Below are 72,089 nucleotides of genomic sequence, written 5' to 3'. Positions count from 1 at the left end.
GTGTGGCGATAAGCCAGGTCATTCTGCACTGCAAATTCCCAGTCATTTACCATGCTAACTAAGACTGAGCTGTGAACTCTGCTACACTCGCTGAGTTTGCAGAGTTTTCGGCACTCCACGCAACATCAAGATGGCGAGCATGAGCTAGGAAAATCCACCCTCCTGTGAGATTTTTCCTCATTCAACGTCAAGTTGACGAGCGCGAGCGTGGAAAATCAACCTCCCAGTCAGATTCTTCAACGTAGGCAAGTGGTCGCATATGCTCGTGACTGCTCGCGTTGAGAAACCATCCGCTCACATTGAGAAAGCTGCCGCTTGAGTAAAAAATCTACTCGAGCAGCAGAAATGCCGTTTGCGATGATTGCATAGTGCGGACAAACACCTGGCACTGAAAATCACCATTGAACGGCATTTATCTAATGCACTCCACTGCTTGCGAAGCTCAGCGTATCGCGGCGGAGCTTTTTTTGCACTTCGTGAAGTTCTGCGTAGCCCAGGCTTAATGCTAACCAGTGCCACTTTGTAGTATTTGCGGACATCCGGTAGGGCTATCCTGTGTCAAATGTAGATCTTTGTAGGGTGCTGAGGGCTACCCGTGGTGGACCGTTCAGCTACAGCAGTTTGATCACACAGCCAATAATTTTATGGAAGAAGGCCTCTGATATCCGATAGGGGATGCTTTGTAAGATATTCGTTAATTTCAGTAGGGTGATCATTTTGTACAAGGCCATTATGCACAGTAGGGAGAGCAGATGTGTCATCCAGTGCATGGTGTCGGTCTCAAGCCTTCACAGAAGCAGATCCCGTTTGTTCTCATAGTGGGTGGGTCTGTTCCTGGATAGCCAGAGTCCCAAGTATTGGAACTGCTCCCGCTCCACTCTAAGGGGCATAGAGAGAGTATATTGGGCCTCCCTGGAGCCAAAAGGGAAAAGGAGTGATTTCTCCTAGTTGATACACAACCCCGAGTACCTCCCATAGATCATGAATATTTCCCCCACATGTGACAGTGACAGCACCGGTTCCAATATGGATAAAAGGACATAGTCCGTGCACAGCGAGATTCTTTCCTCCCATGGATCTCTCCAGTGCCAGCCCCAAACCTGTGCGTCCACCCAAATCCACTTGCCCAATGCCTCTATTGCCAGGGTGAACACCATGGGTGACAAGGGGCTGGCTTGCCTGGTCCCTCAGCCAATCGGCAACTCCTGAGATAGAAAACGTTTATTTTAACTCTAGCCCTCGGTGTCTTTTAACCGAGACCAACCCACCTTCTGAATTTGAGCCCCATACCCATCTTCTCCAGAATAGCGAATAAGAAAAGCCATTTCACTGAGTCAAACGCATTATTCACATCCAGCGATACCAATGCCAGTGGAAGCCTCACACGGTCACTGTTACCATGTTATTATAGAGGTGTCGGAGATTAAGAATGCTTGATCTGTGTGGCATGGAACCATTCTAGTCTAAGTGGAACAAGTCTAGGATCACCGTTCTCAAACAATTTGCTAGGACCTTAGACCTTAGTACCTTTGCACCTGCATTAAGTACTGATATCGGACAGTAGGAGTCCCATCAGTCCAATGATTTTTCTGGTTTCATGTTCAACACCACAGTTGCCATGTTGGCATTCCATTCCATGGGAGTTCACTGAATTGATGTGCTTCCTCAAACCTCCCATGCAGGTGTGGCATTACAATATTGGCAACTTTCTTAAGGAATTCAACCGGTAGCCCATTAGACTCTGGTGCCTTCCCAGACTGCAACTGTGTCAGCGCTGTGTGTGCCTCCCCCGCAGCCAGATCATCCTCGAGGGTACTCATTTGTTGTTCATCTAGCTTTCCAACAAGGATAGTCTCAAATACCCTGCCATTGTCTCCGCAATATTGTCAGAGCCAGTCACTAGGGTGCCATCTGAGTCTAGAACACTCAGTATGAGGTGCCTATCCTGGTCTCTTTTACCATGCCATGTCAACAATTTCCCTGCCTTGTCACCCACTTCATTTATTGGTTTTGCCCACCTTATGTAGTGTAATTTAACCACATCAGTTGTCACAGATTGCTATTCCGCTACGTCATCAAGGAGGCATGTTTTCGGGAGTTGACAGGCATGTTCGACCTCTAGCTGACATATGTCCTTCCAGGGCCCTACAATGTTCCTTATCTCTACATGTATCCCCCACTTCCCCAGGAAGAATCACCCCCTGATGGGGGCTTTACATGCTTCGCAGAGCGAAGCTGCCTTCCTAACTGAGTTAGTACCGTCCTCAAAGTGTTGGATGGAGTCTGTAGCCGTGTCACTTTCTTTACATTTGTAAGCCTCCAAGTCTCCATTCACACTCACTCCTACCTCACTTATGGGGAGAGTCCAATATTGACTCCAGCTGGGAGTGACAGGAATCAGGATGCCTCTGGCTTTGGATTCAGCATTTGTAAACCTATGGAGAGACGCTCTCGGGTGAAGAAGAAGTCTATATGGGAATGGGTGTTGTGTGCCTCCGGAGTAAAAGGAATAGCCCTGATGCTGTCAGTGTATTTTCCTCCATGTGTCCCCCATTCCAGTGGCCAAGAGGAAGTGATCTAATTTACCCAAATCCCTCCAGTGTGACCGTTTATTTTGGGCTCTGTCTGACTGGTCGTCCAGCACCATAATGAAGTTACCCCCACCACTGTAGTAGCCTTGGTTAGTTCAGTAAGTAGTTTTCCTGAGTATTTTAGTTTAACACCCTGGAGTCGTGGTGAGGCATAAACATTGACGAAGGCCAAAAGTTTTCCTTCCCATTCACCCAACACTGCCTTACACCACACCAGCTCATCTACCCAGGTCTGCAGCTCATGAAAGACCACATATCTATTGATTAGAATTGCTACTTCCCTTGCACTGGAGGAATAACAAGCCTGGGCAAGGATCACATATTTCCCCTTGTCAAGAGTGTACCTTTAGTACATTTTATATGTAGGAAGACCACATCTGCCATGTATCTCTCTATTGCTTTCATTACCAGACCCCTTTTTCTCTTATCTCCCAAGCCGTTCACATTCCAACTCAACAGTTTAAGCGTATGGTAAGTAATCCCATAAAAGGTCTTGTTCCGTCCCCACTTCCCGTTGGCCTGTCATGGGTAAATAGCTCCCCAGGAAAAAGTGTGGTATCACATTGCTGCAAACCTTTAAACAATAAACAATACCCCAACTAACCCCCTCTCTACTTTACCATGTAGCAGTCCCACAAACAGCCTCTGCCCCAACTCACGGTATGTCCATCGCCCCTGTAACTTGTCTAGAAAAAATATAGCCATCTGGAGTCTGGAAATACAGGTTACCTATAGGGGGGGGGGGGGGTTGGCAAGTGGCAATACAATTGGCTCCTACCAGTCACTAGGCAGGCCGTTGTAGATCCCAAAATGCCCTATCCTAAACCGCACCCGTTTAAATAATCTCCTCAGATGGCATCGCTGTGACCTGGGCCGATGTCTCACCCCGAGGCCCTCGTCGATAGTGATGACCTGTCATTATTTTATAGGGAGTCTGCCCTCCCTCAGCCAGTGCCTCCCAACTATTTTCAGACTCTGGCCATGGCACCCACTGGAGGTCGGCCACCTCCCCGCCCTCTCCGATTCAGCCTGCATCTAGGTCGGTGTAGCATGTGACATGTTCCTTCTTCTCCGCATTGTCTCTGCTCCCACCAAGGCTGGGGCTGTGTGTTCTCACCTCTGACCCACAGGAGTTGGTATCCCTTGTGTTCATACCAGGCCCAAACCACTGTTGTCAAGGCACAAACGACTGATCCTTCTCTCTAATCCTCCGCTTTGTAACAGCAAGGCATTATTAATATCCAGGCTCCTCAGATGTTGTTTGACCCTCAGATAGGATTCCCTCTGGCTCTGAACCAAAGCCATGTGGTCTGTATAAATGTTAACTGGCTGTCACTGTATCAACCATGGGCTGTGTGAACGTGCCTTCTGGAGGATAGCTCCATATACCGGAAATCAAACAACCTGGCTACTATCGCTCTTGTAGGCCCATCTGGTTCTGGTTGTCTGCCTGGCATTCTATTGGTGTGTTCCACACTAAACCAGTTCAGTGTTTTTCCCTCTTCACCACCAATGCCAGTCACTTCTCTGGAAAAGGATCCACAGTCTGGCCCTCCACCCATTCCGGCATTTCCATGAGGCGAATATTATTTCAGCGGGAGCAACTCTCTGTGAACTCTCATGTTCTGCCACTTGGGCCGGTGACGGGCAATTTAGATTCTTCCTCGGCTATGTGATTTGCCAATTTCCTATGGTCCATCTGGAGGAGGGTGAGCTCTTGAGTGGGCGCATTATTTTGAACTCTATGGCAGTCTTTGTATCCTTTATGGATGCAAGAACAGTTGCAGTGTGAACCTCCAAATCCCACTCTGCTGTGTTCGCCATGGGAACTGGTCAGCACCTAGCTGATGAGGTGGATCTTGAAGTGGAGCCTTGAGCACCTTGGAGCGCACTATTATCTCTCACCCTATATCACTCTGTCTATGAACTGTTGCCCCTATGTGATACCTCACCACCCTGTTGAGTGGGGCCACCACTGATGGATCGTGCCACCTACTAGTGCAGTAGTGTGCAAGACTGGGCTAGCACTGTCTCACTCCATGGTCTCAACACCGGCAGGGCTAACTCGGGCGGGACCCTGGGCACTAGCACCCCTTTCAGTTACTAATGGCAGTGCCTTCCCTAACAGATGTAGAGGTTTTCACCAAGTCAGCCTTGGTGGTATTTTTCTATGTATATGGGTCTTGGAACAGTCTAATTTGGTGACCTCTCTCTTTGCCCTAGGACATATGGCAATGGAATATAGCTGTAAGGGGAGGGATCGGCTCTTCTCCAGAGCCCCCTGGAGGCGCACCACCCTTGCCAGAGGGAGGAAGTAGGGGTGGTCTCCACTGACAGGAGCCAGCGATCAGTCAGAGACAGGGTGGGTCGTCTTTTCTGCAGGTGGGACGGGGACAAGCAATGCCTTAGGGAAGACTCTTACATGTCCCTCGGTGTCCCACGTGTGCACCTTTTCTCATATCATTGCTCCCTGGGCATGTGCACCCCCATCCCTCTCCTAACCTCCTCCGTGTACGGCCTCAATCTCTGCTGCCCGGTATACTCAGTTTCTCGTCTGCCAATTGCCCGGGGCCCTGAACCTCAGTATACGCCTTGACATTCAACTGTAAAGCCTGGGTACCACCGCCCCACGATGCATGGTTCTACCCTTTCCCAGGGCCAGCCTGTTTCCACTTACCACACCAGGGCCTGTTGACGTTCTTGCCACCCTCCTCTGTGTGGCCTCAATCTTTGTAACTGTGCGCCCTGATATTCACTCTGGTCACTGCCCTGGCCCTAGGCGAAGGGGGGAGGAAGGGGTCCTCCCTTTGACCTCAGTAGTGGTTGTGTCCTTTGTCCCAGGTCCATGAAAGCAATAGCGTTTCCCACCTGCGCGGCCTCAGGTGCCGGGAGTCCATTCAGGGCCTGTGTGCTTCAGTATTACCCCTTATTGCCCCCGTGAACGAACATAGCATTCAATGAAGTTCGCCCGGGACACGGCCTGCCTCACCCATTCTCCCTGCTCCGGGACATGACCCTCGCTGTATTCGGGCTCTACAGGCCCAGTTTCTTTTGTTAATGAGGACTGAGTTACCCCAGTCCCTGCTCAGCCATATCTCGTTTCCGGCTGTGCGAGAGTGCCGCACCCTTGGGCTTAGCCACCAACACCACTAAAGGTGTTGAGCCCCTCCACTTGTCCCGGGGACCTCCAATTATTCTGAGCGAGTTTATCCGGCCACACAACGGGCAAGCATCGCAGGTGGGTACTCTCAGGGTTTTCTCTGCCTCAGGAACCTCATCCGACCCGGCAAGGGCCGAGTAGGGTAGGGGGGTCACAGGATCACTGCTTCAAAGGCTATGGGCACCAGAGCTGAGCTAAAGTTCAGCTGACTCCATGCATGCCCTGGCCATGCCCCCATGTCAGAATTTCTAGCACAAAGATGGTGTGCTACAGAATATATTTGAGCTTGAATATATTGACTACCAAAGTATTGGGAAGGTAAGAATATACTGATAACTAGATTTACCATTCTTAACACCACATCTAGGTACCATGATTTTATATGCAATATATTGTAAAAGTACATATATGTGGAGTTAAGACTAGTAAACCTATATGTCTGTGTGCTTCAATATTGCCCCTTATTGTCTGCCCCCCCCCCCCCGGAACCCATATAGCATTCAATTAAGTTTCCCCGGGACCCGGGCTGCCCGACCCAGTATTCCTAACCCAGGCACGTAATTTGTTTTTTCAGCAGGGGCACTCACTCACCCCCAGTGGAGACGCGGCCTGTATCAGAAAACCCGGGACCGTCTTTACTAGTATCCGTCTCCTTAGGCTGTCTGCTGCCGCACTGCCATCGTGGGCACGGCTGCGACTCTCCGTGGACAGTTAAACAGTTAGAACTGGTAGTATAGCCTTTTGTTCGCTGTACATTGCTCAGCTCCCCTTTCGAACAGAGTTTCGAATTCCATATTAAATCCTGGGGTAGACCATGATGCTTTAATAACATTATCACAATAATAAGGTGCAGTAGTTCTCCTTGATTTATGGTTATATGCCCATGCATGTAAAATAGGGGAAACAACCTTTACATCGCGGTCATTAGATCACGATGCCTTTACAACGCGGTTATTACAACGACCGCATTGTTACAACGAAATGCCATTACTATGCAAGTCATTGCATCGACTTGCAGTAGATGGCGCTCTAACAAAAGGAATAGTATAATTTACTATTTCAAAACCTTCCCTACTGTTGTGTAGACTGGAGCTGGAATACTAAATTATGCATTCCTAATGTTACAGCGCCATCTACTGAAAGTCGATGTAATGACTTGCATAGTAATGGCATCGCGTTGTAAAAACGCGGTCGTTTGAACGACCGTGTTCTTAAGGAACACGATGTAGTTGCATGCGTTGTAGCATGCTATATTCCCTGCGCCTGGCCTTTCAGGTTACGTGTCACTGTAGGACAGTCTTTTTTGTAGTGACCAGTCAGCTCATTACAAGTACCGTGATTCCCAGACAATTGCAGTACTGGGGCAGCAATTGACAAAGATGCAAAAATGGTGGGGCGATCAGAAACGTGTGTCACGTCAAACCGGTCTCCCTAAAATTCCAGAACTGTCCCCACAGCCAGGGTCAGACTGGGACATAAAATAGGCCCGGGAAGTAAAATAAAAGTGGCCCCCATTACCGAACCAGATGGCTAAAACTGGGACCATGTTTGTGGTAATATCACGGAAATCAACAGTAAAAACCGGCCCGCACACTGCTAAAAAAACAGGCACACAAACTGCTAAAAAAAAGGCCCACACACTGATCTGTGAGACCAGCCCATCTTGCACTGCCTGATTGCTCTATAGGCCAGCTCGACATGCCTGCAGCCCTTCTTATTAATACCCCAGCGAGCTTGTGCTCTCGTGTTGCATCATGGGTCCATTATTTCTGGCTATAGGCGGGTGGGATTGACGGTAAATAGGATGAATGAATCCAAGAACAAGCGCCTTTAAAATGTGTATAATTTGCCAATACATCATTAAACATTAAACGCCAGTCGTGCTGGCTCTGAACTAGTCTCTAAGCTGTCAAGACAGCCCCATGGGGCTGCGGTTGGGCTGTTCATGATTAAAACTACACAGCGGGCACTTCTTCAATAAACCATTTCATAGCACATGATGGAAAACATAATTTACTGTAAGCTATGCAACTCCAAGTCCCTACTAACTCATGGCGCACGACAGGTCCAGATTCTATGTCAAAATAAATCGTCTCGAAAATATTATTTAATCAAACCAGCTGGAAATATGGACCCGGTGCAAGCAGATGTAATAACAATGACATTTGTTGCATGGTTTTCGAGAAACCTTGGGGCAGATTTACAAGCCCCTTGCGCCACTTTTGCGTCACTTTTCCCATGTTAAAAGTGACGCAAAAGTGGCGCAAGGGGCTTGCAAATCTGCCCCCTTGTTTTCTTCCTCTCTGCCCTTGATAGTTATGCATGCTGCGCTTTTGGTAATGTGATAGATATCCATTTATTAAATTAGCTACGCGTGGAAGCGTATATTAATTCAACGTTGTACGTCAACAGGCCATCTGTGCTCATAACAATGTTGCATGGAATGCTGGGACATATTATCAAGACAGGCGATTGAATTATCGCCGCTTGCCGCTAAAACGTTGATAATGGGCTTGATAATATGCTCTATGGAATTCCAATTGAAGCCCATGTAACATGGGCTTCAATTGGAATTCCATAGAACATATTATCAAGCCCATTATCGCTGTTTTAGCGGCAGTTTTCTGCCGCTAAAGCGGCGATAATTTTATCGCCTGTCTTGATAATATGCCCCGCTGTACCTGTGATATGGGTTTAGATTTCTGTGCCAGGGTGACATACTGCCCCCATTACAAGCATGCTAAAAAGTCACTATTTTGTGTTTTTCGACAGCTTGGAGATTTTTAACCCCTTGTGTGCCCATGACGAGCTGGACTCGTCATGGGCCGTGGTTGCGCTGTGCCCAGGACGAGTCCAGCTCGTCATGAACCCCGCCCGCTAATGTAACGACCGGCACAGGGCGGGGAAAGGGCGTGGCACACAAGGGGTTAATGTAAAAACGTCCATAAGCAGGGGTGGCTCCTCCGTATTGACGGAGGAGGGTCGCCCCAGTAGTCAGCGGGCTAGCAGAAAATAAAATGGCCGCTGACTGATTGAACCGATGCCAGTAGTGTAGGGAGGGGTGGGGCCGGGCAGGGCCGGTGCTAGGCATGGGCGGTGTGGGCAGCTGCCCAGGGCATCGCGCGCAGCTAAAAAACAGGAGGCCCACTTCACTGTGAAAGGCCACACTTTCACATTAGCCCACCTGCTCTTCCAGGCCCCCTGCCCCACACAATCACAAAACATATGAGAGATGTCTTGACCTTCCTGGTCAGGGCACGGTGGCATTCCTTGGGTTGGAGGGGTGGGGCGAAGGAACAAACAGAGTGGGGAAGGCACAGCAGCCGGGCCACCAATTATGCTGGCTCACAGTGTCAGGGGCGGGGCAGCACCTCTGTTAAGTACCGGCCATTCCCTTTCTGCATTTTATTTTTAGGCGACAGAAGGCCCCTTTGTTTCCAGGACCAGCCAGACACAGGTAAGGAGAGGTGGGTGAGGGGAGGAGGGAGCAGCCAGATCGACTGGCCTTTGTTAACTTTTGCATCACCCATTTTTTTATGGGAATGTGCATTTAAAATGTATGTAGAACTGACGTGGCAGGGCAGTGTTTTATGAACTGCTTCGAGGCCCTTTCCCTGAGTCACTAAGCACTAGAGAAAGATGCAAGGTCCAGGTGTGGGGGGCCCCTTCCCTGGGTCTTGTAGCCATTACTCCCTCTTTCCTTTCCTTTCCTTTATTTGTTCCCTTGTGAAATGGATCCAAAGAAGAAAAAACACTTTTATAGTAAATGTTGTCTTTTTCAGACATTTTTCACTTCCAAAGTGCAGCCTCTGGACAGAGAGAAATAAAAGGTTAAAATATGAAAAATAACTAAAGCAAGACAGAAAAGGGACCAGACCGATTGTATTCACACCTAAACACATTAGCGCCACTTTACAGAGTTTGCCAGTGAAGCGCTACTTTTGTTTTCTTCTTTTTCTCTGAACAGCATTGTTTTCCCCGGGCGCACCAATCCTGGAAGTATTGCAATATCTGTTTGATGTGTGGATTAGAAAACAAAATGCATACCGCGGCTCTGTGTTCACGAATGCGGTCTTTTCAAACCATACAACTTACATTTTGTAAGGATATTAGCAATGGACATTAAAGCGGGTCCCTTCCGGCCGTGTAGTCATGTCCTTAACTTTTCATGAAAAGAACTCGTTGATTTCTGAATAAGTGCAAAAGCGTTAAGGTAACCAATTTGTTCCTTCGTACATTTCACATGCTTTATGTAATCTTGCATTCCCTATGAGTGTTTGCATCTTCCAGGATGTTGTCACTTTTTTTAGGCAGCCTATTGCTCTTGTCTAGTGCGTAATTTGAATTGAGTCGCATCCAGGTGTTTATAACGGGGCGCAATTGGGTTGTAGTTGAAGGCAGTGTGAGTTTCTCACAGTGGGGCAGTATGGGGTTCAGTGGGGGGAGAGGATGTGGCACTATGGTCAGAGCTGCCGAATTTGGAACTGGGGAACCAGGTTCAGCCTGCATGACCAGTCCACCAGACCACTCTCCTGAGGGAGCACATTCCCATGCAAGACCTTAGAAGGCCCCGCAAGAACTTAGTAGTCCTGATGTCTTAGCACCAGCAGGTGGACTCTAGCGGTGGCAAGTGTAGTTTAACCTTGAAGGCCTGTCCACCACAACCCCTTTTGAAGCTCACCTCAAGTTTTTTGGGCAGGCCTACGAAGCTACACTCACTAGAGCAACAGTGACTCTTTCACTGACGTCACAGGACCCTTGAGCAGGGAGGCTCTAGGGCGGTGCGACCGGTGAGATCGCACTGAGCGCTCACTTCGGGTGGGGGCGTCATGTTTGCAAGTATATTATGTTTTTAAAAGCACTTGCTGCCTCCTTCCTGGCCTCCAGCAATTTTCAGCAACAATAAAAAATTCATGATAACTCTGGTGATTAATGTTCTTCATTGAGAGAGATGGAGTTTTGTCAAGTGGATGTTTTAACTCGTGGAAAGGTAGTGCAGAGGGTTAATGTGCCTGCTGCAAAGAACATGCACCATGCAGATCACAAAGTGCACATAATGCAAATAGGTCAGTGAGTTACTGCTTTTGTCAATGAGATCCTTTTGTTACTTGCAGTTTATAAGTCAAAATCCTAACACAGAACAAAACTGTCATCGAAGAGCTGTTATGTTATGTTATGTTATGTTATTTATTCTTTTGTATAGCGCAACGGTTACTCAAAAAGAGTGTCCCGGCGCTTTTAAGTAAGGGGAACAGATTTCAGAATAACACAACACAGCTAAAAGAGGTTAAAAGATAAACAAAAAGAAAGCAAAACTACTAAGAGCTGCATGCCAACTGCAAGGTATATTAGAGCGTTATGGTTTTTTCACAAGTCTTTGATTATCCTAATGTTGCAAAAAGAGTTCATTTGCATAGAAATCAATTCTGGTTATTAAAGAGAACCCCCAACCTTGTTATTATGTTCTAAATTCAGAGTTTGTGTTTCTCCAGACCAATCACTATTAAACTATACTGCCTACTAGTATGATTGTCATGTTACTCCTACACATTATAGTCCTTTGTCTTATGTAACACTTCCTATACAGTGATTTACACATGTATGATTGATTGTCTCTGTGTAATGTGTGTGATATAATGTTCTCTGACACCCTACACTGGTATCAGTGGCACTGTAAATCAAATTAAATGCATCTGGGCGAGAATGTGGTTATGGAGACTTGAGGGGCACTGTTAAAAGGGGGATAGTGAGGGAATCCGTGGCAGAGGGAGTCATGAGGGGGCACCAACAAACATTGTCGGACAGGGCTCCACCAGTGCTAAAGCCGGCCACTTCCACTTCCTACAGTTCTAACACCAAATCAAAAACGTTGATTTGAAAACCCCTTGAATCTGCAGCATACCTTCAGGTCAATGTATGATTTAGCAGTGGTCTCAGTTATTATAAGTCTTTTTTTTATGTAGGTACAATCTTTATTTGTTTGCAATTGTGTCTTGTAATTTTGTATTATATGTGTTGTGTTTTTGCTCTTAACATAATTCTGGCGAGTAAGGAGCCCACACACAAAAAAGATTGTCCTACAGCTCTTAGCATGTGCGTGTGGGATACTGGTGAGAGGATTTACGTTAAAACAAATTACTAAGTATTAACGTCATCCTAAGGTGGCACAATAATGGCACAGAAAAATAAGGGAGCCTTGAGAAATGTGTGATTATATCCATGGTGTGAGAGGTTTTCTCTTGTGTAATTTTATATTTTGAATGATCCCGCCCCTTATCATTAGAACTGGAATTTTTATCATGCATTCACCTGGAAACAATCAGTTAACTTGGAGTAAAATATATCCATCTTTGTGAGACCTGCACCTAGCTTTTCCATCCAATGTGACAAATGTAATCCATTTAATACAGTTTGAAAATATTTGGATTTATTTCATTTGTAGATTTATCTTTTTGTCTATATTACTGATTTTCATGTTAGATCTCTGCAATGTGTTGTTTTTCCTGGTCCTTCGAAATCAATCAAATCAATAAAGTTGATTATAAAAAAAACTGAGATCTCTACAGTGTAGCCAAATAAGATCAATTTTCCTGGGACGTCACTTTCTGTGATGTCACTTCTTGTGACGTTACATGCAAATTAGAGGAGCCTCACATCTTCCCTTTCGCCTGGGGCCCCAAGAAGTTCTAGGACCAGCCCTGGGGCCGGGGATAGCAGGGAGGAGTGGTATGCGCACTGTAAGTGCACGTCTGTTTAGCCGGCCGTCTTAGGCTGGCCAAACAGACATGTGCACTTAGGTTGCTCCAACCCAGCTGTGTTGCACTGCCAGGTTGGAGAAACGTCACAGGTCTTGGCACTGTCTGACCGGCAAACCACTCGGCAACCAATCCTGGCACTGTTCTCATAGCATGAGAACAGCGCTGAATGGGTGGGAAGCCTGTGCCCCAGTGCATGCTGGGACTCGAGGAGAGCCGGAGAAGAGGACTCAGGCCGCTACATACTCAGGTACGTTTTAAAATAAAATCATTATCCCCCACCCGTCCCCCCTTCCCCCCTCCACTTCAGTATTGTGGCAACTGCCACTGTTCATATGTAAAGTACACGATCGTTATACCAACAACAGGACATTACATTTTTAAGATTTGTAGTACTATAGTGCACGTATTTATACAATTCCACAAAAACAAAATCATTTCTCAGAAAATACATTATTCTGCCTGGTGCAGCATGTTGTGACACTCGCCTCCCTAAGTAAAACACTTGTATCTGTTCTCATATTTTTGACCATGTGACCCTGCCGCATGAACTGCCAGAGTGAGTCAGTAAATTAAGTGTTTGTTCACTTCTGCCAGATTACTACTCCAATTGCCTTCTACATCTCTTAATCGGTATTTGTTTCGAACAGTTTTTATGTTATTTCAAATAAAATGATATGCAATAAAAAAAATGTATATCTACAATTAGTTGCATAGCCCTAAAAAATGTGCAATGTAATTTAAGTTTGAAAATGTCCAATTGCTCTGATTTTGATACAGTACAATGGGCATGCTCAGATTGTAGGTGTAGGGAGGCAGTGAATCACGAGTGTGGCATTTATGGGATAAAGGTTGTGCTGTCTGCCACTTTCGCTTATTTTAACCGTGATGGAGGGTTCTATTTAGGGATTTCTGAAGGACATGTTTGCAGTTCACATGCATTACTTACACAGACCATGCAGTTTTTAGACAGGTGCCTTCGTTACACTTCATAGGCCACACCCTTTTCGAAGTCCCCACATCTCTCACACTTAAAGGATTGGACCCTATGGTAGCTTGTGCCTCATATGGTACTTACTACTTGAGAATTGCTGTTTAAATGTGAGGTACAAATGTGTGCTGCTCTTGCCCTATTTGTTGGTACTCAATGTAACCTCAGAAGGATGAAAGACCGAGTTGGCTTTGTCAAGACTCGAATTTGTGAACTGGTGCAGGATTACATGCTTTGCACTGGTGATTGAAAGGTTCTGAGAGGACGATAGAACAATTTTGCATTAGCGTTTGCATTAATGGACCTGTTTAAATGGTATTTCAGATGGTGCAAGTCGGTGCAAATATTGGTCCTACATTGATCAGTTACTGCAAACATAATTTTGCACACAACGTTCAGAGCAAATTACGGTTCACAACTGCTAGCTCACCAGTGCAAATTTGCTCAGCCGTTGGTGCAATTCATATAAACCAACCTCACAGAAGTGTTTCAGGCGCTGCAGCAGGCAGACCTGGCTATCAAGGGCAACAAGTTCCAGATAGGGCAGGGGTCTGTAGTTTACCTGGGCCACAGAGCTGGTGCAGCCTCTCAATCGCGGCTTAGGGACCTCCTAAAACTCAGACTCAGGTCAGAGAGTTCCTGGGTCCGACAGATTAGTACTGAAGGTTTCTCAAAGGCTATGATTGTAGCCACCCTGACAGATTGGACTTCAACGAGGCAGGTATAGAAAGTAATCTTGATTGATGAGTGTCAATAGGCCTTTGACACCTTGAAGAAAGCACTGTGCACAACCCCTGTACCTGATTTTGGCAAGGGGTTTATGCGACAAACAGATACTTCTGAAAATGGAGTTGAGGCAGTGTTATCACAGCTAAATGGTGAAGGTCAGGTTTAACCAGTTGCTTTATTACCAAGTGACCACCCCCCAGAGAGCAGCGTTGGAGTAACATAAAGAGGGACGCTTTTACTGTGGTTTGAAAACTGAAGAAGCTGAGAAGCTACCTGTCTGGAACTCACTTCAGGGTTCAAAACAACTACAGGGCTCTCAGATGGTATGGGCTTTACAGTGGAACAGCGTCTGGCACTTACCATGCAAATGCAGATGGCTATTCCAGGCTCTTCCACTTAGATAATATGAACAGCCAAGGTAATATCTGAGTTGCTCCGCACCTTTCATCTAAGGCGGGAATGTAAGAAAATACCTTGTTTGGGCATAATCACACCTCCTTTTCTTTGACTGATTCTGCTATTTTTTTAAATCTGTGAACTGTGACACCACTAACCAGGCCCCAGTGAATGTGCTCTGACCCTTAAAACATGTAAAGAAAATGTTATACTCCTAAGTGCCATATTTAACTTACCTTTAAGTCCCTATTATTTGATACAAAGTGTTCCCAGGTCCTATAAGGTAAATGTCGATAGTGGGCTGCCGCACATATTATTCCACCACTAAAGTGAAATTGCAAAGCATGTCTCCAGGCCTGTCTCTGCAGCCTGGGTGTGCAGTTTTGAAAATGCCAATTCGACCTGGCAAAATAAACCTTCCTTTTTTATAAGTCACCCTTAAGGGAGGCCCTACATGCCCGGTGGGCAGTAAGCATGGTATATAAAAAGTAGAATATGTATAGTATATATTTCACATGTTCTGCCAGTGAAAACATCCAAGGTCATTTTTCAGTATGAAAAGGTTGGATTTCCCATAGGGTACCACTGGGTTGCATTATAACACCTTATAATGCTTACGTTTAGTTTGGGAGCAGCTGTAAAAATGATTGCAGGGTTAATTTTAACAGTAATTTAAAGTCCATATTAACAATCAAGTTGGATTTTATTTTACTGTTTTGAAATTTACAGTTTTAGAACGTTGTCATTTTCCTGCCTAAGCCAAATGTGCCTTTATGCCAATGATCAATTTCACATAACTATTTGATGGCTCTCCCGAGGTGAGATATGGATTGCCAGTGAACAAAGGGATTAGCTGTGGGGAGATGTTTTTCCTTGTTGAGCACGATGGCCTAGGGCTATTCCCAACGTTATCCTGAGCTTCAAAGGATGCCTACCCTGTCACTGGCAGATGTGACTCACACCTAGGCCTGTCTTCCTTTTATCTTCACAACCATCTTGTCTCCAAAGCTAGTGGGAGGGGACGCTACCACTGAACTCATTTGGAGTGACCACAAGGGTGGGCTTGCTGATTATCATAGTCACAGAAAGCTCTGCACAGGGGAATAACATTTCTGCCATCTTGGTTTTATTTAGGTAAAGAGAGGAAGTGTGCAATAACTTGCAGCAAAACTCACAGAAAGTGCTGCAGAATTCAGTAGGGTCACTCTTAAGAACTTTTACCCCATTGGCTAGCGAGTGGCTAGAAGTTTCCCCCACCCAGAGACTGGCACAGGGCATAAATGTTGCATCCTAAGTATCCTTTTCAGAACACCTCTGGGCCTGTGGAAGAGAGAAGAAGGACAGTCTCTGCAGTTGTGACCTGTGAGGAGAAACCTACAACTGGACCTGTTCCCACCGGCACCCAGGATGAAGAAGTGTACTCCATTGGTCAGTTGACTGGTCTCCTGTTAAGCTACAGGGATACAAAAGCTACAATAAGCCCACCTTCCTGAAGAGCCCAGCTAAGCTAACCAGTTCCAAATAAACCTGCCCCTCACCCTGCAGGTGACTTCTACTAGAGTGAGTCCTGAACTCTAAGTGGTGCCCCTAAGCTCGTTGGGCCCCAAAGATAAGTGTCAGACTGAACTCTTCCTGCCTAACCATAAATGCTGGGGCTTAGAAACTTTTTCAAGGATTTTTTCCTGGAGAATCCAGAGAAGACCGTTATAAGCCTGCCAAGTGATCCTGCTTCACCGCGGCTCCCACTACATTCTTTTCATTATCTTGCTACAGAAAATTTGAATGAATTTGCTCTATGACCAATTTTTATTAGTGGACTAATTTACTAATCTGTAACAATGAGACCTATGAAGGACAATGCGTGTAGTACACTATTGTTCTCACATACATAATGATTGGATGATTGTAGAGGTTTTTAGTAACCAATCAATAAGGTTTTGAGTTGACTTGACTGCCACTCTCCTGTCTGTGCCCTGCTTGCTAAGAAGGAAGGCTGGACCTGCACCCTTCATCCCAGTCTGAAGTGACTCCAGGGATCTGCCAGCTAATCGCCTGTTCTGAGCTACAGGAACATAAGAAGCTCAAGAGGCCTTGCTGAAACTGCCCAGCTTGCCTGCTGCCTGCTGGAATGAGTTCCTGATCTCCAAGAGCTGGACCCCTAGTGTAGCTTCAGTTGATCTCTCTCCTCAACAAAAGGAGACATCCTAAAGTGTTGGGCTCTTCGCGAACAGGCCCATTTGCACCAAGAGCTTGCCACCAGCGCGGCCCACCATAATGAAGTTTCGGAGAACCTAACAATGCACGTCACAGCGACCACCAGCGACACCCAAAAATGCGGGCTCTGCACTTCGCACTTTAGCATTGACATTACACAGTGACCATCAACATGAAACTCCAGCAATGACCATCCCCTGTGCCCAACAGGATCTTTGTGCTACTGCGACAACCGTCTGCAACGCCTGGCCTTCTGTTCAAGCTACTTCAATGCCAATCCACAACACTTTCCTTGCTCTTCATGTCCCCTTACTCGGCAAACAGAACTCTTTGCGCTGGACTTGGAAGGTAACAATTTCAGAGGGACTAACCTGGTCCCTGCATCTGACATGCGCTCCCTGCGGTTGGCCTGATCCTATGATTTTCACTCGTTCTCGCACGACCAGATAACTGCAAGCGGTACTTTGTGCTTTTTGGCGCTACACTTACATAAATATTTTAAATCACATGTCTCTGGTTCTAGTGATTGAATTTTTGTTGCTTTGATCTCAAATAATTTATTAAATTCTGTTCTAATTTTCTAAATTGGTGTGGGGTTTTTCTTGTGTTGTGCTTTCGCTTTATTATCTTGGCAGTAAACTGCTTCCCTTCCTGCACAGCTCCGCCTGGTAGCTGCTGCCCCTAACCCTTGCAGGTCTGTCTGTTCGAGGCCCTCCTCCACCCGCAGGAACCCATCTGCGCCTCATCCTGGTAGTCCAGTGGAGAGCATCTCTGCTCTGCTGCTGCTCTGTCCTCTGTCTCTCTGATTTCTGCTTTTTTTCCTCTGATCTCTCTTATACCTTACTTTCATCTTTTCTGCTTTTTGGCACTTTCTTTCACTTTTTTCCCTTTTTCTCTTTTTGTGCCCTTTTCTATTCATGTACCTGCTGCTCCTTGTCCCCCATAGCAACGGCCCCCTCCGGCACTGCTTTTCTTCCTCTGAGTGCTCCCTCCACAAACACACCGTGGAGATCTGGGATCTGCTTGACTCCGTCTCCCCTGACATCACCTTTCTCGTGGAAACCTGGTTGATTGCCACTTCAGCTCGGGACATCACCATTACATCCCAGACGGCTTCAAAATCATCCACAAGGACCCAACCAGGAGAAGGCATCACTGCCATGCACAAAAACACCCTCTGCATCACAACCAACTTCGAAGACAACTCGACCACCATGGAGCACCTCCACTTCCAGATCCAACCAACCCGAACACTACCCTCCGTGGCTCCCTCATCTACAGACCTTCCGGACCCCATCCCCGTTCAGCGAATCTCTAGTCAACTTAATCGCACATCACGCTCTCACCTCCATGGACTACTTCCTCCTTGGAGACCTCATTTACTGCCTGGACAACCTCAATGACCACAGCACATCATCCCTACTGGAGTACCTTGCCATCATCGGACTCAAGCAACTGGTCACCTCTCCAACCCACTCAGCAGGACACACACTTAACCCTATCTTCTCCGCAAGCAGCAATGTTTCCTTGAGCCACACCTCCAAACTACAGTGGACCGGCCACCGCTGCGTCCACTTCTTCACCAAACCCACTACACACCAGCAACACCACCCAGGCAGAAGATGGAACAAGGTCACTGAAAACTAACTCACCACCACCCTCAATGCAACCCCACCACCAACATCCATGAACACCAACACCTCTGCACGCAACCTCCACTCAAGGATCTCCAACTGTACCAACACACTGGCCCCCCATAGGAAACACTCAGGCAAACAAGCCTCCAAGAAAGCCAGCTGGTTTTCTCCTATCCTTCAAGAGTCCAGGTGCACCTGCAGACGGTGTAAAAAAGATGGAGAAGCAGCAAGGCCTCGGCAGACCACACAGTCTTCAAAACTGCAGCCACTGAACACCACCACCTCATCAAATCAACTAAGAAAAAGGCCATACAAGAACGCATCAACGCCAACGCACACAACAACAAACTACTCCTCACTATGGTCAAAGAGTTCCCCAAACCCGGCACGGAGACGACAGACATCGCCCCTCCCAAGACCTCTGCGACAACCTCGCCACCTTCTTCCACCCCAAGATCAAGTCGATCTGCGACAGGTTCACTAACCAAAACCCACTGACCCCAAACAAAACCACTGCACTTAATGGACCCACACCCCAGCAGACCCTACTCAACTGGACCTCCCTCACCATCGGCGATACCCTCAAGTTCATGAAAGCATGCACTCCAGAGCCGCCTCAAACCCTTGCCCCCACTACATATTCAACAAAGCCAGCGCCTCCATTGCACCTGAACTCTGCCGCACAATCAACTGCTCCATTGAATCCTCCACCTTCCCTGAAGACTAGAGACACGCCGAGCCCAATCCCTTACTTAAGGCACCACCTGCTGACCGGACAGACCTCAAGAACTACAGACCCATCTCCCATCTCCCTGCTCTCCCCTTCCCAGCCAAAGTCATTGAGAAGGCCATCAACACCCAACTCTCTGAGTTCATCAAATCAAGCAACCTCCTGGACCTCTTCCAATCAGGATTCAGAAGTAGCCACAGCACAAGACCACTCTCCTCACCCCCACAGACGACATACGCATCCTCCCCGACAGAGGCAAAACCACAGACCTCATCCTCCTGGACCTCTCAAGCGCTTTTGACACTGTCTCCCACGACAGCCCCTGCGCTTGACTCCATGACACTGGAGTCAGCAACAAAGCCCTCGACTGGATCTGCTCCTTCCTCATCGGCCAAACAGAGAGCTAGACTTCTAACTTTTCTCTCAGAACCTAGAGAAATCAGCTGCAGAGTGCCAGAGGGTTCCTCCCTGAGCCCCATCCTCTTCAACATCTACATGGCCCCACTTGCAACCATCATCAGAAACCACGGACTCAGCATCGTCTCCTACACTGACAACACTAAGTTGATCCTCTCCCTCTCCGACAAACCCTCAACTGCCAAGAACAACTTAGTGGAATGAAGGCAGTAGCCAACTGGATGAAGAACTTCTGCCTCAAGCTCAACTCAGACCAGACCAAAGTTCTCATCCTGAACCCCAACCCCTCCACCTGGGATGACTCCTAGTGGCCTGCAGCGCTCTGCACCCCCCCCCACACCCACAGACCACGCAAAAAACATTGGCATCATCCTGGCCTCCTCACTCCCAATGAACCACCAGATTAACCCCTTCTCATCCTCCTGCTTCCACACGCTCTGCCTGCCCCAAAAGATGTTCAAGTGGATCCCCACCAAGACAAGGAAAACAGTCACCCACCCACTCATCAGCAGCAGACTCCACTATGGCAATGCACTCTATGCTGGCACCACAAACAAACTCCAAAAAAAGCTGCAAAACATCTAAACGTTATCTGGCAGACGCACCCTGAACATTTCTTGTCGCAGCCACATCACTGACCACCTGAGAGACCTCCACTGGCCCAGAGTCAACAAAAAGATTACCTACAAGCTCCTCATGCACGCCTACAAAGCCCTCCACAATGCCAGACTTCAACTGCCGCATCTCCTTCCACACCCCCACCAGACATCTCCGCTCCGCCCATCAGCCCTGGCCAACATCCCACTGATCTGCAGGACTACCACTGGAAGAAGATCCTTCTCCTACCTCACTGCAAGGACCTGGGACTCCCTTCCTTTGCATCTCAGGCAATCACCACCTCTGCCTCAACTCAGGAAGGACCTCAAGACCTGGCTCTTCGACTGAACAGCAGAACCCCCAACAGCACCTTGAGACCCTTACAGGTGTGTAGTTACACTCTACAAAACCCTGATTGATTGATCAATTACTGTTTGAAGTGCTGCAAAAATACATTACAAGTTGAATCTAAGCCTTCTTTAGTGCCAAGCTACCAGAGGTTCGAGCACAGGATAATTTGGTGTTTGCTTGTATTTCACACTGACAGAGATTGTAAACCAGTAACCCAATTTCCAACAAATATTACTCACCTGGTCACCATCTTGGCCACGTCCTCAGGTGGCATTGAGCCCTCAAGCTGTCAACTTAAGCCACTTGAATTGAATTCCCTTCAACCAACATGCGAGACTACCACCTGTGCAACCCTCACCAAAAATGTTTGAAATTGTTAGAAGTTTACAGAACCTTCCCATAACTAGTTGTGCATAGGCGATAAGAACCCCCTGGTGCAACAACTCATGCTTCCCTGGATTTAATGTCTGGTGAGTTAGGAGAGGAGCGTGTGAGTACATGTGTGGCAATAATAAGGTGGGAGGTGAAAGAGGGTTAAGTAGTTCCGTGTTCCGTTCATTCACAATCTCACATTTTGACAGTGAAAAGCCTCTCTGAATCACAGCTCGAGAATGATTTGAAATCACCCAGCACTTCTTAGCCGGGGCCCAGCCAATGACATGGCATCCTGTCCTCACACCCACTGCCAAGAGAATCGATCCGGACTTCCTGGCGAGTCGTCCATTCATCTGGGACGGGACTGACGTCAAGCAGCGCGAGGGGGCTCTGCTTCCGCCTGGCCCTTTAAGACGCGCCCGAGCGCGGAGCTCTGGCAGAGGGAGGATCTCAGGGAGAGGCTGCACTGCTCGCACAAGCTGCCAAGGCGCCAGGACTCAGAGCGGGAGCCTGCGAGTGCACCTGCTCCACAGAAGCAGAAGAGGCAAGAAAAGTGACCGGACCTGCTGCGTGCGCTCTCAGCCTCTCTTGCGCCTCGGCCATCCAGGTGCTGCCCGCTGCACATGCAACCTTCTTCACCAGCTTCAACCTGGTTTATTGGAACAGCACGGCAAAGCCCATCGATGCAGGACAAGAACTACAATTCTAGCCTACTTATTGGTGTTCTAAACTAATCTTCTGACGCTGAGCTTGCCCTGGCAGATTTGATCTTGGTTGTTCCACTTATTTAGGGTTTCATTGTTTAAAATTTTGCAATTTGCCGTTCAAACGTTGCACATCAATTAGAAACTTAAAGAACATCTGGCAAGCAACTGGTCTAAGCTGAGGCGCTCCCAGATCTGCGCCCTCATAACGGGCAGCATGCTGGTGGTTCTAGTCGGCGTACTCTGCTTCGTCGCCCTGGGCGGGAGCCCAGGGGCGGAGAGCCAGGGGACCACTGAGGGCCGCTTCCTGTGCACTTCCATCCCCATCGACGCCGACCCCAAGTGCCCGACCATGGCCATGCAGGGCACGCAGGAGGAGGACCTGCGGGCCACCGTACTGCAGCTCCGAGAGACAATCCTGCACCAGAAGGAGACCATCGAGCACCAGAAAGAGACCATCCGGGAGCTGACCAGCAAGCTGTCCCGCTGCGAGAGCGTGTCCGAGAGCGCAGACCGCCACAGCCCGGGCACCTGGCGCAAAGAGTACGGCAAGGGCACGGCCAAGGACACCATGGGCGACTTGCCCCGGGACCCTGGCCAGGTCATCGACCACCTGAGCCGCACCATGCAGAGCTTGAAGGACCGGCTGGAGAACCTGGAGGTAAGGGATGCTCTCTGTGCTCTCTCTGGTGACGCTGGGTCCGGGGTCTTCACTCATCCTGATCTTGGGGGATCAGGGGCCACCGCCCGCGCCTGGAGCGTGTACAGGGGAACCAGAGTCCCTTGTCTTGGGTGTACGTGTAAATGGAGGTCCGACCCCTCACTGCCGTGTGAAGGTGGCTAGGGGTGCATAATGAGGACCGTGTCTGGGCTGAGGTGTCAGGTATGCTTGTGAATGCAGGGCCATTTAACGTCCGGTGTGGGACGTGGGAGGAGCGCGCTTAAAGAGGAGCGACCCCCTGCAGCCGCCCCGGGGTGTCAGCTTCCACAAACACTGCTGTCCAAGGACAACTTTTAGGGTAATGTGCGAATCAAGCATATTGGCAGTGGTAGTCGTGCAGATAACTTCGCGAGACGTGAGAACCTAAATATTGGGATTAAATGTCACGCATGCGTTTGTGTTTTTGTATAGCACTCGCACTCTCGCTCGCACAAACTCAACTCACTCTCTTTCTAGTTCGTGCTGCTCCCACCCACTCTCATTCGCTCACGCCATGTACTGTCTCGCTCACTGATCTGATACCACTAACTCACTCAGCCACAAGCTTACTAGCTCACACTTCTCACAAGCTCACTCTCTCAACGAGACTCCCTCCCTCACTAACTCACACTTCTCGCTGTGCTCACCCAACCACCCCCGCATTCTCTCTCAGTTTAGGCAAATTATCAGTCTAACTCGTAACACTGACCCTCTCGGTCACCCACAAACTCACTAGCTCAGGGACAGGGCACTCACTCCCCCACCGTAATCATTCTCTCGCTTACTCCCACTGCTCACTCGCTGCACTCACTGACCTCACATGCTCACGCACTCCCTCTCTCGCTCACTTAGAGAGAAGAGGCCGCTATTGCCGTGGAGGGCTTTTCTGTTGAGTAGTGAAGCGGCGGGAGCAGGTCACAGGCAGCATGTGCGCGTGCGTGTGTACGTGTGCGCCTTGTGTGTCGGGGAGGGATGGAGGTTTTTAATGCATGTATTGGCATTGCGTCCACAACTTAAATGAGAGAAGTATTTTTGCTAGATTTTGTCTTTGTAATGGCTTACTGCAAGACCGTCATGTTTCTCCGATGCACATTATTAAACATGACGCAACCATCTGGAACACCCCCAGGGCTTTAAAAGCAGGCGTGGCATGATGCAGGAACATTGCAATGTTCCACTCTGTGTCCTTATGCGTGTGTCTGTCGGATCAGCACTTCGCGTGTGCGGTGCTCAGGAACCCACTCACAGCCCGGCCGCGAGTCTGCGCGTTCACCCGTTGGGGCGCCTAACTTCAAACGCCGCTCTAAATTAGAATGTTTGTCTCCGCCCCCCTCAGGCTAGAACTAGTGTGTTGTTTTTTCTACCCCTCCTGCGTTGGTAAATAGGAAACTTTGCAGGAGCGTGAAGCTTCGTGTGGGAGGGCGTCCGGGAGCGTCACGGCTGTAGTTGTCCGATGTGCTGAACTACTGCTTGCACTTGAGGCCGTCCCTAGAGTCTCTGGACCCCCGTAGAGGCCAGTCTGTAGCTGTCCGTGGTGCTGAGCCCCTTGTTGCACTTGAGGCTCAGTCTCTCTTCCTGGGATTGGTAGTTAAAGCTTGTAGCTGTCCGCGGTGCTGAAACACTCCTTGCACTTGAAGCCGCCCCACGTGGCTCCCATTCCCAGAGTTCAGGCTGAAGCTGTCTATGGTTCTGAACCCCTTCTAGCACTTGAGGCCTCTTTGTCAGGCTCGCACCCCAGAGCTCAGGTTGTAGCTGTCCGCGGTGCTGAAACACTCCGCAGCCAAGGCCGCCCCATGAGGCCCCCACCCCTGAGAGTCCAGGCTGTTGCTCGGCAATATGCGCTCATTTTCTCAAGAGGTTTTATCATTCACTCTAACACACACCCTTGCTAGAGGCGTGAAGAGGGGTGGTGATAGGCAGGGCTATTGTTTTCTGATGTTTTACAAGCTCCATGCAATCGGTGGCAAAAGGCACGTACCATGCAAACAGAAATGCAATAAAACCCTTATAATATAGAAGTTAAAGTGTGACTCTCGGGCGATGTACGTGTCATAAATTCTGTTCGAGCACTCTTTGGGGTAGATTATCAGTGGTGGACCACAACTCCATCACCTTCTCCAAATAGGAGGGTACATGACTGTACATGGTCTACTGGCAAGCATACGGTATGTATGAAATAAACACCAGGAGGCAATGTAACATGCCATTAACTCTACTCCCTTACTCATGCTGCTCTTCCAGCCACCCAGGAGGGAGAGAATTATGTTACACATCGCCTGCTGTTTTTCTAAATTGCTCTGAGAGGTGTGGTAAAATGCATTTCATAGTCTTGTCGGGGAAACATTGTGTGTTCAGGGACGTCGCAGTCATTGGTGCAGTAGGTTCAGTGGTGCCAGGGTCCCTGGATGTGAGGGGGAGCCCTTTCACAGAAATTATAGATGGTGTTAATGACGTAGATGCTCAACTATAATAACTGATGACTGTTGAGTTCTGACGCCTCAGTCACATGGCCTGCTGCCAAAGCTGGACTGGGAGCATAAAATAAAGATGCTGTTGAAAAAGGGAAAACGAAATGTAGCTTTATCTTCTATTCTATTTTACTAGATGAAAAGTGATAAGCAACATGTTTAAAGCAAGCTGTTTACGTGACATGTTTTTTCTCTCGGTCAGTTGCAATATCCTTATAATGTATGGAAGGTGCTAATGTATTCCAGGTGTAGATGTACTGTGGGTGTATGTGTACTTATTTACACGTGTGTTGCACCAGTGGATTGTAAGACATCCTGTTTCCTTCACTGTTATGAGGGGGATCCTCAAATAAAAAATTCCCTAACTAATTTACAAGAACCAATGAGAACACTGTCAGGTAGATTGTAAATGACAAATTGTTAAAAATTATGAAATAGGAGGTGATCACCTCTTTTGCAACACTCGAGGTTACATATACTCATGCACGCACCACACAAGCACACAGTGATGTGTGAACACAAACTGACAGTCACATACTGACATTAACATGTTGAACATGACACACACCGAGAAAGCACACACACACTGGCCAAAAAATATATACACACACACAAACACACACACACGTTATCTCCTTTTTCTAAAACACACACGTTATCTCCCTGTCGTTCTAACACACACACGCGTTATCTCCCTGTCGTTCTACCGCGGTTTTTCTATGTGTAATAAGCCTTCTGTCTGTCTGTCTCTCACTTCTCCCCTTGTTTCCGATTTTTCACTCTACCATTCTCTAATGCCCTTTCAATTTGTCCATCTCGTCTGTGTGTCTGTGCTTCGTTGTATTTTACAGTGCCTTTGCTCTCCCTCCGTCTCTCTTTTTAAATATTTAATCTCTACACTAGCTGCTTTACTTTTACCTCACTAAACTTATTTATCTGCCTCTATTTCGCTCTCTCGTTCTTTTTCTCCCTCTCTCCCAATATGTACGTAACTTTCCCTCTCTCTATATATATCTATAATTTTGCAGCGTTTCTGCCCCTCTCTGTCTCTCCCTCGTTCTTCCACTACGTCTGTCGCCCTCTAGCTTTTTCTCCTTTCACCCCATGTGACGGCATCTCTCCTTCACCCCTCCCTCCATTTCACCACTTTCTTTCATCCTCCCTTTGCTCTCACGCCCCTTTGTCTCTCTCGGTCTCCTTCGCGTCATATTTACCCCATTCCCTTCTGGTCTCTCACAGAAACTCTCTTTCGCCCCTTTACATCTCTCTGCTCCATCTCTCTGTCTCTCTCTCGCGTCTGCCCGCCTGTTCTCTCTAATTTCTTCGTCCAGGTCTCCCTTTCTCAATCTCGTCTCTCCCAGGCTCTCTCGCGGCTCCCTTACTTCTGTCACTTCATTCCCTTTCTTCGTCCCTCTCTCTCTCTCGCTATCCACCTCGACGCTAATACTTTCTATTCCCGTCTCTCCGTTTCTTTGTCCCTCCTGCTCTCTCCACGTCTCTTTCTGGCGGTCTCTCTCTTTCTCGCTCTCTCTCTCTCGCGCCCTGCTTCTTTTGCTTTATTTGTCAGTCTTCATTTACGTAGATAGACACACTGAAGATGACGTCACCTAAGTCCGTAAAGAGCCTAAGAGCCAGCTCAAAACCTTAACCCCTAGAAAGGGAGCCGCAACTCAAGCTTTCTTTTCGAAAAATCAAGAACATGCACTTTATTTTCCATGAGCGCAGCAATGACGTCATGGGCTAAAATGATTAAACTCCTCCCAGTCACGTGAGTCCATTCATTACATCCCTCGCCTAAGATTTGGAAGAACATTAGAGGCGAGCTTTAGGAGCGAGAAATCAAGACTGGCAAATATCATATCTTGATAAGGGCACGAGTCTTGAGACCCATACGTTGAAACACTTCGACCATCCCGAGGCCATGGTACTTTCGACAGCGTCACGTCACGATTTTTTTTAAAGCGCCTCAACACCAGTGTGAGGCCCCAGCTTGTGACTAGATTATGCAATGCAGAGTTTTAATCAGAAGTCAGCAGGCCCCTGTCCTCCCCCATGACACTGAGCTTTAAAATGCTGTGTTGACTGGATACAAGTGGACACAATGTCTTCAGCAGTGGGCCTGCGGCGGCAATGCTGGGTGAGAGGTCCTGGTTCCGATTTACAGCTAGGCGGCTTTTAAGCGCTTAGAAGCCATTACAACCGTTTTAAAGCCGACCATTGCTCTGCTTTAGATTTGCGGATTTGATAAGACCTACACATCTCTCATGCCAACGGATACGTACAAGTATGTGTGAAATATATTTTCGGATATATGTATGCTAGTTGTTAAACTTTTACTGGAGTGGCGATTAGGATCCGCACAACATATGGAGGCTGTGCCAACAGGCATACACGAACTTCACAAGTTACATAAGATAGCATGAGTACAATTAACATACGCACACACGCTAGTAGCCTACATAGGTTGATACAGCATAAGCAGATAGAATGTGGTGCGATAGAATAACAGGGCACAACATTAAAAATGCCATAACCTCAAGTGTGCCAGGTATGCCCCGACGTGGATTTGCATATGGCCAGGTCTAAACTGGGGTGGCATGGCATGGTGAGCAAAAGAATGATGGTTTTAACCCAGATCTCTTGACTGGGTGTGAATGTTTTGATTTGTTCTGCATTCCGTCCATCAATTGTGTGTCTTTTGCTTTCTCGCCCTAAGTGTGCCAGGTATGCCCAGACGTGGGACCTGGGCTCACTGTGCCACTGGAATCAAGCTATCCTGGCTGAAGAGGGGTGAAACCCCGACACCGGTCCTAGGATGCTTGTTTCCGGTCCAGGGAGGACCTGGCTTGGCAGTTCAGGCTGGACTGTTCCCATGAGGCACAGGGTCAAGACTGATTTGCATATGGTCAGGTCTAAACTGTTATGGCATGGTGAGCAAAAGAATGATGGATTTAACCCAGATTTCTTGACTGGGGGTGAATGTTTTGATTTGTACTGCATTCCGTCCATCAATTGTGTGTCTTTTGCTTTCTAACCTCAAGGAACACAACAGACTATGCACCTCACAATGCACCATAACCTAATCTAACAGGGCTCACTGTAAAATATGACCTAATTCATGCTGTAACCATGAACTGCTATAATATCGCACACCGTACCATGTTATAGCATACCGCGTCATGACACAGCGTGACAGTGCAATGCATGGATGAACTTCGTACCATGTCATAACACACTATAACACCCTACAACACGCCACAGCACAACGTGTCGCACCATAACGTAAGGTACGTAAAGTAACATTCACCAAGAGAAACAAGCGAACAAAACTCCAATTACAATACAGTGCAGTTGCCAGAATATTTAACGCAATTGCTTTCTGAAGGGGCGCGGCAGACCCTCTGACGCACTGAGCGGCCGGGCCGCCTTACACTGCTTTTGTAATGGGCGGGGTCGTTTCAGGTTATAACCAGAGGTCCCTCACCACACAGTACAAAAGCGAAAGACCTCGCCAGGCTTGGGGAATGTCAAATGAAGCGGCTTAATGTGCCCCGCCCCCTCCTCTCCCAGCCAGGGGTATTAGTAATGATTAGACACGTGACGCCGGCGCCACAGATCCTCGCGCAGTGCTACTGCAGGCACAGGCAGTGCTCCTCTTTCAGTCTCGCCTCATGGGGCGCTGCAGCGCCCCTTCGCCACGCGGCCACCGGCGCGTGGCCGGCCTGGGCGCACACTTTCACTTAGAGTAACGCGTGCCGTGACCAGTCGCTCTTTGCTTCCTTGGTGCTTTGTTTCAAGGCAACCGGGCGAGAGATTGTTTTCAACTGAAAGCAGAAGGGGAACGGGCCACCATTTACACACCGCGTGTCTCAACAAGTTGTGACATGTCTTTTTGTTGCACACAGTACGTCCCATAAGCTTCGGAAGGCAATTTACACGAAGCAGCCCCTGATTGAATGATTTTAACTTGAAATCTATGCACAAGCAATGACGCAAACGCTGCGCCAAGTGGGCATTCAAATGTTCACCAGGAAACACCATGAAACACAGCGATTAACTTTTAAAAAACATAACAATCTCGCTTTACGTTAGTCAACATATATTGCAGTATTTAGTTTTTCTGCTATTTTTTCCTGTGGAAATTTTCCATAATTTTTGCCTTCACTAGAGAAATGAGGTGAAAGAAGATGGTTGTTACCTACCAGAACAGTAGCTGGCATACCTTGAGCCAATAATCCAGGTGTTACTGCTCAAGCAACAGTGGCATCAACCCCATAATTCATGGGAACTACCTCAGAGGGGTGAATTGTCCTCCGAAATTCTCAAGAAATTCGTTACACTTGTGAAGGAGGAATTGAAACCAATGGGAAGCTTAGAAAGCAACGCATATCTCCTCTTTTCCTTTCACCAGTCATTAGTCTCTGCAAACGATAATGCTTTTGAATAAAATGTGCACTGTTTCTTGCTAAATCAATGTACTTTGCTTAAGCAAGTTTCTCTGAAAGTTAAACGGAATTTAATATTCATTGCAGTCAGCAGTCCCTTCTTGGCTGAACACTGGGGATAGCTCATGTAAGATCCACACTTTTGTGGATAAAATATGATTCGAATACAGCAAAAAACCTTCACTAAAACTCTGCCTACTAACATAAAGTTTTTTTCACCATTCTTATGCCGGCAAATAATCAAGCAATGCACTGACGTACTTAGCTTACAACTTAGGGCTAACAATTTTCTGGTTGAAATACAAAAAAGCCACATTTTAATGGCACACAAAAGTTTATGATATGGGAAATATGTAAAGGTTGACATATATCATGGTTCAATAATAAAATTGGGAGTTCTGGCCACATTTATGGACCCATTTGATGACATCTACAATCCAGTGAACCATGAGGGGTTAATGTCCTTTATCAGAAGCTTTGAGGGATTTTGGAACCATAACATAAATTATACCTTTTATGCATCATACATACAAAATAAACACACACACACACACACACACACATACACTCAATTTTTGTATTAATTTATGTGTGCGTGTAAACACAGAAGATATCTTCATTTGTGAAAGAAAGCCAGGGCCCACAGCTTTTCTCAATAAGCCCCCAACCACCTTCTGCTGGTGCTGCCAAATGTTACTGCTGGGTCTGCTTATATGGCTCTGTTCCTTTCTCTGACATAGCTCGGATGTCTGCCACATTGCTATGTATAAGCTCAATTGATCCATATTGTGCACAGTATTATAGAATTAGCAATATATACCCAACATTTAGGTATTTATTTCAAATATGCAGTTTTCACATTTATACGTAGGAGATTTGATCCTGAGTTGTTCCACATCTGATTTAAGTAGCTTGTCTAATGTTGATTTTCCTTTGGATTCTGTTTTTTTGTAGTCCAGCATTTATTATAGAAAACTAACAAGTTTCAGAATTCAATGAAAGACCTTGAAAGGACTAGTTACTCACATGACCGCCATGTTCAACTGCTACTACTTGCTTTGGCTTTGATTCTAAATCTAAATCTAAATTTAAAGCTAAATCAAAATCAAAATCTACATCCACATCTAAATCTAAATTTAAATCTAAATCTAAACCTACATCCACATCTAAATTTAAATCTAAATCTAAACCTATGCCTAAATCTACATCCACATCTAAATCTAAATTTAAATCTAAATTTAAACCTACGTTTAAATCTAAATCTACATCCACATCCACATCTAAATTTAAATCTAAATTTAAACCTACGTTTAAATCTAAATCTACATCCACATCTAAATCTAAATTTAAATCTAAATCAAAATCTACATCCTCATCTAAATCTAAATTTAAATCTAAATCTAAACCTACACCTAAATCTACATCCACATCTAAATCTAAATTTCAATCTAAATTTAAACCTACATTTAAATCTAAATCTACATCCACATCTAAATGTAAATCTAAATCTAAACCTACATCTACATCTACATCTAAATCTAAATCAAAATATACATTCACAACTAAGTCTAACTCTAAATCTATACCAAAAACTACATCTAAATCTAAACGTAAATCTACATATACATATAGATCTATACCTGGCCACACCAATGCCAGACCAGAAGCAGAATGGTTTAGCAGACAGCATGGTGGAAGATTAGCACTGGCACTTGCCTCCCCCGTCTTCACTCAGATCATCCAATGGTAGACAAATATGAAGCTGAGCTTGCTTGGTGTTGTGATGGGTCTGGGGGAGGGATCCTGCTTGCTTAGTGTTGTGATGGATCAGGGGGAGACATCCTGCTTGCTTAGCGTTGTGCTGGTGCTGGGAGCGGCATCCTTCTTGCTTAGTGTTGTAATGGGTCTGGGGGAGGGATCCTGCTTGCTCAGTGTTGTGATGGGTCTGAGAGAGGCATCCTGCTTGCTTAGCGTTGTGATGGGGCTGGGGGAGGGATCCTGCTTGCTTAGTGTTGTGATGGGGCTGGGAGCGGCATCCTTCTTGCTTAGTGTTGTGATAGGTCTGGGAGAGGCATCCTTCTTGCTTAGTGTTGTGATGGGTCTGGGGGAGGGATCCTGCTTGCTTAGTGATGTGCTGGGTCTGGGAGAGGCATCCTTCTTGCTTGGTGTTGTGATAGGTCTGGGAGAGGCATCCTTCTTGCTTAGTGTTGTGATGGGTCTGGGGGAGGGATCCTGCTTGCTTAGTGCTGTGATGGGTCTGAGAGAGGCATCCTGCTTGCTTAACGTTGTGATGGGGCTGGGGGAGGGATCCTGCTTGCTTAGTGATGTGCTGGGTCTGGGAGAGGCATCCTTCTTGCTTGGTGTTGTGATAGGTCTGGGAGAGGCATCCTTCTTGCTTAGTGTTGTGATGGGTCTGGGGGAGGGATCCTGCTTGCTTAGTGTTGTGCTGGGTCTGGGAGAGGCATCCTTCTTGCTTGGTGTTGTGATGGATCTGGGGGAGGCATCTTATATCACTGCTCCTGCTGTGAGAACGGTGCCATTCTTGAACTAAAGCTCTGTGTGTGTGTCACAAGAGTGAATGCGCCCAGTAGTAGCCATTCTGTCTGCAAACTGTACAACTACTCGGTCAGTAAACAATCAAGGCACTCTTAGTGCAAGTACCTCAGCTCAAGCAACTCTAAAAATACGTTCCTGCCTGAGACCTGGCAAATATCTCCTCAATAACACCTAGTATTGTATACAAAAAGGCAGAAACATATATCTAGGCACACATATACATAAAGACAGAAATGTTAGAGTAGACGCAGACCCATGTTCAACAATTAAAGGCGCTATTACCTAGCTGCCTCCTACAAAAGGGTGGAAGGTAACCAAATAATTAATACAGGGCAAATAAACAGGACATTTTTATACAACTAAATTACAAGAAAGCCAAGTGGATATTTTTATGCATCACTGTTGCTGATGCTCTCGCCAGGGTTTTGGTTATATCACTCCATGGTATAAATGACAGAGTGGCAAGCAAAGCAGTAAGACGGATGCTAGACCGTGCCTTCCTACCTCTCCCTGTAAAAGCGTGTGTACTTCATTCACCATCTGTCCCTTTGCTTTCACTTGACCATTACAGCTATGGCATTTCAGAAGTTGGTAAAACCTCTTGCTTTGGGATAAAGGTTTGGATTAGCCATAGGTCCCTCTAGAATTGAGTTAGCCTCGGAATAATGGCACATCTCGACATCTGACCCAAGGATACACTAGTCAATTCCCTTCAATTTTAAACATTTATTAATCTTGTGTAGCATCAACTAGCCAGCACCGGACACGAACACACTTCCCTTCCCTGAATCAGGAAAGGAGGGTTCAGGTCCTAGAAAAAGGCGGGGATGGTGACTTAGGTAATGACACCGCTTCATCTTAGAAAGTGATCTTACAACCATGTCATAGCATCGGTTGCAGTCATAGCTGTGGTGCACACTTTGCTATGTTTCTTGTGTAGGTGGGTAAATGTATATTGCACAAATCTCTCTCTCTCTGCCATTGCAGCAAAGTGAATGAGGCTACCCATAAGCCTTCACATAAAAATGATACATGCATCTATAAACCATCAATCATATCTTCCATTAACCTAAAAGAATGGGTTAGAAAGATTTCTTTGGGAAACTGTACACTGCCGATGACCTATATATGTAATACTGATCAAGTTAATATTACTGATGAGAAATCATGAGCCCTTTTTGTGGTACCTTACTGAACATAGTGTGCGAAGGGGCCTGAGTACAGTTTTCCACCCTAACCAGACCTTTGGGAACCTTTCTGTATTTTTGGGTGCTCTGAAGTCCCTCCAGACAAATTTACTATAGTAAATCACTCGGATTTTTTCCACGTTACTAGATATAGTTAAAAGAGGTTCAAAGTAACAAGGACCATTTTCAATGGGTAAAAAACATATGTTCTAAATTAAAGTGATATTGTTTTGAAACCAAGGCTCGGATAAGAGAAATGCCGTGCAAATTCAGATGGCTTGCATTTGCTGATGTGTGCATGTCTCTGACTCCAACAGCAGTCGCCTTGAGCCAAGAAGATCTTTCAGGTAGTAGACGCTTAACAGTTCTTTAAACTGGAGATGAAAGACATTTGTCCTATCCTCCTAATTGATCATATCCCTAACTCTTCAAGTCATCTTACAGGGGGGGCTGGCAACTCCCTCCATCCTTTGGTAGGGTTGGATTAACATTGGGAATGATGCTGGCTAGATCTTTGGGACACCAACATATTATGACGCCTGCGACAAGTTCACAGAAGCCCATAGAAATTGGTGGCAATGTGACTTTGTGTTATCCTCGTCTGACAACGCCAGTGGTTGTCAGTATCCTTCACTCTCCATCGACAAGCACACAAAGAATCATGATGGTGTATCAGACAGAACCAACTCACGACCATGGCCCAATGTATTTTGAGAAGAGCATATCCGGGTAGACAATATGGTCCCTTGTACTTCTACCGTGGCTTTTAAACGATACTATTAAATTTGTAAGGTGCACCTTCAGTCGGTCGGGCAGAAAACTTTACAAAAAATTATTGATAAACCAGTAATTTTCACTTTTTCATAGTGCATGTAAGCCACATAGATCCACATGTGCCCACATAAAAAAAAAGAAAATCAACACACAAACAGGTAACAATTTTTACAAAGTCCAGCAGGCATAAAGACACATATGCACACAGACTAACCGACTTGCTGATATCAGTAAACACTGTCATGCATAACCCTTTGCAGTAGGATGCACAGGGTGATGTGAATCAGCAGCACACAAGAAGATGTGCAACAGAGAACACAAGGAGTTGTGTTTCAGGAAGACACAAAATGCCGCACAGCAGGGTGGCACAGATTGAAGTGCACAAGGATATCCATGGGTGATCTTTTACAGAGACGCTCCATTAATAATGCACCCCAGGGAGCCCTGGGTGGTGTGCCTATGGATACAAGGGGTAATATGCTTTATGAGAGCACTAAGTGTTAAGCAACAGAGGAGACTGGGTGTTGGGTACATTGTGAGAATAGGGTGTTATACACCAGGGAAGTACTCTGTGATATACGAGTCAAGGGGACTAGTCTGTGTGCATTAACCAAAACCCGGGATGATGTTCAGCAGCTAGTACAGGGTGATGAACACCGGGGGCAAATGGTGATGGACAACACGTGGACACATCTGTGTGCAGTCTATGGCCACAGGATGATGTCAGGGAGGTCTCACGCTGTCCCATGCAGCAAACGCAGCTCATCCAGTCCAAGGGCCCGATTCGCAGAACTAACTTAAGACAAAATCCTAAACTTACTACCATTTTCGTATTCACAGAAGGCACTTACTCATTTTGGTATTCACAGAAGACACTTACTCACTTCGGTATTCACAGAAGTTAGGAGTCCTAACTTTAGGACTCCTAAATGCCTTCTGTGAATACCGAAAGTCTTAAAATTATGATTTTTCTCAGTTTAGGAGTCCTAAAGTTAGGACTCCTAACTTTACTACTACTAAACTGAGAAAAATCCTAATTTTAAGGCTTTCGGTATTCACAGACGGCATTTAGGAGTCCTAAAGTTAGGACTCCTAACTTTACTACTACTAAATTGAGGAAAATCCTAATTTTAAGACTTTCGGTATTCACAGAAGACATTTAGGAGTCCTAAAGTTAGGAGTCCTAACTATACTACTACTAAACTGAGAAAAATCCTAATTTTAAGACTTTCGGTATTCACAGAAGGCATTTAGGAGTCCTAAAGTTAGGACTCCTAACTTCTGTGAATACCGAAATGAGTAAGTGCCTTCTGTGAATACCAAAATGAGTAAGTACCTTCTGTGAATACCAAAATGGTAGTAAGTTTAGGATTTTGTCTTAAATTAGTTCTGTGAATCGGGCCCCTAGCTTTTAACTGTGGTATCATGAATTCCACTAATGACATCCATCCACCATTTCCTTTTGGTGATCTAACAAGAGCAAGAAACCTGCATGTGACAGGTGGAGTTGGTGGCTTGATGACTGGCTTAGCAATAGAAGAACACAAGTTGGTTCTTTGGGAATGAAGTTTAGTTTGTTTACTATGATAGTATTACAATTAAGATTTAATTTATCTAGCCTTCAAAAAATCATTTTAGAAGTGCAATGTTTCACAATATCAATCTTCAGTGAAAGTGTGGTACCAGACGTTTGTACCCAAAATATTGTCTCACTTAAATGTCATGTCCTAAATATTGTGTGCAAAAATATCGCCCTAGTGGAGGTAACAAAAATAAATAAACATATAGCATCATGCATATCTAATACAATAACATAGGGGAGGTCATGAGAAATTATTAAGATATATCAGAAATCAGAGTCAATTCAAATAGGGGCATGAAATTGGGCCTACAGCTACTCACTGAAAGATGACTGAGTTAGGGTTTAATTTGGATGGGCAACAGGTTCAAGACATCTGTTGCGGTTGTGGCTCTAGGCTGGCCAGTGAGAGTAGCTCTTCCATATTCCAGTCTGGGGATTATGAGTGCTTGCACGGCCAACTTGAGGTCAATTTGAGGGAGGAAAGGTTTTAATTTTCGTAGTATGCTCAATTGAAGGTTTACTCCTTTAGTGGTGGCACTAATATGCTACCGCATATTAAGGTTTTTGTCAAGGATTATTCCTAGCGATTTTGCCGACTGATTTTTGGTGTACATTTGAAAGCTGCTAAATGCTTCATCCAGTCACTCGTTGAGTGTATCTGGTTAGATTGGGTGATTAGGAGAAATTTCTTGGTTTTGAGTGTTACGTTTGAAGTGGTTGCATGAGAGCCAATTTTGGGTGTCTTGAAGAATGGGATTGAGGGATTGGAGGTCTTCAAGGGGTGACATTTTCAAGTACCGTTGGATTTCATCAGTGCAAAGATGATAGTGAATGTTGGAAGCCCTTAGCATTTTTGTTAGTGGTTTCATGAATATGTTGAAGATAGTGGTGGAAAGAGAGGAACCTTGTTGGACCCCAAGTGGGACGGGCACAGTGTTAGAAAGGGATTGATTTACCTTGACTTTTTGCGTTCTGTTTTGCAGAAACGAGGTGAACCAATTTAAGACAGACCCTGATATTCCTAATCTATGCTCTTGTAAATCAAATAGGTAATCATGCTTTACCGAGTCAAAGGCGGAGGAGAGGTCCAAGAGGATTAGTAGGCATGATGCGTTTCAATCCAGCATTTGTAGAGCGTCGTCCACTATATGTGTCAAGGACGATTCAGTGCTGTGACCCAAGCGGAAACCAGATTGGTGCCAGTCAAAGAGGTTGAATTGGTCGATGTGATTACAAAGTTTGACATTGACACATTTTTCAAGAATTTTAGCCAGCATCGGGAAGTTATCTTTCACACCCAATAATATAAATATCGAATGGTAAAAGCAAAACTGCAGGTTCAGCGATGCAAAGTTCTGTTACCTAAAGAGCCAAAAGTGGTTAAAGGTGCTATCCAGGCGGCCTGTCTTAAGTAACAATTTGTATTTCTTTCTGTTCACTTTGCTCATCTCAGACTTTTTCACATCCAGTGCTGCCATTAATATGCAGCATGAATTGTCTCTGAATATGCATTTTAATGTGTTGTATGAAAGATAAGAACTTTGCTGAACTTTCTTACTCTCAGGGAACTCATTGAAATGCTGTAGGGATTTCATTTCTTTCCAGCCATGCACCTAAGAAACATTAGGTGCAGTGTTAGCACAGTGAAAGAGCTCAACTCTGTAAAGCATTACACTTGCATACGCCTATCACTAAACCTATAGGAAAGTCAATTAGGGCTTTCGGGCCCCTTATGCTTAGAACATTTCCGAAACGCTTTGCTTAATGCCTGAAACAACATTCAATAATTCGCACCCCAAAGTGGTGGCCAAGTTGATAAAGGCAGCAACACTGACACACATTTACACCAATCATGGAATCCATCCCATTCCTGTCCAGGTTCTAACTCTAGCTGTTCAAGATTGCAGATAAACCATTGTTGTAATAAACCCCCAAAAAGATAGAAGCATTACTATATTTGCTCTGTCACATAGGAAAAAAAATGAGTGCTATGGTCCTCGAGATCCCTCATCTATGGAAAACGGGGCCACTGGAATTATGCGATTGTGCGGCCACATTGCTTTTCACATAATTATGGATCTACTGCATTTGCCACATAATCGACCATATGCTGCATAAGCTGCAGATTGTGACAACAAATTAGTTTCTAGCTCAAACTGTTCAAAAGTTACTAAAATTGCAGCAACACGTGTTCCCGCACAGTGGATGAGCATTTTCAAAGTTTGACTGGTCACATTTCTGTTGCTTATTGCTATATTTGCGTTTTAAACTGGTACTAATAAGGTGTAACATGCCCAGACACTGTTAACAAGTGTAACAAAAACTAAAAAGATGTAAAAGTATCAGAAAATGTACTGCATTATGCTGCATAACTTGGCTTCTCTTGCCGCATAATTTGGTCCTCTCCTGCCGCATTATTTGGCCCTCTCCTGCCGCATAATTCCAGTGGCCTTGACTAAAAAACAAAAGGCCAGCACATTTATGGTCTGGTTTAGAGTATTGCAAGTTGGTAATCTGTCACAAAAGTAACGGAAATCCTTTTCACCTTATTACAACTGCCATAGCATATGATGCACGTGCAATAAGGCAGATGGAATAATCGACACGCCTGTAATGGAGCAACCTGTCCCCCAAACTCTAAACTAGGCCCTTTGTTACAGGAGAGGCATACCTCAACTTCATTTAACATTGCAACTCTTGTCTGTTGCATCCAAGGCTCTAGTACTGCTTCAACAAACTGCCCTGTCTCTCAGCCTTATTTGCCCATCTGCCATTTTAATTCCAGAGGCGTAGCGCAGTTCGCCTGCAAATAAGTTATAACTCTTCAAGTTCTTCCCTTTCCTCTCCTTTCTTCAAACATTATCTTAATTTTTCCTTTCAAATACTTCTTTTGGATTTATATTTCACTCCCACCAATTTTTAATTTTATTTATTTTTGCTCACTTCGTTTCCACGTACGTGCCACATCTTGTGTCAGCTCCCACCAACGCAACACTCAGCATAACCCTTCCGATTAGTCACTTCACAACCAGCACGTACAAACCCAGAACTAAACATGCACTGCTACCCACATGCTCCTACTCAATCCCCTGTTCTCCTGCTGCTCATGTTGTCCAGACCTCACCTCAGTGTCCACCCCCCAGATGGGCCAGCTGCACTCACAAGCAGTTCCCACACAGCCATATGTAGACACACTGAGACCCACGCTGATGGCGAGCGTCTTCACGGCGACGACTGTGGGTGTGTTGTCTTAACGTAGGTGGAGATGAGACACAGTAGTCCTGTGAAGGACTCTGCGGTGGCTAATTGGTACACCCCTCTAGTGTTTGATAGTTTATTATTTTGATGTTTTGGGAAGAAACAATCACCCTTTTGTGCTATCTTTGGGGTGTCAAGTCCTGTATGAGAAAAGCAAAAACTGTAAATAATGGAAATTAAAGAATCATTAGAGACCACTAAGGTGGGGTAGATGCCACCATTAAACATTTTTCTGTTTCAACTGCGGGGAGATGCTTAGCTTACTTGAAACGTTCAATAATAAGGGGTTTTCTGACATGGATGTACTCTGGTCCAGCAGTGATTAGTGGACCAATGAAATTATAGAGTGTGGGACCCAGCACTCCTTTGGAATGGTCACTGTAGGCTACAATTGTCCAATAAAACAGAGTGCTGCAGATTGGAGGTTCCTAGTGGGGAGATGATGTGAAGTCTGTTTTTGCAGACATGGAGAATTGTATGCTCAACACCTTAACCACCGTGGTGATTTGAGGAGAGACTCCATGGCCTGAATCTAAGATGATTCCAAAAGTTTCAGCTTTCAGACTGGGCAGAGAGACTGGCAGCTGAAAAGAAAATAGTCACTATGATGTACTGCCAGAACAAGGATTTCTGTATTTTCTCTATTTTGTCTGAGGAAGACGTTTCTCATTCAATTATTGTTTTGTTTTCGGAAAGGGTCAGTATTTAAAAGGCAGTGGTTCTCTAAATGGATGTAGACTTGTGTGCGGACCACCCTCATCTAGAACTGGATCTTGGGCTGAATTAGCAAGTGATCAATGGCTTATGCAAGCATGAAAGAGTAGCAAGGAGAAGGCAGATCCTTGGGGGGACACCACACAGAGCTCTGTAGGAGGAGGATTTTGAACCGCCCATGCATACTTGGGGAATTTGACCCAGGAGAAATAAACAAATTCAATGTAGTCCGTTGTTGGATATACCAAACGTCCATTTCTGTGTTCAGTAGGATTTAATGGATCATGGTGATGAAAGATGTAGAGATATCAAAGATAATCTAGGCAACTGGCTGTCATCTGCTGACCTTGATGACTTGATTAGTCCCTCTCAAAGATGTCCTTTCGGGCTTTCAGGCTAAAGAAATACACTGTGGAATGCATAGGAGAATACATTAATGTGTATTAACAGCCCCTTTCCAAACTGTGATATCTGCTTTGTCTTTAGTAAGACAGTGTCTAGCTACAAGGAGGAATTTTTTAGACATCATTATTGCCGTGGGAACATCTCTAAAATGAGGGACTGTACATAGAACAGTCTGGTGAACCTGTGGAAACCAGATGACAAAAAATAGGATTTGACGGGGACTGAATCTTTGGGTTACGTACCTGTAACAATAAAAGGCAGCACATTATAGAGATCACATTTTAAATTGAACCAGTTAGTCATATATTTACAATAGTGGAGTCAAGAAAATGATCAATTTGATCAGAATCACACTATGTTTGGTCAGCTGACAAGGCAAGTATAAAGTCCTATGTCTGTGAGTCTGAAAGTGAACAACCTAGCCTGTAGGTCATTTCTCTTCACTGGTGTGTTCGAAAAATCTTATTTCTATGGTTCTGGTCACTTTTGGATGAAATATGCTCTACCAGACTACTCTGATGACAGAAGGTGCTGTAAAAGCAAAGTAACACAACATGGCATAACAGATGTGTGTAGGAGTCTTGTAAACCCCATCAGATGCGAAGATTGCGTTAATCTTTTGGGCTCAAAGAACTCTCTTGAGTCCACGGATGTCCAGCAGTTTGGTTGTACTGCCTTGGCTCCCAGGAAATACGTTTCTAAATAAATGATTCAACTATGTGACTCGTGAAGTGAGAGAATCCATAGAGATGAATGACAAAATCACCCCATAACCCATCTTTATGGTGATTGGCTGAAACAAGTACAGTGTTTTGCACCCTTGGACCTATTGACTTACAGGGTGTTGAGAGACCCAGAGATTCATCCTGGAGCTTGACATTGTAGGGCTCCTCATGTACGTTTAGGTGAAACTGAGTCTTGTCAGCAAACCTTTGTTGTTAAGGCATTTATTGTCGAATCTATACCTGATTTTGTCTTAGCATCTGTATCCTATTTATATGTGTGTTTTCTGTTTCATTATAAACACTGTTCTGTCTCCCTTAGTTACTGCTCCTGCTAAACAGGCCCATGCATGATGCCATTGTTCAGACTCACACCATGTCATGTCTTGCTTGTGGCCTGCCTTGCAGCTCCAGTTGAGATCCAATGTGTCCTTCGCCGCGCTGCCGCATGACCTGCGAGAGATGCTTCAGAAGAGGCTGGGGGACCTGGAACGCCAACTCCTGAGCAAAGTGGCTGAGCTGGAGGATGAGAAGTCTCTGCTGCATAACGAGACAGCAGCCCACCGACACCAGACAGAAACTGCCCTGAACGCACTGCTGGAGCGAGTCAACGAGCTAGAAAAAGGTAGTTTTGGGGAAACGATGAGTGGTTTGGTCAAAAGCTAAAGTCCTTCCAGTGAGGTCGAGCACTTCCCTCTATTGTCTGCTATATTGATAACAACTTGTCTATTTAGCACTGGTTACCATAGCTTCGCTGTTTGTGACCACTGTTGTTCACAGATGTACCATCACACAAGTCACTGTACTCAATTGATCAATGGAGTGAGGTTGGAAGGTTTGATGAATCCTGTCAGGATCACATCTATGCCCTTCAGTTTACACAATTGTATAAAGGTGGCCCTTTCCATATTGTGCTATCTTTTCCTCCTTATTAAACACAGATGCTCTGAATTTTGTAGAGTTAACAATGGCAAAGTGCCCTGGCAATGCCAATAGGTCTTGCTTATAAATAAATGTGCCGGTACAGTCACGGATGAGTTTAGGCACTCATGTCAACATACATGCACTTTGACACTCATCTTTGCACTCATACATCAATTCATCCATGTACTGATTTACTCTTGCATTCATCACTTTACCCATCAGCAAATACAGACACACAAACTAAACACCTCAATGGAAGAAACATTAATTGAATCAAATTACAAAAAAAACCAAAACATGACACCATGTAAATTTGGAGGAGGCTTGCAATACAAAAACAGAATTAAACATAGCAGCAGGTGGCCTTCTTCCAATGAAATTGTACCTGGTGGGCAGTTGGTTAAAAGTTCAACATAGCTGCCACTTGTAGAAAAAACAATGATAAATTATGCATAAAGTCATGCCCTGAAATATTAAATTGGGCAGCCACTTCCAAATGCCAAAGCTTATAGCACATCACTGCTGTATTGATTCAATGTGGACAACACAATGTTTCTATATATGGTGAACATCTTTGAACGGCAAAACAATAAAACAATATAGACAGTACCATACAAAGGCGGCCATCCAGTTTAGAAATAGAGGCCCCAGAGAATGCAACATACTGCAGATGAAATGAGTAGCAAATGGACGTCCTGGTAAGATATTCTAGGGAGCTGCAGGCCCTTGTAAAAAAAGTTAAAGAACAAATAGGAAATAATGAAAGAAATTAAAAGGAACAGTTAAAACTGAAAAAAGCAAAATGTAATGGACTAGTCATCATCCCAGACACCAAAGCACACTCATTTTCAAGAGGATTTGCACGTTATCAGGAAAAATTCCATTAAACACTGTGAATAGAGCAAATGTCAGAAATTGGATAACCCATTGCCTCATGGAACCTGCTGTAATTGTGAGAAGCAGCACGTGAGCAGACAGAAGAGAACTGACCCAAAGGCAATCTGTGCATATATATAAGTATATAGGGTTTAGGCATCTATTTTTATTACAAGGGCCTGCTCCTGCCATTCCCTGCAAAGAGGGTCTAGAAAGGCGTATCAGTGCAAATCGTCTACTGCACGGTTTGTCAAAGGAAGTAACCAACACCAGAGTATTTGCTCACTGTTCTAATCTGTGAGATTCCACATTACAAAATAAATGTCTAAAAGCTTTAATACAGTGACATGACAATCCACCCTTAAAAGGCCTGTTGGCTTTAGCAACTGCTATTCACAGTTTACGAGTCCTATTGTCTTTGTCATACCTTTTAATAATAAATCAGTCCTGTAGCCCTGATCAGTGGCTTGCCACCATAACCAGCTCTGTCCTGCTGTGTTCAGCATAAGCTTTTGCATAAAGAGAAATACAAGCACTCCTTTTCTGAGGAAACACACAACTTCTGTCCAATCGAAATTTTAGTAATATAATTCAGTAGGGTAATGTGCCTGTTTCAGAGATTTGCTTGCAATCCATTGATTATAGGCTGGAATTCGAGCGCACTCATTCAGTTTTCATTCTTCCAAAATCAATAAAAATTAATCAATTAGATGGGCAATTATAACGTCTACTAATAAATAAAGTTTCAAGTGGCAAGTCAGTTTGTGATGGGTACTCTATAAATATTAAAAATAACACTCTTCTAAACACAAACAGGAAATTAGGATTCCTCTCCTGTCAATCACCCCACATTTATTTAGTATACCTCTTATCTCACTGACCAGTATCAGCTTCCAAATATGTCTATGTGCTTTGAAGAGTCTCTTACGCAACACGTTCAGCGCAATGCTAAACAACCAACTCAACTGTATGAAGTGATAATTGAACCTCTGTTTCTTAATTTTGTTTCAGGCCATAGTGCATTCAAGTCACCAGATGACTTTAAGGTTTCCCTGCCTCTACGCACAAACTACTTGTATGGACGAATTAAGAAGACCCTCCCTGAGCTCTACTCGTTCACCATCTGCTTGTGGTTGAAGTCAAGCGCGTCCCCTGGAATCGGAACACCATTTTCCTATGCCGTGTCTGGGCAGCCCAATGAGATTGTCCTGATCGAATGGGGAAATAACCCAATAGAGCTGTTGATTAACGATAAGGTGCGTATTCTATGGTGTGTTCAGAATATGCGTGAAGCTAAGGTTATTAGTGCCTACTTGTATTGACAAGTCTTGCATAGTCTTCATTATGTTCAACTTCAGGGCTTTGTGCAGTCACAGATACAAGACTCTGGTATATATTGCCTATTTGCGAACATTTGCATAACACATACAGAATATTGAAAGAAACCTATCAATACAAATTCAGTATTAAATCTGTGCACAAAAACGTCAATAAACATGTAAAAAACTATAAAACAATATTGTGAAAAACCCGAAAGCTAGTTGTTTGTTACACAATGAATATTGTATGTGGGGCATTTTGCAAAATTGCTACCAGTAGGAGCCCTATCTCTATCTTTCGCACACAAACATGGCAGGATTCATAGTTCACACATCATTCCAATAGGTGTGGGCCAACCCATCTAGGCTAGCTTACTATTGTCCTACCTCAAGTGTCTAATGAGAATGTGTTGTTCAAATGGGCAATAATCCAGTAGAGAAACTGATCAACAACAGGGTATGTGTTGCATGGGGTGTTGAGAATACCCAGGTAGTCTAAGCCAGTCGTTGGCTACTTTTGCAGAAAGGTCTAGTCATCCCATTATTTTAAAAATAATGGTTGTGTGCTGTCCCACTGATAATATTTTGTGTACAAGTGAGAAATCCTGGATTGTGGCATCATTTGCCAACTTTAGAAAACAAGAAAAGTTTGAAAGCAAACCACAATATGTGATATTTTACATGGGGCATGAGCTATATAGATATCTGAGAAAGCAGTCACTATATCTAGAAATTGTGTATAAACACACAATGACTTTTTTTCATTCAATGCATTTATATTCTAATATTTGTTAGAAAATGCCCTAGCCCTTTCCATGTGCCTCATAAGATTTTCATAGTGGTAAATACATTACAGTATGCTAATAATGTTTCTTTGTTTATGAGCATGTCTTACATTTTGAACCGGAATTTTTTATGAATCAAATATCACCAACATAAATTCACATAATGACAGAAACGCCATAGTTGTCACATTATTTTGCCTTTATATGTTTTTTTTTTCAATTTCAAATGCATGTGCTCCATTTAAATCTCAGATTTACAGAGTGCCAACAACCTAATGAGGCTGTCCAACTCTCTATTCCTGGAAATACAGCATTGTCATTAGAAGAGGTTGCGCTTGAATTGCTCCACCCTATGAGGCATTGATTAATATAGTATTCTGAAGATTTCGATAAACAAATTTCAGAGTTTTCATAATGGGTTCATACACGATGCCAATCTTGCACGGCAACTGATTTGAACCGGCATAGATGTTGTTTTCTTTTGACCAGAGTTCTGTGTGTTGAGAAGAAGATTTTAACTTGATTTTAGGTACATCATTAGTGAATTTGTGTCAGGATTTTAACCTTAACTCATCACTTCAGTGGCAACTACTGCAGCCATCAAGACGTCTATATGCCTGTATGTTCAAACTATTTAGAAATATTTGGTCCAGGTGCATATTCTGGTTATCTCAGTCAGTACAATAGCCATTAGCACTTCCAAAGATATCATGCCTATACTTCAGGCCAATGATCTTGGATGAGCAGAGGATCACGGTCGCTTCGTCATTGGGGCCAGAGGCTGCTGGTAATCTGATCTCTTGCTCCAGAAGACCTTGATGCAAAGGATTCTGACTGTGACCCACAAAATGACTAGGGACCAATGGAGCACCATTGTGGTTGGTTTTGTAAATGTCTATCATTTTAGATTGATGGGTGATCTTGAGGCTTGGCTTTGGACATTCTGCAGCTCACCAGGTTCTTTGGGAGACTGCCAGACTCTACATTGCAATAGTCTTGATGTGCTACAGCTGCCTATCACTTAACTTCTCTGAGGCTTGTCTGGTAAAATGTTTTCTTTGAAGACTGGCTGGAACTTGGTCCTGTTGACCAAAGCTTCGACATGGGGGTAAAACAGAAGATTTAAATTAAAATAACACGGAGGTTCCTGAATTATTCGATGAGACGAGAGATGATGCGGAATGTTGTCATTTAAATGGAATAGATTTTCTTGTTGGACACCCCCAATGTCAGGAATAGGCCGGATTTCCTCATCCAGCGGTGTATGTTGTCCAGACAAGTGGAATTTTGCTTTGAAAATAGGAGTTTGAAAGTGGTCTGCCAATAAATCATATGTCTGGATCTCCTGTGGGTTTTATTTTTATTTTCAGGAGTTGGATTATAATGGTCTGTTTCATACTCCTAGTGACAGACCGCATGACAATTGAGACATTAAGGATGTATTTGATGTCTGGAGCTGTTTGGAACATTGCCTTAAGGCAAATCAATAGGCAGAGCTCTCCTGACATATTTGATGATTTAGCTTTGTTAGCACAACTTTCTCTGTCTTCTGCCTAGAATTTGAGGTTTTCAGGGGAAGCAGAAACGTCTGGTTGGGTTTGGGAGATATATAGTGAACTGTGTTGGCAACTGTTATCCCCCGATCCCCAAAATATTGAATTCAAAGACAGAAATGAAGTTCCCGTAGCACTCTTTGGCGATTTTGGAGATGATTGCAGGTTTCAATAGACTGACTGATTTGTTATTTTCATGGACGATATTGATGCTCTCAAGTCTTGATGCCAATTCATTATTTGTAGTTTTCCATCCTATACGTAGATGCATTGATCTATCCAGAGATTCAGAATGGTTTATTTAGAAATATTTCTTTTTTTCCAGGAAGATATCATGATTGTGTTTTTTTAAAAATATCCAGAATCATTCCTCTTTTATTTTAATCAGAGTTAATATTCAGGACATGCATGTTGTTTTTGTCATCTACTCCCTTTCTCCTTAAATTCCTACATTTCTTTAATTCCCACTTCTCCCTGCCCTGCCACTGATCTGTCCTAATCACTGATTTAATAGTATACTGACATTTTTCAACAACTCCTTGAACATCGCCTAACTAACTTTGCAATACACAAGCATTTGGGGGCATATTAACAAGGGCTTTATCTCCACTTTTTTGGCTTTAAAAGCCAAAGAAGCGGAGATAAAAATATCGCCCTATCAAAAACAGGGTGCTAACATGCAAAATCGCATGTTAGCAGCCTTTTTCACTACGCTTCCCTTTGCATCTCTAATGAGATGCAAAGTGGGCGTTCCAGAGCAAAATAATATGAGAAATGTCGCTAAGCGGCATTTCTCCAATTATCAAGCTTCACGCTAACCTTGTTAGAGACAAAAAAAGCAGCGCTAACCACGGTTAATTTTCAGACTTCGCCATGTAATCCAATGGGAGGTGGATTACATGGCTAAATCCACCATGGGCTATTAACAAGGATATCCCAATCCTTGTAGTTTTATCGCTGCATTACCAGCGATAACCTCCCAAAATGCCGCTATCGCTGGATTTTTTATCGCCTAGGCGGTTAGTGTTGAGAATAACGCGATAAATAGGAGATATTATCCAGTGATAGCGGGCGTTAAAAAAAAAATAAGCGCCCTTAGCGTTAATTTTCCCTGTTCCTTGTTAATATGCCCCATAGTCACTATTTGATCAGTCAGTGGTTAGAATGGGGCCAATGTAAATAAGAAATATGGGTGGAGTGAAAGGTTTGTCCCTTTGTTTTCCATTTTGATATTAGATTTCATCACTTCAGTTTTCCTCTTCTAATACTCATTTTGAACTAAGCTTTTCTATTGCTATGTTTACCGCTTCTGGATTTCCTTGGATTCTACCTCTCCCCTTTCACTCTCCCTCACCGGTATCACTGGAGTTCACATTTCCAAGACCTTTTTAGGCCTCTTCTGAGTCCATCCCCCAAGATCTATTCATTCTCTTATTCTTTACATTATAACACTGAATACTAGCCACAAAGAGGGACACTCTTCCCTGATAATAGTCAAGGTCTCATTCTCAACTATATGTTCTCTTTATTACCATCAAGGTCATCTTTGTTCTTCGCATCTGTTCAGCTTTTTCAAAGAGGCTTAGGCTTTCTCAAGAGACTCAATGAAGTAGGCATTATTGATCTGCAGTGTAAGAAAATAGATTTTTATTTGGGAGTGGGGTGACTACCCACCTCAAGGAATAATCACAACCCTTGCCTGGGTGAACCTTTAAAGCCACCAAGTTAAACTGAACTCAACCGCCTGGAAGCAATAGCACAAAGCAAAAAGGCTTTACCTAGGAAGATGCATAAAGTCTTTATGCCGTTCCAAAACAATAATACAGTTGAAATAAAAAACTGTAAAAGTTCCAAACTGAATTATAAAAATAGAGTAAAATGTAATAAACAAAATGACATCAAACGGACAAAAGTCCAATGAGGGGAACGGAGATAGGAAATTTAAAAGTTTTAAGTAGGATGGCATCAAGAAGCATAAAGGTCCAATGGTAGTCAAAGTTTGTGGTAGACCGGATTCTAGGTGCATTTAATTGCTAAATGAGATGGAGCATGGGCCACATACACCAACCAGGCTTGTCCTGGTCAAAGATTTTACCTTCTGACTTTAGACCTTCAAGTCCCAATCCACCACAGGTGTGCACTTTTAAAGTCCACCCAGGACCTCAGGGAAGGCACTTAGAGACTCACCGGCTGTCAGGCGGAGGCCAACAGCAGGGCCAAGTCCATGTTATTTCCCACTGGTCAGTTACAGGAAAGGCCTCTTGTATCCATGTAGTTTCAACAAGAGGCCAAGTATATTACCCTGGGTACAACATAGAGCAGGTCCAGGCCATCTGAGTCCTCCTGATCGCAAACAGCAGGTACAGTCCTCTTCTGATGTTCTTCAGGTCCAGGAGTGTTTTGAAGTGGGTGCCTGGAGGTGTCACATTTATGCCTGATATGACCTAGTGGGTGGGAATTACTCCTGGGCATGCCCTAACCAATGGGATAAACATTCCTGGGGCCCACTCTACCCACTTTAGGCATTTTCAAGGTGGCAAAAATCTTCAACCACATTAAACTTGGGCTCTGAGTGCTGTGAGTGTGTGTGGAGGGGGAGTGCACTATGGTGATCCTAGCGTTCTCATATTTTATGGCACCATCCTACGAAGTTGCATGCATTGGCATGAACCACCTTGATGACAGTTCCTGTTAATGCTCAAAATGTCTGCCGGGCTGGTGGACATTTCAAAATTTGTAGGTCGGCATCTGTCGTCAGGGTGACAGAGTTATATCCTCTGTCGCCCTGATGGAAGACAGGTCGACTACCAATATATAAATAAGGCACTTAGTTCTGTTTAAAATTTAATTTGCCATTCTGCAATAACTTTGTGTCCACTCTCTCTCTTCCATTTCAAAATGGCCATGATGCAACAATCACACTTTACAGCCAGGGGGCAGACAAAGCAACTCAAGTTTAACATTCTAGCCATCTACCTATTCCATATTCTGTATCGCATGATTGTGGCCATGAATCATCAGAGTTCTTCACCCTTCAATGTTTTCCCTGCAGGTATTCAAACGACGCAGCAGAATTCTATCTTTGAGGTTTTAGTCTGCCCATGAAAGCATGAATAGAAATTGAAAAGGTTTTGTACGTAGCACAGGGCTGCTGCTGACTATTGTGTTTTTTCTATGTTGAGTAACCTTGTAAACACAGTACTCATGGGACATTTGAAATCATGTTGCTAGGTGACTGGACATACGCTCATGTGGTTAAAGGTTCCAGTTTCTTAAAGGTACACACAGTCATCCCTGGCTAACTGGAAAATTACTAATAATGCATATGCTATTTAGAGGTAAACCACCTGAGCAAATCCACATGGTGCAGCATAGAAGTCAAAGGATTTGTCACTGCTGGATATCACCTAGACCCTATAAGCTTGATTCAGGGACAGACTTAAACATTGTTGATTATTGACAATTAATGTCAACTGCTCTTTATTGATTATACTCAAACTTAAACTGCAATCTGCTTCCACATCCTTTCTGAGTGATCTCAAATGGACTTACGTATTGCTGTTGAGAGCCCTATGAATGACAACGAAGACTCCGGTGTTTATTGGAACCATTCTATGCATCATATTAAAAATGTTGAATTGTTCCCTTGTCTGTGCAGGTTGCCCAGCTTCCTCTGTTCATCGGTGATGGGAAATGGCATCATATCTGTATCACTTGGACTACAAGGGATGGAATGTGGGAGGCGTTTCAAGATGGCGAGAAGCTCGGCACTGGTGACAACCTCGCTCCTTGGCACCCAATCAAACCAGGTGGAATCGTAATCCTGGGGCAAGAACAGGTGGGCGTATATTCAATTTGTTTCATTCAAAACATATCTTATTGTATTACATGTCTTGATGTGTCTGGTGTTGTGGGCCATCCAATTGTATCCAAAAATGCTCAACAGCATGTAAAGGCTTGAAATTATTAACAACTCACTGTGTATACGAGAATATGTCCCATAGATTTGCACGTGTACAAGGGCAATTTATACACATATGAAATGATGCAGCATGCGTTCCAGTTTGTAAAACACCAAACCACTTTCTTAGTGGGACTGGTAGACTAAAAGATCAAACAACTAAACTGAAGCTTCATGAAATGTCTCAGTGCATATAAGTGCAGTTAAAATTAATTGATAGAAACATTTTGCAAACACTATTTTTTACCAGAAACATTTGAATCATACACAGTTTTAAAGCTGTATACTGTGGCAATATACAATTCAACTCCCTGAACGTATAATAAATACCAAGAGCACAGTGAGATGATTTAAGATGTTAACATCACCCACAATGAAACTGCAACAGAACCTAGAGTGACATATAAAGGACAAAGAAGCCAATGCCAGTAGTCAAGAACAGTTGGTAAGGCAACACATTATATAAGAGAAAGGACAAGACAGACACCTGAAAGAGGGAGGCAGAATTTTATTTTGTGACAGAACTGTTGCCCGAACAACTACATAATTTACTTATAGAGGAGACCTTTAGCAGTCCAAACCACATAGTGGGGGAGCCAAAAGGAGTGAAATTGAAGACAGGCTTACTATCCTCACACTGTGGAATCTTCACATGCTAGAACAGACTGCACAGGACAAGCACTGTTACTATTTCTTACACCACAAAACCAGGTTGCATTCTTTCTATAGTAGAGTTGCAAGTATGCATGTAAATATAAGTAATTGTAAATCATACATATAGTGGCGTAAATAAACTTGAGCCCCCTGCAAAGTACCTTGAGTCGGGTGGGCCCACACTTTGGACCCAGTCAAGAGCTCTCAGACCACAGCAGCGGGGTCTTCTGGAGCTCGGCTCCCCACTCTGCGGGTTCTAATGTTACGCCACTGCATACATAATACACAATTTTCATTAAAGAAAATCTACTAACAAGAAAACATTTTGAACCATTTCATTGGTGCTGGGCTGCACACCCTCAGTATATAATACTGATTACCATTAGGTTGGACATGATTTGAAGAGACTTTAATAGTTTATTTAGCCTGATCGAAAAAAAACATTGCAACAGAACAACTTAGATATGCATAAAAAAAATCTGATTTAGCGTAAAAATAATTCTTAAATGAGGCTACATAACTTTTTCTCCTCATAAGGATTCCATGACACATTTACATCCTTCTCTTCCAACATCCTGGAGATTCTCAAGTACTCAGGCGTTGTGGATTCCCCGGAGGGGACTGAGAAAATAAGCAAAATATAGCTATATTTTGAGTGTATTGGCAAAAATCGGAAAAAAGTTCTCTGAACGAAACAGTCTGTGTTTTTTTCTCCTAAAAATTGAATCAACAACCGTTTCCCAGCTTTCAGGAAAATGCTGAGCTGAATTATTATACTCAAAAAAAAATTACCACAGTTTTGGGATTTATTTTACATTGGTAGCCCAGTTTTCCTATTTTTTGAGCTTTAAACTTACTTCTAGTTTGTGGTGGTAACTTGTGTGAAACATATGGGTGATACATGAAAGCTATAGATTTCTGAAAAAGGGACAAAATTCAGAATTCAGCAAGGGATGATATGTGTAGATCCCTCAAGGTTTTCCCAAAGAAACTAACTATTGAAATAACGAAACATTGAAAATGAGTAGGAAAAAACGTACATTTCTGACAATGTTTTCATCTGTAACTTTGTGTCACAATGGCTGATATACAAATGCAATATACCATTACATCCACTAGACCCATCTGCTTGCAGGGATATAAGGAGTTTGTAGGTTCTTCAAGAGCCCGAGGTACCCAGAGCCAACAACTGAGATGCACCGTACAATGGTCTTTGATTGTGTACCGGGTATAGACCAATTGTTATGGTGAAATATGTAGAGTGAAAAATGGGTATCAAGGGAGCCTATGTATTTCTGAAATGGAGTTTAGGAGCAGTGTTTATTGGTACATCTCGGAATTTCTCGCTAACCTTAGTAGCATATTTAGAGGGGAAAAAACCTTTACAACACAGTAATTACAACGCAACATCCTTTACATCGCATGCCATGACAACGCAGCTATTACAACTCATGTCACTACAACGCATGTCATTACAATGCATGTCATTACAACGCATGTCACTACAACGCATTGGAAGGTAAGTAATGGGGAATAGTAAAGTTTAACCCTACACTATCCAACACTTACCCTACTGCTGCACTCACTAGACTGGAAATAGTCATTTTTACCCCTACACTATCAAACACTTACCCTACTGTTGCACTCACTGGAGTGGGAATAGTAATTTTTACCCCTACACTATCCAACACTTACCCTACTGTTCCTCTCACTGGATTGGGAATAGTAATTTTTACCCCTACACTATCCAACACTTACCCTATTGTTGCCCTAAAAGTAATATGCGTTGTAATGTGGTTGCGATGTATAAACTGCGTTGTAAAGGAGTGCGCTGTAAATGTTTGCGTTGTAACATCATACATTCGATTTAGAGGTCACTTTTCAAAATGCCTTCTTTCTTACACACTGGCATACATTTGGATGACAAAAATGCAGTAAAATCCAATTTGTAATAAAAAATGTTCTACTATCTTATGCTCATGCATGTCTTCCATTTAAAATAGTTGCTCAATTGTATGGATAGGCCTAGTGCCCATGACAGGAAAGGGCCCAATACGCCAACAGGGACACATCACATTTATTTCCACTCAAAACTGACCCTTTTTTTTGCAAACTGGGTAGCTGTTGACTTTGGGCCCTAGGTTAAGTGGCACCTAGGGAAAGCTAGCAAAACTGCTCATTTTTAAAAACAAGACACCTGGGGTAATCCAGGCTAGGGTCACTTGCGTGGCTCTCACTAAGTTTTTATTTAACCAAATTTCCTTGCAAACCTTAAACTTAGGTAAAAAAATACAATTTCCTCACAGTTCTGTGATGAAAAGATCTCGAATTTGTGGAAGCTACAAACTTCCTTACACTCAGCCTTCTCCCAATTCTCTGGGTAAAAATGGTACTTCACTTGTGTGGGTAGCCCTATGCCCGTGTCAGGCAAGGCCCCAAAACGCAGCATGGACTCATAAGGGTGACTAACTGGCATGGGTGCAAATTTAGGACGGTGCGTTTAAAAATTCAGGACAAAGGGTCACGATTCAGGACAAAAATTCAGAACTGAAGGTCAAAATTCAGTACAAAACTTCGGGAAAAAAGGTAAGTTTTACAGACACATCAGTACCATTGTGAGATGTAAAGCTGCACGCATAGGATGTACCTAATTAGGTCCTTCAGTGCTGGGCTAGAGTGCAGTCCTCCGAGTGGCCAGCTTTATGTATCAGATCGCTTCAAGCATTCCATTTCTGTTCAGCTGGTGATGACTTGCATAGGGGCTGGTACAGTACTGACTAATGGTATAAGACCCATAGCGGCAGATCGTGTGTGAGGGTAAGAGCATTAAGCAGGAAAAGGGAGTTATTAACCAGCCTGCATGAGCTATAATTGGCTGCACACTGCTGAGCATTATGTTATTATTGTGGGGCAGAGCGATTAGATAGGAGTAGACATTACTATATAATGGCCTGGCTAGTAGCGAGCCATATATTTGCCCTTCTTATTTTACCAGTATTTTGGAAACAGTATATGTTTGGGCTGTTTCATTTCTGTGAGCTGTGAACTGCAGATTCTCATTGTGAAGTGTGCTACAGGCTAAACACTGCATACACTGTTAAGGCATAATTGTAGGGCAGAAGGAGGCACTGTCTTTTACATAGAGAACATTTTCTATTAAATTGAAGCAAATACCAAAATGCAGTTTTACTGATAAATCTATATAGCCCATAAATGCTAAAGTGTGGAAATGTGGTTTCAGCAAATATGTATCATTTGAGCATCACCAAATAAATTGTCTTGATTGTTTTGATCCTAATAAAGCCCTCTTTACAGCACGCTTCTGCATTACAAACAAGTGGTCCATTTGTAGTTTCCTAACTGCTGATATGTTTTGAAACATTTGCTCAGTTCATTTGCAGATATTTAAAAGTTGTTTGTTACAAACTGACAGCTTAAAGCCTTTGTTTTCATACCCCCAAGAAAATCTGGGAAAACATGGTGCATTCTACAACACATTGGCCTTATATATAAATTGTATTAGCTTCTACAGCATAGTAAATGATGATTTTACAGTGCACCAGGATACGACAATCTTTGAATGGGCTCTTCAATGATTCCCTCTCTATCACTAACAGTGACTCTCTCTCACATGTATTTCATTTGTTTTATAGCACCTGTAATAGCAGTGTAGTGTGCCAGAGCACTTTACATCACACACATATACAGAGACAATGAATCATACGTGTGTAAATAAGTGTATAGAAAATGTTACATAAGGCAAGATGGAGTACAAGATGTAGGATGCATATCACCCATACTGGTCGACATTTTGTAAGAGTGCTTGCTCTGAAGAAGCTCAGACTCGGGATTCAGAACATAACACAGTAGTTAGCGTTGACTATAATGATAAGAATTTGTAACTTCTCAAACATACCTTTTACAGGAACATCAGAATAATGAAAAACTGGGAAGAAAACATAACTTTGTAACCTGTACCATGCAGCTTGCGTTCAGCTCTTTGTTGGCTGTTCATGGCTCACTGTGCTAGAGTACGTATGTAATTTATGAACTGCACAGTAACAAAAGAATCTCAGTGACAAAAGCAACAACCCACTGGCCCCTGCTTATGAAATACTGTTCTTTGAGACGCATGGTTCACATGCTTTGTAGCAGTCACATTAACCCTCAGTGCTACCTTAGATGATTCAAAACTGCCACTAAACAACAATCCCATCTCTCTCCAGCAGGTACATTAGTCACCAGAGTTGTTGTGACACTTTTATTGTTGCCTGAAAACTGCTGGATATACAATAAACTTTGCAGTGCCAGCCCCCAGTAACAAAACCGCCCCCCACCCTTCCAGCCTTCCAGGGAAACGCCCGATGTTGGGTACGGCCAGTGCGGTCTTGTAACCACCCTCCAATGCTACTCCTTGTCTTCACAGAGACCCTCTCTCATGTATATTTAATTTATTTTATAGTTCTACTCATCCGAAGTATGTACTGCAGGATGCCGGAGTGCGCTACATCACACATATTATATAGAGACAATGACTCATAAACGTGAAAGTCAATATATAGGAAATGTTACTTAAGACAATGAGGGCTACAAGGTGTAAGAGTCAGCTGTCATCCATACTGGTCGGCAGTGGCTTAGCGTGGGCTGGGCCACAGGGGCGGTTGCTCCGGGCGCAATATTCTCAGTGGTGCAAAATTTCAAAAGACATTTTTTTGTGGTGGAAGGGACTCAGGTCACATCGGTGCTGTTGTCTGCAAGTGCTAGTTATGTTGTCTTGCTCAACTTTCCCCACAGAAGGGTTGCACGGAGCCATGCCCTCATGTATCTTTCATGACCTTGGGGCAGGAGGAGGGCTGCTTGCGCTGCCTCCCCCTGGCATGGGAGCAGAGGTGCCCAGCGCCACAAGAGCGGAACGTCTCTTGCTGTACCACAGCGCCATACAAGGAGTTTGTTTCTGCTTTTTGGCAGGCAGAAGGAGCATTTCAAGCCTGAGTTACACGCTTGATGCCTGATATCATGTTTCGGTTTGGGATAGCGGGTTGAGTCACCCGGGGGTGTGGCATCCATTCATTAGTTTATTCATCAATCAGTCTTTCACCATTCATTTTGTCCTTTCATCTGTGTGCCCATCCATATCCAAACCTTGTCAACCATTGCCAAACCTATCCATCATCTAACCTTCCATCCATCATTTCACTCATCCATCCCTCCATCCACCCTCTCACTCATCCATCTATCATCCATTCATCCTTTCACCCCATCCATCCTTTCACCCATCCATCCACACTGCCACCCACCCATCCATTCACTCATCCATCCTTACATTCACCCTTTCACTTATCTATCCATCCATACACCCTTTCACTTATCAGTTCATCAATCTGTCCATCACTTCACTCATCCATTCACTCGCCCATCATCCACCCTTTCATGCATCCATCCATCCTTTCACTCAACCATCCACCCTTTTACCCATATATCCACCTTTCCACTCATACATCCACCATTCCACCTGAACATCTATTCATTTACCCTTTCTCTCATCCATCCTTCCCCTCACTCATCCATACATCCTTTCTCTCAGTATCCATCCATTCAACCTTTCACTCATCCATTCATCCTTTCACTAATCCATTCAGTCATTCACCCATTACTTCACTTACTTACTCACCCACCTTTTCCGATTATTTATAAACTGAGCCCTTGTCTGCAGAGTTGCAAACAGAAGAGGTCCAGCAAGAACTTCACCTTTGCTGTTATTTCTAAAGCAATGGGAGGGGTGGGGAGGGTTCACCATGCCCCTGCACTTAGGCAATCTGAAAACTTGGAAATCATGCATGATGCACAGTGCCAGGACTTGGGGTGACTGTGACATGGTGTTGTTTCCAGGGCTTTAAGTGGGTTACAAAACATAGGGGTCTCTCCAAAGGGCATGCCAGATGTAATTAAGGATGTGGCTTAAAACACATGAGCTAAAACGCTGTACTTAACATAGTGTGCTGCCTGACTGGTATTCTGCTACTTCTGTTTTTGCATCCAGCTATGTAGTACGTTACATCTACAACAAGCCAGGATTATTGGCTTTGTCAATGGTTGTTAGTTCTATAAAATAATAAAGAAGCAACTATGGCTTTGTTGCATATAACATTGAAAATGCTTTGGCTCTCAAATGCAGAGACTATGGAGAAACTATAACAGATTCATTTTAACTCCTTTCACCTGCTTCTTTTAATGAACTGGGACATAGCAGAAGCATGGGCGTTTTGTACATTTGTTTTGTACATTTCTTCTATCGGACAGAGAACGCCATACCCTAGATTAAGGCAGAAGGAGGCCCACCACATGCTTTAACAGCCCAGACTGGCCCATTATCATTCTGTATGTGGCAATCATCAGCCGGCATACAGAATGACAATGGGTGGGTGGAGCTGCTCTTGTGCTCCGAGGATGAGTGCGAGGTGGCCCCATCAGGTAACTGAGTCTTCTTGCAGGGGAACAGTGCTGTTCCCCAATGCCTAAAATTACGGATAAAAGGTGGCCGTAAAAGGGATCATCACAGACAACGGACATGCTGTGGGAAATTAACTTGTGGCAACAATAGGGGTACTTGGCTCCCAACAATTTTCTACAGGCAAGGGGACTTCATCCTCCAAACAGTAGTGCACCAGAAGGCCCCTGTGCAGAGTGGTTAAGAAAAGGGGCGGGGCCTCTGCCGACATCTCAGCAGTACCGCTGTGGGGGACTTTCTTGTTGCAACAATAGGGGTTCTTGGCCCCCACCGACCCACAGCCAAGGGAACTTCATCCCCCAACCAGAAGTGTGCCAGGAGGCCCCTTTACAGAGTTCCTGAGAAAAGGGACAGTCCCACGATGATGTCTAAGATGATGTCTAAGCAATCCCACTGTGAGGGACTTACTTGTCACAACAATAGGGTTTCTTGGCCCCGAACGACCCTCAGCAGCCAAGGGGATTTCATCCCCCAACCAGTAGTGCGCAAGGAGGCCCCTTTGCAGAGTGGTTGAGAAAGGGGGCCTCTGATGACATATCAGCAATTCTGCTGTGGGGGACTTAGTTCGGGCAACAATAGGGGTTCTTGGCCCCCAATGACCCTCAGCAGCCAAAGGAACTTTATTAGGGGTGGCCGAGTAATTCTCCGCCTGCTCATGGAGCTCTGTGGAATTTAGCAGAGTTTTTTGGCAACTCTTCAGAATTCCACAAAGTGAAACTCCATGAGCTCTGCACAGGCCTAGTTTACAACTGCTATTTTGATCCTAACACTAAATTCATAGGGATAGGAATTGTTAATTGTAAGGGTCGCTTACGACACACCCCTTCCAAATAGCGATTCCTTTTCCATTTCTAAAGCCATTTTAGGAGTCATTAAAAAGTTTCCCACTCCTAAAATGTACTTAGTACATTGCTGATAGCACGTGTTTAGTTGCAAACCCAAAATCTGAGCATTTGTGACCAAATAATTGCTTTGTGCCTCCGGTCCCAAGTGAAGTTGTTTTTTAAAGGATATATAGTTCCTTTACATTCAATTCTTAACTTAAATGTATATCTATGGCTCTTTTCTGAACAAGGAACCTGGGAAAATAATGCATTTAGGGGCATATTTACAACAGCACCTAACGGGGAAAGGGCAGGAATGTACTATATTTATTTAATACGGTGCATTCCTGTCCTTTCCCCTTGGGCTGGCACCATTTTGGCAACCTAACGCCAGTGCAGGTACCCTTGCAGCACAGTGCAAGGGTGCCTATGATGCATGCAGGATGGGTTTTGTCCATGAAGGGGCATCTTCCTGCATAAAAACAATCCTGAGAGGCTTTTCCTCCTTCTATGTGTGCTGCAGAATGCAGCCAACATAGAAAGAGGAATAAACTAGGAGAAATAAAGATTCTTCTCCTTGTCATGCTTCACCTGTGGAGGCGTAATATTTTGGGACAGTCCCAGGTTTACAAGTCCTTGTTGAACTGGCAATGCATCAAAAACCATGGGAGTTGCGTGGGAACAACCACTGCAGTGCCCAACGAATGCCTCACTTGCACAGATTAAGGCAACACATCGATTGGCGCCTTACTCTAGATTTTTGAAGCCATTCAAACCATGCAAAGTAGCTTTGTGTGGCTTCATGCATTTGATTTAGAAGCTTCCGTCACATGCATACCACTTTTCGTGGTGCAAACGTGTTGCCAGCCTCTCATAAATATGCCCCTTATGGTCTTAATGCTATCTGAGCACATCTGTTCTCTCTTGCACTGACATAAAAGTTTGAGTATGACTGACAATGTAGCCAGGAACTGCTATGAATGAATGTTAATACTTGCAGTTGAAATCTCGAGTGCCAGGAGTTTAGTATACCACATTTGATGGCTGTTGGATCTCCCTCCATCAGTGGATGTTATCTTTTATTTAGCCACTAGTATTCATTTAACTGTAATTGTAATTTTATTGGGTGCCTGAACATTCCATCTAAGTTGCTAATTTCCTACATCACAATGTCTGGGACCCATTGGACCTCAGTTGCAACAAATAGCTTCATGCCCTCCAGAGCTCGCTTTTCAAAATTCCAATATCTTTAGCCAATTCATGAATAGATAAAAAAAAAATCCTATGGACACACACCATCGCCTGTAGTCAATGGTTAATTGTTTTTAAGTATACTAGTTAATTGATCTGAGGATAAATATGATTCACATATTTGAGTTTATATCCCTGCTGGTTTAAATGCACTAGCCTTCTCTAGAAATGTTAACGTATTGTAGAAAAGAGGTATATTTACCTGGATGAAGGAAGAACTTCCTAATTATGGTGTAGTGGTTCTTCCAGACATAAAAAAAACCTTTGTGTGTGTCAAATATTGCTTTGTTAATATTTTTAATCTTTCCTTAAATATAATTATTAAAACCTATTCTTTTTTTTTAAAGGACACTGTTGGTGGAAGGTTTGATGCAACACAAGCGTTTGTTGGAGATATTAGCCAATTTAACGTATGGGACAGAATCTTAAAAGCAGAAGAGATCATGAACATTGCCAACTGCTCTACCAACATGCCAGGCAACATCATTCCCTGGGTTGATAACAATGTTGACGTGTTTGGAGGAGCAACGAAGTGGCCTTGGGAGTCCTGTGAACAGCGTTTGCTCAATTTATAACTCTGGTTGACCTCCACTGAAGTGCCCATTTCTGTTGAGACAATCTCTTGTGAGACACATTGTCCATGATGCCATTAATTCCCTAGAATATTTTTTTGACCTGAGAAAGATTATTGAGACCATTGCGTGTTTTGTTGCTTACTCGTGAGATTATGAGACGCCTGCATTACTTTTAGGAGGTCGCTTTGGTCCTTGTCTTCTGCTGCTGATAACTGGTTTTTAAAGCAGAAGATCTACTATGTCCTGTTACATAGATTGCTAAAAAAGTCTGCAACAACCCCCTAAGCATTGAGTTTCCTCCCTGTGCTAAACTGCATTGTAATACACAAAGTGTGTGCTGTGCAGGACGTCCAGCACATGGGCATATTGGTTGGGCTTTTGCAGGTGTAGGATCAGGGACTCCTCAAATAGGCAACATTGAAGCAAAAATAGATTGGCAAATTCTTGCTGAATTTACCACCAGGGTGCTGGAATGCTTCATTTTTGTTGGGTAATTGTTTGATTTACACGAAGCTTGGATCTGTATAATTGTTGGCAACTGTGTGTAGTCCATGGTAGTTATTTGGTGGGATGAGATTAAACCAAACACATGGACTGACAGCTTGATGATCTGTCAAATGAGTGGCAGTTAAATTGAACACCTGCTACAATGACAGTGAAAGTGACTGGCTGGTTGGTACTTGTGGGTAGCAGCTTGAGATGTGGGGTTCTTTAGATCCTTGTGGTTTTTAACATCTCTTGGGAGTAGGAAGCTGATATGCCATCAGAGGCACATGGAAGTCTGAGTGTAACTGGTGGTGTCTGGCACTGAACTTTGAAGCATCCCATTAATCCATTTTTATCAGGGACGAGGCAAGCACTACATGTCTTACAAGTGACAACAGTTTTATATTGCTTTAAAATGTGGGTTTACTAAGTTGCAGGATACAAAATATTGCGTGCTGACTTACAACAAAATATTGTTCTCTTTCAATACAATACAACCCAAAATGCTTTAATCCAGATATCTATGTTATTAATGGGAAGAATTGGCATTTAAGCATAAAATATAACACAAAATAAAATGTTTGACAGGTTTGGTGCTCCCTGCAGTCCATGTTCAAACAGTATGTGCCAAATCCCCCATAATCATAATGTGATGGTATAATAAATCCAGGTTGCTACCTTCCTATTGGAAAGCACATTTTTTGCTGTGGATGCAAAATGTATAGAACCTAGAAATTTGTTTAAATCAGGGCGTTCCATAAATCTAGTAGTCTGTGGAGTCCAAATTTACCAGGTCTGACTGTATATGCATCTTCTTATTATCTGCCTTTGCAGATAGAATGTTCAGAACAGTTGTGTATAAATAAGCTCACAATAAATGGCCTCCTACCTACAAACAATACATTTCCTGCTGGGGTCTGACAAATTAAAACCGTCCAGTTCCCTGGTCAAATAATTTGCCTAATTTGAACTGACCTTCTTATTTTTATTTAAATCTCTTTATTAGAGTAGTAGTAGTAGTAGAGGTTTCATCCATCACAAGCTTTACGTAATCCACAGGATTGTATAGTAACAAGAACATATTATTCTTCTCTGATCATAGCACCTTATTTTGTTTCAGCACAACAGACTTTGTAAGAGATTGAACACAATGATCAAAAATTGTCTTAAAAAATAATAGCCATGTAAGTGTTTTGGGGTATATTTTTAGACTTTTAGACTTACACAGCTTTATATGTCGCCAGAGCTCAAAGGCTATGTCTCAAATGGCTTGTGCTTTTGATGATAAATGAATAGTCTTTGTTATATCAATGAAAGCAAAATGAGTGGTGGTTTAACCTCTGCATTACCTACTTATACTTTGGGATCATGTTTGTGATTCCATAAAATATAACAATGTCACATAAAGTAATTCTATCCCTTTAGTTTATGATCCTTTAAGAAATGTTAAAGTTATTTTTGGTATAGTTTGTTTCTTGGTTGAAAGGGCTTCATGAAGCCAGTGCCAAAGTTCAGTTTGTGCTTGACGTAAAATAAATATATATATATATTTTGCCAATGGCATATAAAGTCTTTATTCAATACATTTTATGTGCTTGTAAAGATCTTTTACACTTTGACAATTTTATGCTCTTTTGACTACTTTATTGTTTATGTATTTGTCTAGCAAAAATGTAAGTTGAAAGTCCTTCTTTTCCTGTGAATATATTTGGCATACCTAGGTCCAGGTCAATATTTGGTTTGTGATGTAAGCAAATCATGTTTCCGTTATTTTGAGAAAACGTGATAAGGAAGTGTATACATTTCCATGGTATATATTTTATTTTTCATAAACATGTTAATGTGTGTGAGAATGTTTAATGTCACAGGAGAATCATTTTTTTTGACAAAGCTAAATATTCCCATTCAAAAACTCAATGGATCTTTGTATTTCAAAGAATTTCTTGTACTGAAATACAGAACAAAGGCTAATAATTTTGTATGCTCTTTTTAAAACCCATATAAATATATTTTATTCCTCTCCTATCATCTGTCCACAGCTATGGCCCTGGCCACTTGATTTACATTGTTTAAAAAATATTAAATTTACTGTCAATTCTGTATCGAATGAAAATGTGTTTATTAAAAGAATATTTTTGATACCAGCATTCTTTGGAGCCCTTTTACATATTACATGTATGCATATCCTTATATAATTTATATAGCACCAGCGCTCAGAAAAAAACAGTGTTACTATTAGGAAAATGTAGCTACTATTTTTAACAGCAAAACATGTAAATAAAAAGTCATCAATATTAAGGCAACCTAATCAGTGGATCACCTTTTGCTAATTGTTCAATTATTTTTTTCAGTTGTTTAACTTGGTAAATATAACATGCAAAAATACACGTTCTTACTTCTCATGCCATACGTGAATCCATCTATATTTCTTTGACAATTTTAAATCTTTGACTAGAACTATGTGATGATTATTTTGACATGCATGAAGTCGCTGCCACAAGTCTTCATCTGAAATGTAATTGTGGGCTGTTTATCTTGAATCTGATTAAGCACTTTATTAAAAAAAAATATAAAAAATAAATCTGAAAATACTGTTTTTTATTTATGCATGGGAACTGTTACTTATTTGCTTTTAAGAGTCCCCAAAATCTTGCAATATGCTTCTGTTGCATGTTTTTGTGGATCTGAAACACCACACAAATAAAATTAATGACTGATTATAGCATTTCTGCAGGCCTCTTGTCACTAAAAAAGCACAGCTCACAATAGCGTCTAGTGCCAAAGTCTAGCAAAAATCTGAAGGTCTTCGTTAGAAATGGGGTTTCTGGTTAGCTAGGGTTTGCACCTAAGCCAGGCAGAACCCACCACTCTAGTCAGGGTAAGGGAGTTACACATCCAAGATAACCCCTGCTCACCCTCTTGGTAGCCTGGCACGAGCAATAAGGCTTATCCCAGAAGCAATGTGTAAAGTGTTTGTGCAACACACACACACACACACACACACACCAGTGACATAATAAATACACCACACAGTAGCATATAAAAATATATATCTGTAGTGCATATAAACATAGACCAAAACAACATAAACCAATAATCACTTTGCCAATCAGGCAATTGTCATGACATCATAGTTAGTGCAATAAGATAAAGACTTATATGTTGCACACTTCATGAAAACACCATAGCTGTAAATATTATGCAGATCCTGAAATGAAACTCGTTATCCTGTCATTGCAAGTCATACGACAGCATATCCCTGTGAACACGAAATGCAACATGTAATAAAACATGAATCATCACTACTGTACATGCCTGAGAATGCAAAACACCACAACGATATACCCCATGACATCAGTGCCTAACATGCAGCAGACAATGAAGGAAAGGCATAAAGCACTGTGACACTATAGGGCATTGCGCATCTTTACTCCTATTATGTGCAGTCTGATAATTCAGGTCAACTATGGGGGCACAGGAGTCCCTGCACACCTACCACAGTTAATCCAGTAACTTTAACAGTCACCAGAACCTCAATCATCCAAACAGGGTTCCTCTTTAAAGTAATGTCCCCTGAATTGCTTCAGATGCAGACTAGTACCCCCAAGGCATGTGCCAACATGGAGGAGAGGGCACACACTCACTTTAGAGACTCAGGGGACGCGTTTGAAGGGGGCTTCAGTCCTGATACCTCCCTGGCGCCGTGAGGGCAACGGCATTTCAGCATCATAACCCAGAAGGGCTCTTATAACAGGGAGCACTTATCGGACCAAAGACCTTCAGGTCCGCCGTGAGGGCAACGGCTGCACCACGAACTACGACTCCCAGGCTCCCTTGACCGGCGCTAGCAGGTGACGTCAGTGGCAGGCGTCACCTGCCTACATCTACGCTGCACGCCTCCTGCAGCGCGGGACGCATTTGAAGGGGGTTTTAGTCCTGATACCTCCCTGGCGCCGTGAGGGCAACGGCATTTCAGCATCATAACCCAGAAGGGCTCTTATAACAGGGAGCACTTATCGGACCAAAGACCTTCAGGTCCGCCGTGAGGGCAACGGCTGCACCACGAACTACTACTCCCAGGCTCCCTTGACCGGCGCTAGCAGGTGACGTCAGTGGCAGGCGTCACCTGCCTACATCTACGCTGCACGCCTCCTGCAGCGCGGGACGCGCGTGGGCAGCGCCCGTGCAAAGCCCGGGCCAAGGGCGGGCCCGTCCTTGCCCGTCATAGCCCGGAAAAGGCTGGGCTGGGCCACGCTATTTGGCCCCCTCCTTCCAACAAGGGACTCTGGTGTGGACACAGGAGAGCAAAGGTACTGTTTTGAATGATCACCATATAACACCGGGCTATCCCTGTCTTTTGCCAATCTGTCCGCTCTGGCTGGAAGGTTGGCATTTTGAAATTATAAGTGTTTTTGTGTTCAAACCATTTACGGTTTTGAACTGCAAATCATGAATAAGGCGAAGGCTAAATTGGGAAACAGGGTGGCAGGTACACTGGATGCTTTCATTACCAGAGCCAACACGGTTCTAAATCAGGAAATAAATGAGACAGAACGTAGACTATCCCTGGACCTTCAAAGTTCAATTTCCAGGCTATCCCTAACCCCTGAATTCCCCCCCTTATTGCAACCCACTGTCGTAGAAGATTCTCCTATTAATACATCAACATCTCAGCCTTCCATACAGAAGGTTATTTCTCCTTTAAAGGAATCCTCGACAGAGAACAATGGTATGAGGACTAGGGGGAAACAGGTTAAAGCTAAAACAGTAAAAGCCAACATCATTACATTGAAGGGACGTCGGGAAAAAAAGCAAGTGGGTGCACAGGGTAGAACGGATGGGATAACATGTAATGAACAGAACTCAGAGATAATCGAACTTGAAACCAGTCCCCTGGGAAAACAAGCATCCAAGTGTGACCAGCCCACGGGCCTGATGAAGGAATGTGGCTTGGAAAAACTAGAAACCATGTTAATAAAGCTACTGAACCCAATTTTGAAGAAGCTTAACAATATAGAAGATAGGTTAGCATTACTAGAGGGGAGCTGTGGCTGTAAAACTATTGTTAGACAAGCCAACCAGACTAACAATATAGCGGAAGCACTAACAAATGGCACCCCCAGGGTCTCTAAGAAGGATCAGATTGGGGTACACAATGTTGATTTATGTAAACCCAGAGAGGTTCCTGTCAATCCAGTTTCTCTTCCCAAATCACCTATCGACACTACGCCCTCTTTGGGGCCCCCAGAAGCTAGAAAATCTAACAGTATTATGGATAAAGTAGGGAAAACTCGGGAGGGGGATGTGCACGTCCAACACCTCCAGGGAACCCAGATAATTGACTTACCAATAGAGTCCATTCCATACACCTTAATTCTGGGAAATGTTCCCCAACTAAAGGAAGGGGCTGCAGAGGATTATGATCAACTTAAAAACAAACTAAATCAGTGGTTTACCAACAATATATACATGGGTCACGATGTCATCAGATACATAATAATGGCTCGTAGAGTTAGCTGGATTGGTAACAGGGCAAAATCGTGTCAAGGTGACTGCATAGTTGTAAATTTTGACAACCCGTGTTCCGCTGAGAAGATACTGCAGGAGACCCAAAAGCGTTACGTGGGACCTAGCTCTGATATAGTTATTTTACCCTTGGGCTACTTTTATACTCCAGACCCCCGTAGGTATAGGTTCGATACTTGCCGTAGAGTGTACACACATACAAGGGACTCTTCGGAACAGAATTCCCAACACTGAATTCCTCCCCGTTTTCACCCTCCAACGGACATGGTCAGAGCTCACCTTAGCCCATCATTAGAATTAAGAAACAGATTTTTACCTTTATCTGACATAGAAGAGTGTGACTGACTAAATCCTCAGCCAAGAATCGGAACAAGTCCACACACCTCCTTACAGGACCCTACTAAAGAGGTAGGAATAGTCAGTTCGCCAACTCCGAGCAACAATATTTTATCATGGAACATCGCAGGGTTGGCTAGGAAAAGCAATGATCCACTCTGGCTTGCTTTTGTCAGACAGTTTAAGATCATTAGCTTACAGGAAACGTGGGCTTTGGACTGTAATCATTATTTGGATGGTTATAAGGTTTTTTCTGTCTCGACCTCCCCCTCGGTTAGTGGCAGGCCTAAGGGAGGGCTGGTAACCTACATCTCACTTGATATCAAATGTGAGGCCCGTATGATTCCACATTCACATCCAGGAATTTTGGCAATGACATTAAGGAGGGGGGTGTCCGAATGGGGTTTAATACATTTTTATAACTCCCCGACTACCTCAGAGGAAGGTGGTAATATTAAGACATTGGTTAATTTCATAAGTAAACATATGGCCAATAAACTGCATAGCTTATAATAATGGGGGACTTTAACATCCACCCCTGCGGCAACCCTAATACCACTTGTCTAGCAAATTTAGGTTGCCCGCGCTTGACAGGCCTACATTTTGAATACACGACGCAAAGAGAGGAATTAAACAATTTGCTGAGTGACAACGACATGGGGGTGGCTATGTCTTATATGAGCCCTGCTACAATATTTCCGATTCCAACGTTTAAAGGCAAGGGGAGGGGTACCTTTATTGATCATATTCTTATTTCGGCATCTCTAGCCCCCCTTTTAGGGGGATTTACCATCACAATAAACGAACACAGTGACCATAATCCGCTGTCAGCTCATCTCGGGGGTATGTTGACTGATCTTACTAGTAGTATTCCAGTAACAGGCTCACTAAGTACCACAGATGGTAAGAGGAGGCTAAGGTGGTCTCATATATCACCAGTTGCCTTTAATAATAATGTAAAGGCCTACTGCGCCGGAGAAATAGTTACCTGCACTACTGATGGAGCAACTACAAGTAGTGTTCTGGACGCATTTTATAATATGACTGGAAAAATAAGCGAGCTACTGACAGGAAAGTCAGGACATAGAATTACCTTGGGTCCCAAATGGTTTGATACCAATTGTACTAAAGCCGCAAAACGGTTAAGAGAAGCACTGGCTAAAAACCCTAGAAATCAGATTGTAGTGTGTTCCCTGAGAAGGGAGTATAGGAATGCCCTTGCAACCCGCAAAGCTCTGCTAAAGGACAAAGCCTGGGAGGAACTTATAGATAGCAGTACCTTGAAAGACAGCGCTAGATTCTGGAAGGTCGTTAACAGTCCATTGTTCTACCAGGAGGGGGGAGATGGACTGGTGGCACATATAGGAGAAGGGGACTGGGTTCATCACTTTAAACTAATGTTTGATAGCCCGGCTGAGTCTAGTAATGTGTCATTAAGTCGTGGGGATATATCACCCATAACTTTTACCCAACCCGAGATCCTAGATGGAATCTTGGGTTTGACTAGTAACAAAGCCCCTGGCCCTGACGGGATCCCTCCAGACCTATTTAAATCAGACCCTAGTTTCTGGGCATCTATCCTCCACCCTGTTTTTAATGCGGCCACGATAGAAGGGTGTCCGACTTCTTGGGCATTGTCAACAATAGTGCCCGTATTCAAGAAGGGCAACAGAAGTGATACCAGCTGCTATAGACCGATATCACTTATTGATTCGGTTGTTAAGGTAATGGGGCGAGTTATTTTAAACAGATTGAAGGATTGGGCCGACAATAATAAGTTGCTATCAGACTGTCAGTACGGTTTTCATCAAGGGCGTTCGACCACCACCCAGTGCCACAACTTGTATCTGCTGCTTAACAAATATACCGTGGTGTACCCCGGCTCAATACATCTCGCCTTCATGGACCTATCATCGGCGTTTGATTGTGTCAACAGATCGAAGCTCTGGCAGGCCATGGAGGCGAGAGGGGTAGATAGGGGGCTGATATACTTCTTACGGGATTTACATTCCTCAACCCGGGCTAATGTTAGGTACAGTAAGGACCTGAAAGTAACAAATGATTTTCCAATTAAGAAAGGTGTAAGGCAGGGCTGTATCATGGCTCTTTTTTTATTTAATTTTTATATAAATGATCTTGAGAGCACCCTGATAGAGACAGGTGCAGATTTCCCGCGTATAGCTAAACGGGGTATTCCCGTTTTGCTATACGCGGATGATGCTGTACTAATAGCTAGGACAGAATTAGGGCTTCAAACCCTGTTAAACTCATTTTATGAGTTTATGAATAATCTAGACTTAAAGATTAACAGCACCAAGTCTTTCACTATGAGACTGGGTAAGTGTACCAGAAAGGCATTTCAGTTTCAAACAGGGGGTGACATAATTCCCAGTACCAGGGTGTTTTCATACCTAGGAGTTCTTTTCGATGACAAGTTAAAGTGGGAGGTTGCGATACACACAAAAAAGGGGGAGTTGGCCAGGGCAAATGCTGCAATATTTAATTTTGCTTCAAAACTGGGGTAGAAACCGACGGGGGCCATGCTCCAGGTCTACAGTGCCAAGAGTGTCGCCATAGCAACCTATGGTAGTGAGCTGTGGGGACGGGGTGTAATTAAACCTTTACAGATCGAGGAAAATAAGTTCTTAAAAAGATTATTATGTGTTCCGCAAAGTACTCCGAACCTGGTGGTTCATGAAGAATTGGGAGTACCCTACATAGCCGACCAATTATCACTGCGCCCCATGCTCTTTTGGCTACAGTGCTGGCTTAACCTGGACATTCCCCTGACCCGAGCTATACTTGAGGACTGCTTGGCATTAGAGAACATGGCACGAATCCCTTGGTTTAATTATATTAAAAAGGGATTTGACCAACTGGGTAGGGGTTCCTTATTTATTAATCCTGAAGAAATCCTTAAGAATGACATCCCATTATTCAAATTGCTTTCCTGAATCATAGGAGGCAGGAAAGGGAGGGGATCGAGCTCATGAAACCAAGTGTCCGGACTTATATGCCATTAATCACGACCCCCACTGCTGAGCCCTACCTATTGTCCACACTTACTTCACATGAAAATTTTTTGTTAACCAGGTTCAGATGCAACACATTTCATTTCTTACTGGCAAGACCAAAAGGGGGAACCAGAGGACAGATATTACCATTATGTGACTGTAACGGGCAATCGCCGCAAAATATTGAACATTTTATGTTTTTTTGTACCTTTTATTCAGTCCCAAGAAAAACCTTCCTGATTCCAATCCTAAAGAAAATGAATTTTATTCAAGTTAAACCTGCTCTACTGTTTTTACAATTACTGAATATGGACTGTATATATTTTATTGTCAGTTTTTTAAAATCCACTTTGAAATCTAGAATGGATATGGATTGTTAAACATTCTGATGGGACTTGACTCTTTTATCTTGGATGTATATTTAAATCTGTGCCGTTTGTGACTTTTTATGAATTTATATTCTAAATTCGAAATAAAGTATTTTGACTGACTGACTGACCTGGCTGGGTCTCCCACACCTAACAGTGAAAAGCAGCTTCCTGCGATCGCACGGTGCAGCTGCTGCAGGCACCAGCTATTGGGAGACGGTCCCGGTGCAGGGACTTCCTACCAGCTTTAGGAGATGGTGGCAGTCAGGGGGATCCTCATTGTTTGGGCTGTATGCCCAGTAGGAATGTGACTGTGGGGCTCATATTTAGTCAGGGAATGACGATTCTCCAATTATCATACAGAGAGAATCTTGATTTCATTAAAGAGAACGGAGGCTAACATTATGCAGTAATACTTTTATTGCTGCCCCACATGCAGCTCTCTAAAGAACACATTACATTATGAATAAAAAACATTCTAATAGAACAATATATAACATCATGGTAACCAGGGATCATCTTCCTAAAGCTGCGACGGAGAGCCATAAATTCTTTAAATTGACTTCTTCTACTCTAAATGCATTGATAATGAAGAGAATCTCACAAAGATGAAGGGTCTGAAAAAAATGGAAAGAAAAAACTGGTAATTCCGATTTTTTCAGAGTTTGCTACCCACAAATATTTACAAATAAATTAAGAAGTTACTACAAATTATATAGTGGTATACTTCAGATTTATTACATACTAAATAGACTTACACTTAAATTAAAGTCTTATTCTAAATCAAAGACATTTTAGTCATTCTCCACCAGGGTGTGGTGGGTGGGATAATGCTAGCCTCTGTTGTCTTTAATGAAATCAAGATTCTCTTTGTATGATAACTGGAGAATCGTCCTTTCATTACAAGAACAGAGGCTACCATTATGCATGTTTAAACTTTTTAACGCTGTACTGCTCACATGCTCCACAGGTCTAAGGTAAAACTATGCAAATGTGGATGCGTTTTACCAGTCCGCAGCTTTTAGAATATCAGAGAGGGATTCTCCGGCCGAGAACACCTTACTGGCCATTGGTCCATGGGATGAGTGTGCCCCACATTTTAACAAATCTATTCCCGCCTCCGACATTATTAATCTAACCCATCTAGCAATAGTAGCTGTAGATACTGCTTTATATGATTTAACAAATTAAATTAGTAGTTGGTCTTCATCCTTTGGTCTTATGTTATTCATTACTTTTTAATACGTTTTCATGCAATCTACCACACATAGGGCCAGATGTAGGTGGCCAAATACCGAGCGGTAACGCAGAAATTCGCAGTATTTGGCTGAGTGCAATGTAGGTGAGTTGAAACCTACTTGCAAAATAAGGAATCGCAAAATAGCGATTCCTTATTTTGCTCTTGCATTTAAGGAATCGGAAATACCGATTCCTTAAATGCAATGTACGTAGCACTAAAAATAGTGCACTTCAGCCTTAAGGAATCGCTAATTACCACCAACTTCAAGTTGGTGGTAAGTAGCGGTTTCCTTTGGAAAAGCACTTTTTTGCTTTTTTAAATGTGCCATGTGGCACACATCCATGCTCTTAGGGCATGTATGTGCGCCACATGTGCACACATGCACATTTCAGGTGTGCAACAGGGTGTCCTTTGGACACCCTGGCAGCCTTGAAATAGCTCCCGCTATTAGCGATTCGATAATACCGAATCGCTAATAATGAATATCATCCCATTCATTCCTATGGGCCTCCTAGCCCATAGGAATGAATGGGTAGGTATTCCTTAATAACGAATCTCAATTACCAATTCGTTATTAAGGAATGTTAAGGAATCGCTAATATTATAGCGATTCCTACCTACATTCCATTTAGCGAGTCCTTAATAGCGATTTGGTAAAAATCGCTATTAACCTCTTCAGTGCCCATGACGAGATAGTCTCGTCATGGAGCACGGTCGTGCTGTGCCCATGACGAGACCCGGCACAGGAGGGGGAAAGGGCGTGGCACAGAAGGGGTTAAGGACTCGCTAAATTGAAGTTACCTACATCTGGCCCATAGTTTTTAACAATCTGTAAAACAAGGATAGAAAATGCTTCCGGTCATTGTTTTGGTCCTTTTCATATTTCAAAATGCACTCCGTCCGGAGAGCAAACTACTAGAGATCTCTAACTCTTTAACATCTGAAATTCTTCTAAAGGATATCAGACAGAGTAAGGTTGCTAGTTTCGTTGATATTTGTTTTTTTGAAAGAGAAGTTATGGGCCATGTAATAAATAGATCAAAAATGAGGTTAACATTCCACAGAGAATTATACCTGGTCTTGGGGATATGTTTAAGTCTAATTCCCTTCATTACCCTGTGGAACAGAGGATCTGAACCGATAGAATAGTCATTTATTAACGAATTGCCTGCTGATATGCCTGATCTATAACAGTTGGTTACTCTATAACATAGGCCTGAATTAAATAAACCTGTGAGGTAGTTTGCTAAATCTACTACAGGAGCGTCCACGGGATCCAAACCCTGTTCCAGGCACCAACTAAACCATTGTTTCCAAACCCCAGTGTATCTTCTCCCTGTTCCTGGTGCCCATGACTCATCCAGTAGATCTTTAGCCTCTCCTGAAAGCCCTGAGTATCGCTTAGATTTCCTGAAATCTTCCAAGCAAGAA

The 72,089-nt window shown here is 43.8% G+C and overlaps 1 protein-coding gene across 1 annotated transcript; it reads left to right on the top strand.

Annotated features, from left to right (window-relative positions):
- The first annotated feature begins 21,398 nt into the window (after nt 1–21,398).
- On the top strand, nt 21,399–62,737 carry NPTX2 (neuronal pentraxin 2). The gene is made up of 5 exons (XM_085629002.1): nt 21,399–22,308; nt 40,867–41,083; nt 43,270–43,514; nt 49,574–49,753; nt 59,461–62,737. Exons 1-5 carry the CDS (start codon nt 21,865–21,867, stop codon nt 59,686–59,688), a joined length of 1,314 nt encoding a protein of 437 aa, XP_085485128.1. The 5' UTR covers nt 21,399–21,864; the 3' UTR covers nt 59,689–62,737.
- Nucleotides 62,738–72,089: the final 9,352 nt, after the last annotated feature.

The sequence above is a fragment of the Triturus cristatus genome, chromosome 10, assembly GCF_964204655.1.
Source record: "Triturus cristatus chromosome 10, aTriCri1.1, whole genome shotgun sequence".
Classification (NCBI taxonomy): Eukaryota; Metazoa; Chordata; class Amphibia; order Caudata; family Salamandridae; genus Triturus; species Triturus cristatus.
Note: the sequence above shows the minus strand (reverse complement) of the source record. Positions and strands in the feature narration are given on the sequence as shown.

What these genes read in the sequence shown, in the direction of transcription:
- NPTX2 (XM_085629002.1), top strand. Translation starts at nt 21,865, where the DNA reads ATGCTGGTGGTTCTAGTCGGCGTACTCTGCTTCGTCGCCCTGGGCGGG. An exon ending in ACCGGCTGGAGAACCTGGAG is followed by an intron (nt 22,309 to 40,866) that starts GTAAGGGATGCT and finishes CCTGCCTTGCAG; the next exon opens with CTCCAGTTGAGATCCAATGT. An exon ending in AGTCAACGAGCTAGAAAAAG is followed by an intron (nt 41,084 to 43,269) that starts GTAGTTTTGGGG and finishes ATTTTGTTTCAG; the next exon opens with GCCATAGTGCATTCAAGTCA.